At 45.4% G+C, this 72,089-nt stretch overlaps 1 protein-coding gene across 1 annotated transcript; it reads right to left on the reverse strand.

Annotated features, from left to right (window-relative positions):
- Positions 1-15,001: 15,001 nt before the first annotated feature.
- Positions 15,002-58,919, reverse strand: s100b (S100 calcium binding protein, beta (neural)). The gene is made up of 4 exons (XM_041201178.1): positions 58,840-58,919; positions 38,946-39,098; positions 24,482-24,650; positions 15,002-15,298 (listed from the first exon to the last, which is right to left on the reverse strand). The coding sequence occupies exons 2-3, from the start codon at positions 39,081-39,083 to the stop codon at positions 24,504-24,506; spliced, it is 285 nt and encodes a 94-aa protein (XP_041057112.1). The 5' UTR covers positions 39,084-39,098; positions 58,840-58,919; the 3' UTR covers positions 15,002-15,298; positions 24,482-24,503.
- Positions 58,920-72,089: the final 13,170 nt, after the last annotated feature.

Genomic DNA, 72,089 nt, shown 5'->3' on the forward strand with positions numbered 1-72,089 from the left:
TCCCATCTCAACTCATCCCACCTCATCTCCTTCCATTCCATTCCAACCCAACCCACCCTCTACCAACACGTCCCACCCCAATCTATCCCATTATTTTCCACCCTGTTCCATTCCATCCCATTCCATTCTGTTCTGTCCCTTCCTGTCCCACAACACCTCTTCCTGTTCTGCCCTATCCCATTCCATTGCAATCCCTCGATTTCAATTGTTGCCTCTTTGGTTGCCAGCTTGGTTCAATTGCTGGCTCTGCGGTGTCAGAGGCTGTGGGTTTAAGCCCCACTCCAGGACATGCATACCTTCTCGAGGGTGGAACTCCAGCAGAGTATTGAAGATGCAATGCTACATCAGAGGACAATCGTCACACTTATACTGTTACTCAATGGAGACCAAGATTTGAACCTTGGATTTATGGCTGTTCCTTAACATTTAGCTACAGGAAAGACATTGGGCAAGGTCCTGATTTCATTACCTCACTGACACCTCCCCTGTCGGTGCAGACTCGATGGGCCGAAGGGCCTCTTCTGCACTGTGATTCTGTGTGATTAATAAATGTAATTATTTTTGTAAATGAATATGGCTAAAGTGAAAATTCCAAATGGAAAAAAATTACATTTCAAGGTGGCAATTAAACCACTTGGAGTGGGACTTTAATCAATAGTAACTTTGCCAATGGTTTGATGTTGAACATTCTCTGTGAGACCTGAGCTAGAGTCATAGCCCCTCACGCCGGTGGGATCTTCCCCTCCCGCTGCAGGGAAGCCCACCGTGAGGGGGCTGGAAAATTCCAGTCATAGAGTGGGGCAGTGCAGAAGGAGGCCGCTCCGCCCATCGAGTCCGTGTTTGCCCTTACGAAGAGCAATCCAGTTAACCCCACTCCCCCAAACCTTTCCCATATCCCTGCATTTTTTTTTTCTCCTTCAAGTATTTATCTAATTCTCTTTCGAAGGCAGCTATTGAATCTGTTTCTACCATCCTGCCAAACACTGCATTCCAGACCCTAACCACTTGTTGCTTTACCTTATGTCGCCTTAAGTGCCCTCTGCCTATCGACCCTTCAGCCAACAGAAAACGTTTCTCTTAATTTACCCCATAGAAACCCTTCAATGGTTTTAAACACCTCGACCAAGTCTCCTCTTAGCTTCCTCTGTTCCTGGAGTTATTCGTTTCACTGATGACAAAATTAGTCTCTTGAGGAGCATTTAATTGGTGCCTTGACCAGCCAGGACACACAACCATGCGTAAGCAAAGGATGGAAAAGACCACCTGATTCATTAAACCCGCCACGCCATTTGAAACCCACATGTCCGGGTCTACCCTCCGGATTCAGACAGTCTCCTGGGTGAGGCAAAAAATAACTGAGGGGAAGCATTGGGCAATTCCTCTCTGACTTCTTAAAAAAATTAAGCAAAGCTCCAGGAGGGACTGCGGTGCCACACAAATTGTTTGGGTCCCAGTTTGATATCTCTGTGAATGGAAATAGCCTCCTCTTTCAACAACTTGTTCAACTGCTTTTCGATGGACTGTGGAGAATTCATACTAAGCGCATTTTTCAGTAATCTGTTCCAGAGGGCGGTGAGTCTGAAAAAGAATCCAAAAAGAATTCCAAACATGTAACCTGACTCTTTGATATCTATCAGAAGAAACTTGTCTAACTGGACTGAATCCCATCACTTCCTCATTAGTATTCCCTCTAAAACCGTGCACTTTGAATGAAACTGTTCGCAACTCTTGGCCTAATCCTGATTCCCATGAACGTGTAGCTGTGATATTATAAGTTTAGCAAAAATGCTAACCTTTCTTTTAAACGGACAGCTTATAGCCTTAAAAGTGGCTGCCAGAAGTCACCTGAACTTTTACAACTGCAATGCTTGTCAAGCTTCTAGAGGGCTCCAAGTGGATCGCAAGTAGACATACCCAGGCATGTGAAGACGTTTGAAATTCTGTGCACATTTCCACAAGGATAAATGGAAACTCATTGACAATGGCTGCCCTGGATGTGTGAATAGGTCTCTCCTATCTCACCAAACCTAGTAGAGTGGGAGCCATTCGAGTTAATGGCAGAGAGGTTTAAAAGGTTAATTAGCTCGGCTAAAGTGCAATGGACGGGCCTATGCCCCTGGACCGGGGCTAACCCAATACCTAACACGGCAGCACAATTCAACAGTTTGGACCAGCAGCCATTTTGTGATTTTGGACTGCATAGAGGAGGCTGGAAGGAGCCATTTTGTGTGGCAGTGAGAGAGACAACCCCAGCACACAGCTCTCAGCTGAAGCAGCCATGAGCCCCATGTGAGAGCTGGGGCATCACTGCTATTGGGAGTTACAGGGTGAGGCATCGAGAAAACCCTCCCTGGGCTGTGGAGAAAATAACAGGCAGTCTCCCAGTGCCAGTACCTGCAGTCTCCAGTAAAGAAAGGAGCCTATGCTTTCTCCAGCATCTGATCTACCAATCGAGTCCACCTACAAAGGAAAAGTCTGATTATTCTACTCCAAAAGCCATCGCAGCTGCTAAACCAAACTTCAGGTTTCAATCCCTTCAGTTTGGAGAGAAGGAGTGCAAGCCTGCAACAATATCTCACAGATTTGAAATCTCATCTTCAAGTATCTTTTTTTCCTTTAACTGCATTTTAATATTTGCATCTGTATTTTAGTTAATAACTTTATTACTTTTACTTGAATAACTCTTGGCAGTAGTTTAGTAATAAACTGACCTTTGTCTTTTTTAAGTCTACAGTTTGTCTGTTGGGTTATTTTTAAATCGAATGTCACACAAATTAAAAGGGAGCTACACACACACACACACGCACACACACACACACACACAAGGACACACACAGGCACACACATACACGCACACGTACAACATGTGTGCACACATATGTATCCCCACACAAATGCATAAACACATGCACATACACACACAGCCACACACACACACACCCACTCACACACAGATACACACAGACATACACACGGAGACACCCATTCACACACAGACTCACACACATGCACACACACATAGACACACACAGAGACACACACACACGCACACACACACACACTCATACACAGACATACACACACTCTCACACATAGACATAGACACACAAATACATAGACACACACATGCATACTCACATACACATACACACACACACACACACTCACAGACACAAACACACACAGACACATACATATATACACACACACACACAGACTTATATATATACACACACACACACACACAGAGACATACATATACACCCATATATACACACACATACACTGAAAAAATTACAGACACACTCACAGACACAAACACACACAGTGCCACTAAGGGAATGCCATTTATCTTGTCATGACACCGACCATTCAGAGCCCCCGGACTGGGTAACAGTTTTGTCACCTTCTTCATTACCATCTCCATGTTCTTTGCCATATAGGAGCTAAAGCTGGGTATGGTATGTCAAACCGAGCTGCGCCAGAATCTTGTGTAGCCGAAGAATAGTGTCCCTATTTCCATCAGTTTATCTCAAGTTATTTAATTTTAGCTTAAGTAAAATCAGTCGTGACATTTTCAGTTGTTTCTTAAAGTTGGTTTCAAACAATTGTTATCCTATTACCTGGACTGACCTGTTAAACCTGGAGTCCTTGCCTCTCCCTCTCTCCATTTGCGTTTCACTCAATAGAGACTCTTTGCTCCTATTTTCCGGATGGTGAGGTTGTTTACTGCCTGGCCCTCTCCTGTCACCTTTCAGGAGGCTTCCACTCAGCTGCCCACCCTTTGGAAACGGATGGTATTGGATATTTTTGCAGCGACCTGTCTGGGATATCCCGGCGTCTTGTCTGCCTTTTCCAGTGCAGGAGCGCGGGAACACGGAGCAGAGGGAATAGGAGCAGGGCTGGACCATAGAGCCCCCTCCCCCATTCACGGCTGAAACTGGGCCTCAGTTTTCCGCTTTCCCAGCTGTTCCCCATATTCCGCGATCCCCACAGCCTCGGAATGGAGAGCCTTTGTGTGGTAGCAGCTGGCTTTAGGACTGGTTTGGGCAGCAGTTAAACCGGGAGGGCTATTCCAGTTAACCTCACAGTCGTGGGTTTGGGTCTGTGGTGGAAAAGGGCAAAGATTTTAACACTGTGTATCCTTCCATCTTAGACACAGCCTAATTTAAAAGGGCAAACCCGGGCAACTCTACCGATTTAGCCCAGCACCAATCCTCATCAATTGGGGATTACCCCCTCTATTTGATTTCCTTTTCATATGTAACTTGGCATTATCATTTCAAACGGTGTGGACATGCTGAGGCGACTCAGGCAAGAGAATTCTAATCCTGGGGCACAGCTGCTCCATTGTATAATTTGTATTTGTTTTGTGTACAAAAGCCTGGAAAATATACTGCATCCTTGTTTCATTAAGATGGGATCAGGTGGCGCGATAATTAGCGTAATGCACTTTCACCTCTGGGACCCAGGATTGAACCCAACGCAAATGAATGGGATGCCCTTAACTCTTCTCCATTGCGGGTAGCCTTCACTGCTCCCAGTTTGGCACAGAGCTTACAAAATCACCTCGGAGCTGCAAATGTGGGAACTGGGTACGTGACACTATTGCCACACTGAGTTCATTTTGACGTCGGGGTCAAAACAGACAGCGGGGGTTGCCGGGGTGGGGGAGTAGAGATCTGAAGCTTCACTCTGCTTCTCACCCATCCTATAGCTGACCTGGGAATGCACACTAATGGCACTGGCTATGAATAACAGAATTTTTTTTTAAAAAAACATTCCTTTCCTTAGCTGGCACTGGACGCCCATCACTCTGGCGTGGAGTCAACCTCAGCCGAGGTTTGAATGACAAATAAATTAAAAACACGGGCACACCTCTGATTTTGTATTTAAGCCGTGCCTTTTGTTCCTGGGCTGTTTGAGTGACAAGCCACCCTGTATTCAGCAGACAGGTGAACAGTGGAGACGATCAAGGCCCATTTATTACTGCGTTTCGAAGAAGCCTCTCTTTAACCCAAAGGTGCGATCTGTGGCAGCAGCAGGGGGATTGAGTGAAGACTCTGCAAAAGGATTCCTAACTGCTTGGGGCTTGCGAATCAGGGTGGAGAAATAGAGCTTCTTAACACGCCTTTTAATGTATGCGATATCATTAATCAAAACCTATCTGATTGAAAATATCCTGGTATTACAGGTCCTGTATGGCATGAGTTGGAACCGGCCTGTACTCAGTTTCTAACGAGCCTTGTTAATGGTTTTGTTAGTTAAATTGTTAAAGTGCGCAAGTGAAGGGCATTGTTTAATTAAGCACCTAGAGCACATATAAAGCGAGACACCCCTCAAGGGGGCTTGGGCACCTCATTGATCCCGATAACCACATTTTAATTTGACTGTTGAAGGTTTCCTCTGTGATTTTGTCTTTTTTGTCGCAGTCCCCCTTTAAGAGGCTGCCCCTTTAATTTGTTCATTTGTTCATTTATCCCCTTTAAAGAGTATAAATCAAAACACCCACTGATGCACTCGAGGCCTCCTACAGCTAGTGGGTACCATGGGGGCTGAAGAGCTCCCTCAGCCCCCAAAATGGTGCCTTAATTTAATTTGGCGGGTCCCTTTTAATACTTCTTCACTACACCTCTCAGGGAGCTAGCAAATAATTTTTTTTCAATTGGTTAATTTTTCAATTTTTAAAAGAAATAGTTTTACCTCAAAAGAAAGGGTATAAAGAGAGACTGACCCCTTTAAGGGGGCTGTCGCTTTGATTTGTTTTCTTGTTTTACCTCAAGACAACACTGGCGCACTTGAGGCCTCCCACGGCCGGTGGACACCATGGTGGGGGGAGGGGTGGGGGTGGAGAACTTCCTCGGCCCCCAAAATTTTAATTCGATTTAATTAAGTTTCCTGTTTGGGAAAAAAAAATTCTCCTTCATTACGGTTCCCCTTTAAGGGACTGTAACTTTAATTTGATTTGATCTGTTGGTTTAATTTGACCTGTTGATTCGGTCCCAGGTGTGCTCAAAAGAGCATTAAGCAAGACTGCTGAGGTTGGAGCCCCTTTGTAAAGCGTCTGAAGGGGCCGCTCCTCAAGTCCTGGTTGCACTTCAGGCTCAACGCTCCTGATCTTTGGCCTCCCAGTGCAGAGAGAGGAGGAGGAGGAGGAGGGTGTGCAGGGAGGAGGACCTCTTTGTAAGCCTGCTCCTGGGCCTGGCCGAGCTGTCGAGGGGGACATCCGACCTGACTGACCCCCACCCACTTCTGGAGCTACGTTCATGGCCGGGAGTCCTTGGGAAGGGAGCGCGCAGTGGCCACTGGCACCCGTCAGCCCTTTCGCGACTAGTGGGCACCATGGGGGCCGGAGAGCCTTATCAGCCCCGAATCACATTCCCATTTAATTATGTACGGCTCCTTTAAATTCTCTTTTAGTTACAGTGCCCCTTTAAAGGGTGTCGATTGGTTTAATTGGCTTTTCTTTCTTGGTTACTTAGTTTATGTTTCCATCTCTACTCAAAAGATTATAAAGAGAGACTCCACCCGTGACCAGTGGGCACTATGTAGGACTGCAGTGCATCATCGGCCCTGGGACTGACACTTTACTCTTAATTTAATTCGCTAAATTCCCTTTAATAGTTCTGTCTTTCATTACAGTGCCCTTTAAGGGGTTATCACTTTAACTGATTGTGTTAGCTTGTCCATTTGTTTGATGTTGCGCTCAGGAGAGCATAAAGCGAGACTGTTGAGGTCGGAGCCCCTTTCTGAAGCCTCCGAAGGGGCCGTTCCTCGAGTCCTGCTTGCACTTCAGGTCCACGCTCCTGATCTTTGGCCTCGTGGTGCAGAGGGGAGGGGGGGGAGCTGGGAGGGAGGGGGAAATCTCCTTTTCCTGGGCCTGGCCAAGTTGGCCATCAACAGGTCCAGGCAGTGGGTGGCTGAGATCGCCCCTTTTCTGTTGCTATGCTCATGGCCGGGTGTCCCTGGAGAGGGGGCACAGGGTGTATGTTGGCATACTTGAGACCTTCAGCAATCAGTGGGCAGCACATGGGGCTGGAGTGCTTGATCAGCTCCCACAATATCATTATGATTTAGTTTGATAAGTTTCCTTTAAATTTTTGTCCTTTTTTTACAGTGCCCCTTTGAGGGGCTACCACTTTAATTACATTTGTTGATTAGTTTTTCCCTTGGTTAATTTGTTTGGTTCCAGCCATAACAGAGTGTAAAGAGAGCCTGGTACCAGCTGTGGCTCAGTTGGGGGCACTCTTCTCTGAGTTGTAAGGCTCTGGGATCAAGTCACAATTCAGGATGCGAGTACCACCTGGAAGTTCCCCTCCGAGTCACTCACCTTCCTGACTTGGAAATATATCGGCCGTTCCTTCACTGTCGCTGGGTCAAAATCCTGGAACTCCCTCCCTAACAGCACTGTGGGTGTACCTACACCACATGGACTGCAGCGGCTCAAGAAGGCAGCTCACCACCACCTTCTCAAGGGGCAATTAGGGATGGGCAATAAATGCTGGGCCAGCCAGCGAAGCCCACATCCCCGTGAATGAATTAAAGAAAAAACCTGCAGCCCTTATCCAGCCTGGCCTACATGTGATTCCAGACCCACATCACAATGTGCTGGACCCTAAACTGCCTTCTGAAATGGCCGAACAAGCCACTCGGTTGTACCAAAATGCCTATTAGGGAGGGGCAACAAAAATGCTGACCTTGCCATACATCGATATTTTTTTTAAATCTTCACCTTCTGATTAATATTACGGTACAAGCAACTGTTTCTAAACCTCCACGCCCCCTAAATTCAAACAAGGGAAACGAGCAAAGTGAAAAACATGAGCGTATTTGGAAGAGTTGGCGGAGCTTTGACAGCTGGGTCACCTGAAGTGGGCTCGACGACATGAGGCTGAAACCTGTCCGCCTGATCTGGGGGTAATGATACTGCGTCATTGTCTAGCATGAACCTCCCTCACCTTTTAAAGGAGCCAACCGACACCTTTCTCAGCTGATGAAGTGTCGGCTAAATTGTGGCTTCTCTTCCAAATGCCTCTGCACACGCGCAGTTTAATTACATAGAACTGCAAGCAAATCCTGAAACAATCTCGTTGGATCACCGATTCCAGTTTGACGGGCATGCGTGGAATGCTAAATGAATTAATAATGCCTATCCAACCATGATCCATGCACAGAGCATAAAATTCTAAAGAAGCATAATTTTCCCCATTTATCTGTTTCTAACATGTATGTGTTACTACATCAGATGTGCTGAGTGTCTGGTCATTAATATCAAACTGTTAATGTCAGATTGGATTGGTGTGCTGGATATCACCACAGGGTATTTCAGAGTGACAATCTCAAGGTTACTTCTAATTCGAAGGCTGCAGGTTCGGGGCATCTAATCAGGAGTTTGGGCTGAGAATCTGAGTGGACACTCCAGTGCAGTCCAGGCTGAGACAGTGCTACACATTTGGAGGTGACATCCTTCAAGTGAGATGTGTACCCCAGTTAGTGCAGCCCTCTTTGGATCACCTTGCTGGCAGGTGGCAATAGTCTCAAGCCAATTGCGTTATAGGCCCTCGATCTCTATCAGGAGATTTCAGGTCCCTTGTAATAAGGCCCAGAAGTTTCCCTGAAGCTGCTCTTGCTATTTCACTAACTTTACTAGAAGTGTAATGGGAACTTATTCCTGGGTATCCAGTGTTTCCACTGTATTCTAGGCAGAGTTATGGTGATGCAGTGGGTGGAGGTTCCCAGTAAAATGCCCATTTCTATAGTAACTCCTGCTGATTGAGGTGGGTCTGTGGAAACAACCTAATGGAGCAAGCTCATTTGCCTTGGTTGCAAATACGTGATCAGAACAAGTAAAAGCTCCATAACGAGCAACTGCATGACAGTAAATTTCCTTTCAAGAAGTGTTACTGAGGCATTAAAGATAATGAATGGTGAAGAGAGTCACAATGTTTCCAAGGTCAATCCCCACAGCATTAAAAAAGTCAATGCACAAAAGCAAATCTCAGATTTTTATTTTATTCATTTACAGGATGGGGGCTTCACTGGCTGGGCCAGCATTTATTACCCCATCCCTAACTGCCCCTTGAGAAGGTGGAGGTGAGCTGCTACCTTGAACTGCTGCAGTCCATGTGGTATGGGTCATCTTGTGATTGCTATTGACCAGTGAGGTTGCGAGGGAATAACTACTCGATTTTCCAATTCACTTAACCATCAATGACCAATAAACAGATTCAGATACTGAGTAATTTTTTTAAAGTCTGGATATAATGAGCATTTTATCAGCTGTGAAAATCATCTCATTACTCCTTAACAGTGCCATGGGTGTACCTGCACCACCTGGACTGCCGTGGTTCAAGAAGCAGCTCACTACCACCTTCTCAAGGGCAATTAGGGATGGGCAATAGATATTGACCTAGCCAGTAGCAACCCCATCCTGTAAATGAATAAAAAAACCTGCAGATCAGCAATGGAATAGCTGAAACTGTAATAATGATGTGGTACAATGAATATTATATGTGATGATTGTAATAGACATTACTGATGTTATGCCCAGTCTTCAGGTGAGGTCCTGGACAAGATACCCCAAATTGTTAACTTCCCAAATGGGATCCCAGTTTCTTTATGCTCCCAGGTGAGGAGGAATAAGTTGGCTCCCCTTCTTTATTCAACCCCTCCTGGTTGGTCACAACAAGGTTAATTTAAAAGGGATCCTTTTTCTTAGGATACCTTTTCCCAGTCCAAATGTATTTATTCAGAGGGAGCCAATTTAACCAGGCTTTCTTGAGTCAAAGAAAGAGTAAGTTTATTAGTTACTAAAATCCCAAGGAGGAAAAAAATTAAAAACACAACACACATGCACACAGATCAGAAATGAGAAACTGAGTCCAAAAATAAAAGTTAAAGATATATGAATCAGTCTTTGGCTTGTCCATGAGGTGTAGATGGTGAAATGTTGCAGCTGTTTAGTTGAATGATTCCAGTAGAGCTGACTTTGGCAGTTGAGCAATTGGTTTGGAGAAACTTAGGTTGGCTGAAGAAGCTGTGCTATTCCTTTTTGACTGTGGAATAGGTGACTTGCTTCCAGTGACAGAGAAAGAAGAAAGAGCCTTTGACTACAAGTGGCAGAGGGGTGCCTAGTCTATCATCTTCTGCTGTGACTCTCACTAGTGCACCAGAACTAGAAGACACAGGTCAGGTCTGCAGCTAGATTTTTAACCCCTTACCTTGTGTATTCCTGGAAGGGAAAAAAACAAACATCTTTCGCCCACAGTCCATTTTCTTTCAACTCGGATTATTTCCACATTCTGAGATATAACTCAACAGGAAATGATTTGGATGTTTTACTGAGATGTGGCAATCAGTGTTCTGTCTCCACAACTGCAGGAGATTAAAGTTCAGTCCTTTGCATTTCATCCCTTCCTTTCAAGTGCCTCTGTCTGAAGCAGGCCTTGACACCAATTTAAGTGAGACATCCCATGATCTCTCTGGACTAGTTAGTCAAGTATAATCCACAGAGGAGCTTTCCAGTAAATGGTTACTTTACATTCCCAGCTTGTCCGTCTTCTTAAAAAAAACACACCTTTCCTTTTAAAAGTGCAATATGCCCTTAAGTAATTTAGGTTGTAATCCACTGTCATGATGCTGAACACTGTAAATTGGGTTCCTTCAATTGTTGAAAGGTAAATGGTGGTGGGGAATTCCTGCCCCACTCCACCCTATGCTCTCAGTAGTAGCTGCAGGCTCCCTACTAATGGTGAAAGCGTTGGTCGGAATGTTCCCTGCTCGAACAGAAATCACCCAGCTGCTCTCCAGACAGGGAACAAGCCAAGGGTAAAGTCACACTCTGTTAAAACTAGGAAATTCCAGACCTGCGGATTTCCCGTCCAAAACTCCACGCTCTCCACTCCACCCACGGAAGTCGTCCCATTAGCACCCGTTTGCGGATGGTGAATGGTGAGATTTGTGCACGCTGGTGGTGTGTATTAGCGGTGATTTGATTAAGGGCTGTTGTGGACATTGCCCAGGGATCTCTGTTGCCCCTGCTCACACAAAGGGGACACGTTTTTTCATCAAGGTCCAGGACCGTTGCCTGAGGTAGTTTGTTTCGTAGCTACGTTATCTACTTGCTCAGTGGTCTAAAATTGAGCAAGTATGTTAGGTCAGGTCAATGAGATGAGAGACAGTCTTTTCACGACACTGTCCAAATCTGCAGACACTACTGCTAATCCTTCATTTATATTATGCTAGGTTATCTATTTTGATGAAAAATTGAATAAAATACCAAAGTTACTGAAGCTAAGATATGCATTACGAATAGAAATATGTCTAAATGCATTGTTTCCCAGAGATGGAAATGTTCACCTCATGACAATTCTTATTGCTAAGCTACAGCTTTCATAAATACATTTTGGAGAATGTTATATTTAATGGTTAAGTGCATCTTAAAAGAAGCAAAGGACAGGAAATTAATATATTTTTATTAAAAATATCAGGTCATGCAATTATCGAGAGGATTCAAAGAGTATTGGTATTGGAAAGACTCAGTGTTGAAAAATAAAAGAGTTAAGGATGAAAGTCACATTGTGGATTTTGACTTCTGTGACATATTAATAGCACTATATTCAAACTCTGCTGGGCCATTTTATTCAAATCATAGTCAAACCACAGATTAATCTGATTGTTGCAGAATATAGTTTATTCAATGACACTTCCTTTTAACACCATGTTGGACATTTTGTCCTGTATTTCATTGTTTTACCTCAATCCATTGTGGATTGGTAAAAGCAAAAGACCGCAGCTGCTGGAAACCTGAAATAAAAACAGAGAAACTCAGCCGGTCTGGCAGCCTCTGTGGAGAGAGAAACCCAGTTAATGTTTCCAGTCCCTATATTCAGAGCTCTGAAGAAGAGTCATACGGACTCATAACATTAAATCTGTTTCTCTCTCCACAGACGCTGCCAGACCGGCTGAGTTTTTCCAGCATTTTCTGTTTTTATTCCATTTTGGATTGGATTGGCTTTCTTAACTTGACTAGTTATAGTCAGAGGGCATTACTCGAAGGAAAACACACACACACACACACACACAGACATACGGAAAGTGGAACAGATCCACAATTTGGGTGGGATCAGCAGGGCCTAGCATCAGAAAATCATACAGAAAAGAGTGCGGCAAGAGAGTCGAAATGTTGGAAAAGGGTGCAGTACAGTTCAAAGTACTGGAAAACGCATGGAAAAGTGTAAGGCATCAAAATTTCTTTGGGAAGCATGGTCCAAGATCCCAGAATAAATATTGCACCATGAAATTCCCTTCAAATACTGTAATATCCTTTCCTGCCATTTACAGTTAATGGAATATAGAATGCAGCTTTGGTGAAGTCATGTTAATGTCATGTCTCACTGCATTAACTGTATTTGAGGGTTTCTGTAGGGTTGTTTTATTGGTTGAATGTTGTTTATCGTATTGTCGACTTTGCCAAGCTTTATTGGTTGGGCATGGAAGCCACATCATCACCTTTGACATGCCCTCTTGGCAACCTATTACCTTCATCCTGCAGCAGTGGCAAATGACAAATGAATGGGATGCTTGTGGGAGAAGGGAAGGAATATAGAATTGGATGCAGGCTTCAGCGAGCACAATGGAATAAAACGGAGTTGTAGCCTTAACATTTTGTCGAAGGAACATTACCATTATGGTGTGTTTTGCAAAGACAAGCGTATCAAGTGTCTAAAGATCCTCACAACAATGACACAATTGACAACTTGTGACCAATGTTGCTCAGTGACCAGGTTTATTAGAATAGGTTTCCTTTGCACCTGCTGGGTCAAGGATGCCTCCCAACTTTATCTTAATAGTCACCCTGAAGGGCACGGATAGAATAACTGGGAGTTGGCTGTGTCTTTGGCTGCTGATCCCTTCTCTTGTCCTGGGTACTCTATTGATGTTTTTCCATTCACTCCTGATGAGGTATTGTAACGGTGTCACGCAAACGATGCATCTTTCAGCCAGAACTTTGCAAAAAACTGGTTTCAACAATAGGGCGGCGACAGGTTGTATTTGACTACCTCACAGGTGAGGAGCTCCGGGGATCTTCAGTGCATCCGTAACCTTTTCCGTCTATTTCCATAAAGGGGTTTCATTGAGCATCAGTCCCCGTGATTAGCTGTGTGTTTTGTGCTTAGTAGCCCAATCATAACAAGACTGTTGAAATAACAGTGAGTTGGCATGAGCAGCTGAATGCTAATTTATGTTGGGGCTTTTTGGGTCTGTAAAGTAACTGGAGAAAGAGCTCCTTGTCTGATAACACATATTTTTGAACCACATGTTTGCTGAATTAAGTGCTTAATCTAAGGAAATGTTTACTGTTTGTCTTTCAGGCTTTTTTTTTGGCAGTTAGTCCCATGACTGAAACATGGAAACCCTTAATAGATTATGGATATTGATAATGATTCTTGACTATGTGTATATGTTACAAAAGCTATAGGCTTGGGCACATTATCGATTATCTCACTTCAGATGCCCATTGCAACTTAATCCTCTTCCTCTTTAACCTTCTTGTTGCCTTTCAAATTAGCTGCAATTGTTGGGATCCTCCTCCAGTTCTTCCCCACTCATTCTCTTTTTTTTAATTCATTCACAGGATGTGGGGCTTCGCTGGCTGGGCCCAGCATTTATTGCCCATCCCTAATTGCCCCTTGAGAAGGTGGGGGTGAGCTGCCTTTTTGAGCCGCTGCAGTCCGTGTGGTGTAGGCACACCCACAGTGCTGTTAGGGAGGGAGTTCCAGGATTTTGACCCAGCGACAGTGAAGGAACGGTGATATATTTCCAAGTTAGGATGGCAAGTGGATTTCAGTCGCTCAGACTGGCCTGACTTGGTTCCACTGTTAGCTTTCAAATTATAGTCAGAGCATCTCGAGCAATGGTTTCTCCCTTCCCATCCCACCTGGTCTGTCATCTGACATTCCATCTATCTATCCATCCTTGGCTCGCTCCTCTTTCTTACTTAGTGATGCTCCTAGGCTTCATCATCCACAGAGAGGGACCTGATTCCACAGCTTGGGGGGTGGGGGGGCGGGTGGGGGTGTGGGGGGGGGGGGGGTGGTGGCGGGTGCGGAATTGTACTTTTTTTTAAAAAAAAAGGTTGGGTTTGGGTTGGGTGGGATTTAAAGTCAGAAAAGTCTGTTTCCCGACACATCACCACCTCCAACTTGACCATTTCCCGGCTCTAACCGAAGCTGAAAGACGATCGGCTGATCAGCCTGATCCAAGGAGGTGGTTTGGGAATTTAAATATGATAATGATGCTGTGGGCCAGGCAACCGTTCGGGTTTTAAACTGTAACGGTTGTTGACTAGTTTTCCCGGGTGTCAGAGAAGCGGACAGCTTCATTGGGAAGGGGACTTGGTGGATTCAGGAGGGGAAGGAGGCCTTTATTCCGACCTCCTGGATCTAGGTGCTTGCCCACAGGCCCCTGTGATGACCAGGCCTCTGACCCCAGCATAAGGCCCCCGAGCACCCTCCCAATCCTAGGCCTCAGCCTCTCTCTCAGCATAACCAAGCACTGGCTTTCCCACTGGAATCAACAGCCCATGCGATCAATGCTGAGGAACATTTCCAGGTTCTAACAGCTGTCTGCAATGGCCATGTGCTCTCAGCTGAGGCAAGGGACCTTTTACTATGTTCGAGGTATTGTATAAGTGTAATTTGTTTGTTGGGAGAGGCAGCTTAATCCAGGGTCCAGGAAACGGGAGACTGCCAGGGATCCCACTCCCAACTATTCAGTGGCCACAGCTGGGAAGCGTGTGTGGGTAAGAATTACCAGACTGGGCACTGAAAAATTAGCCACCTGACACTTCATACTGGAGGTCAGCCAATGCTTAGAGAACCCAAACTCAGCGGGAATGAGCATCTTAGAAGAGAGCTGGAGTTAAAACAGCCAGGCAAAACTGTGTGCAGTTGTCCAATGTGACTAATTTTATTTATGGATCCATTACAAGCACGTTTAACCATTCACTGATCCAGCCTTTCATCTACGCTAAGAGACATTGTTAATCCTTTACTTGGTTAAACAAATCTAGGCATTCCACAACCTTTGTCACCCTGGATCGAGTTACATCGCTTTTGGAATTAGTGCTGCTCCATCAGTGTGTGTGGTTGAAACCCTGTGCGTTAGGCAAGATAATGGGCTTCTTCACAATTAAACGGAGGCGAAGGTTAGTTTGCAAGCGGCATGCCTGCCTGGAGCTGCTTATTACTTCTGCAGTGTCGGCAGTGCCCTGCTATGCTTTTAAGCTTCCAGTTCCCTGTGAAAGAAAAGTAGGTAAATAAACTCAAATAGTTTTAGACACCAAAATGAAACAAGATCTCCTTTGGGACTTTTTTTCTGGGAACCTAAGGATTTTGCTGCTCTGTAGTTCAAATGAGTGAGTTTACCGTAGATATACAGATAGACACTTTGGCCCGCTGGGTCCTCTTCAGCCTTTCTTTATTTAAAGAAATGAAGTTCAAGACCCCAAGGCTGACCATCTCCGCCCCTTTACTTGCTTCAACAATTGCAGGATTCTCGAGGGACACCACACTATTGGCTGCTGCTGGGGACCGAGGCACCAACCAACTTGGCCAAGTGGAGTTCTCAAGCTCGAGAGGTTTAAATCGACAGATCTTTTAACTTGGAGATAAAGGTGCTACCAACTGGGGCAACCCGTTCCCCTCGGTCTCTACATTCAGCACAATACCCCCCATTCCTGCCCTCGGTGAAATATCTATCAGACCTTCCACCATACATTACAGGCCTTTGACCTGTTAACTTTCTTAGCATGACATTTATCCTCAGGTGCCCAGAGTAATTGTATTCCACCACCTCCTTCCCCTTTTAACTCTGAATCCAGCTGTTCACAGTTTTTTTTCATCCAAAGGTTTTAAATGACTCAGTGTTAATCTGGGACTTCACTGTTCTGTTGGGAGAGGAAGTATCCTTTCTGAATCTTGCAAGAATCTTGTCCATTTAATACTCAGGTCTTACGGCTTGTTACTCACGGTCCCTGCTTAATAAACTGCTGGTGCCTACAGTATCGATTCTGCTCGATGTTTTAAAAACTCTCCCCATGTAGCTTTCTTCCCATGAAACCAGGGCTAATTTACTTCACAATTCACTATATTCTTATCCATGTGGAAATTAGTTTCGGGCACATTGCTCGTTTGTTAATGCTTTGGGTTGTGAAATGTAACCATTCCGACATCACATCTGGCTCACCGTAGTCACGTGGCTCTGACATGAGGCAAAGTCACCCTCGGCAGACGTTTCAATAGATCCCCTCAGAGTCAGACACTGGTGAAGAATGCTGTCCCGCATACATGAAACGGCTAAAACAATAATCGTAAGAAAGCTACCTCATCGCAAAGATCTAACTTTAATTAAATATGCATCAAAGACGATTCCAATAATCAGTCAGTGAGTCCCGCCTGAGTGCATATCTTCATCCATAAATCCAACTCCCGTTAAAAGTTCTTTGAGGGAAGGGCACAAGCGAGATCAGGAAGCGATTTGTCGTTCATCTGAGAGGTTGTAGTCAAATCTTTTCTTTCCAAGTGTGAGGTTCATCTCCGCAGCTTCCCCAACATGTGCAGCACCCTTTTGAGCAGAAAGGTGTCCACACCAAAGATCTGTGCAACTTTAGAATAACTTTTGCCAAAAGTCTTTGAGGCACATCTTACTGTTGCCCTCTTATACCCAGGACTTATTCTCTGTTTCTCTCTCTCTCTCTGATCCTTTTATTATTTTTCCTCAGTGTTTTGTCTGTTAGTTGTTCTTCCCAAGACTGCCCCATGTCCTACCTTCTCATCCCAGGCTGGTCCTCTTTGGGTCTTCCCTCCAGTTCTGTACTGGCACTTGACGGCTGGTCCACTCTACTTGCATTTCAGGGCCTCCATTTCCATATTTAAAGGGGACGCTCATCTGAAACAGGCTGACACTATGGGCAGCTGGCACACAGCCTCGCTTACAATGAAACCCTGCCACATCACCGCTGTGAGCTGACTGGTCAGGCCACACACTCATATTCTGAGGCTGTCATTGTCAAAGACATGTAGAATCAACCCCAAGGAATTTACGTCAAGAATCCAATAGCAAAATTCAACCTGGACCATAATTGTAAGGGAGTGATTAAGTTAGGTTACATTATTGTAACACAATGTGAATGTTATTTTCCTTTCGCCTATAGTGCACTGTAGCTCTGGCCAGTAAAATATTTTTGCTGTAACTGTTTAGCTCTGGGTTTTGCTCTTTAAGCACAGTAAGTAAGCTTTAAGAGTGCTTTGCTGCACAAATCACAGCAAGAACACTACAGCAAAATGGACGTCAATAGACATAGCTAGACAGGCCAGGGATTGGTGCCCTCACCTTGAGTACACATCAAACCCTAGGTACTTGACAATGGGGTCGATCTGATGTGATCTTGTGATCTGGGAGGGAGTTTGCATCTTTTTGGTTGGTCTCAGCTCTGAGGCATTTTCTTTTTGTGCTGAAGAGTTTGAGCAACCGTATTGAAAGCAAATTGACTAAAATTACTGTGGACTGCTCACTAGACAAGCTCACTTTCTCTGCCAGCTGTCTGGCTCATTCAGTTAATGAATAAATTGTTTACAGTGCTATCTGACGCAGTATCGGCGAGTACATGGCTGGCTATACTACACACCTGTGTTAATGAACTTTCCTGGCTTCTCAGGCCTGATTGATTTTGTTGAGAGGGTGTTGGTTACTGAACAGTATGTCTTACAGAAGTCTCCATCATCTTCTGTAGGTTAACTGTAAGTCTTGGTTAACTACCAGAACTATTTATGCACGTACAATAAAGGGTACAGGTTAGGAGCTGTCTCCATGCTTGGGTCTAGACAGATGGCTGCTCAACACCATACTGACCCTGGGTCTGGGTCATGTGCCGCCTTATATCACAGTGTGGATCATACTATACTTAGTCCCACCCATTAACCCTATATGTGCCAGACCCTTATGCTATAGGTTTCAAGCCTGGGTTACAATGAATAAGTAGTACAGAGGGTTAACAGATGGAATATGCTAGTCTATTCCAGATGATGATGTATCACTGACACCAGTATGTCATGCGTTAGATTCATGAGCGGTCAGAATCATGTCTAAGAGCAGCATGCCTTCTCTGTAACCTGTTTAGACGTAGTACTAATAAACAAATGTTAAGCAGGTACCAGAGTATGTCTACAGTCTGTCTAGGAACCAAGTACCACACCTAGAGCTCAAAACAGACAGACTAATCTCAGAACATGGTGGCAGCAGCAGAGACATCGATGTATAAAAAACACATCAGTGTTATAGCAGGAACTGCAGAGTGAAGAAACCTTTGAAAGCAGTTTGAAGAAATTTTGGCACAAGAACGAGGCACACTGGAGAGAGGTAACACTGTCTGTACCTACTGAGCAGCTCCTACCCTGGCTAATACAGAACTGGAGGGAAAACCCAAAGAGGACCAGCCTGGGATGAGAAGATAAGACATGGAGTACCCTTGGGAAGTAACAACCAACAGACAAAACGCTAACGAAAGTACTAAATGGAGAAACCTGCAACAATAAAGGATCAAACCAAGTGAGAGGGACAAATTATGACATAAGTAGAAGATGAAGTTCTCCAAGGCGTCAGTCCACCATGGATTTTGGCTCCATTCTTAAAGCCTTTGATACCTTTTTTAATCCACCATGTGACCCCATTATATAGCAGGTGGTTCAGTATGCAAAGAGACCTGAACTGCGAATGCCAAACTGGGCTATAATTTGTGGTGACTCAGAGGCTTCACATGACTCCGCAGATTGGGTAGCCCCTCAGGCAATAGCTCCACCCATACAAAAACCCTCCAAACAAACTGAAAGGGCGGAAAACTCGACGCCGCCGGCCGTTTTGAGATGCTTGCGATGTGGTGTCAAAACTCATGTTTGAAAGACCAAGACTGCCCAGCAGGAGGCTCTGAACATCCCCAGTGCGGCAAGACTGGGCATTTCAAACACTTCTGCAAATCCAGCCTTTTTGACCATCACGGACCAGTGAGTGTTTATAGTGGGCATTCCCACTAAGAAATGGAAGGTCCAGAGGATGATGACTCTACAGAATTCCAAGGGGGAGTAGATAGCCTTAATCCATGACGACTGGTCAGTTACAGTCCAAGTTCAAGGCTTCAATACTTCTTTTAACATTGACACTGGAGTGGCTGTTAACATATTAGCGATGACTAGCTTCAGCCGATGATCCTTTATCTATCAGTTTTCAAGTTAAAATCCAGGCAGCATGGACCTTCCAGTCAAAGACCGGGTTGTTGCTCCTCTTAGCCTCAAGGGGTGACATCGTTCATTCTCTCTACATTCTCCACAATCAACGTACGTCCTTATTGAGTGGCCATGTTGACATACTTCTAGGAATCTTAAAACCAGATGATGTTCATCATTTGAATGACACAATATTTCATGCAACAGGCTTCAACCTGTTTATTAGGAGCAGTGGGAAATGCAGACTTCAGAAGCTGACGACGTTTATACACTCAGCAATAAGTTCCTTATGTCACAGAGACACCATCCTCTAGACCAGGGGGCATAGATTTAAGGTGAGGGGCAGGAGGTTTAGAGGGGATGTGAGGAAGAACTTTTTCACCCAGAGGGTGGTGGGAATCTGGAACTCGCTGCCTGAAAGGGTGGGAGAGGCAGAAACCCTCATAACATTCAAGAAGTATTTGGATGTGCACTTGCGATGCCATGGTATACAAGGCTGTGGGCCTAGTGCTGGAAAATAGGATAAGGATAGCTAGGTACTTGTTTGACTGGCGCAGACTCGATGGGCTGAAGGGCCTTTTTCTGTGCTGTAAACCTCTATGACTCCAGACCCCAGGTGGAGTTTGGTGTATGAATCTCTCAGTTCTTTGTGAAGCAAGGCCAGAGAAAACAGATACAGTGGGCACTGCAGCAGGCGGTGACCATATCCATGAAGACCTGCTCGACCTGAATCTGGTCTTCCTAGAAAGCGGTGAGGAAGAATCCCTTGCAGCACTGAGTGAACTCCTGGAGATTGAGGCCCCAGAGGATGATTTATCCTTTCCCGTTGATGCATGTACCTTATGATGTTTCCGTGGTGTTTTTTAGAAGAATCAGTTGTGTTTTGTGGCTGAGCAGCATTCAGGCCTTAGTTCCACGGAATTTACTGATGCGTTGCTCACTATACCTTCTGTTGTTCATGAAGAGTCATCCACAGAGAGAACGTTTTTGCCAGAATCCATAGAGGATCACACTGCTAAAGAGTTGGGACCTCCCCAGGATGAACAGTGGGCACCCATTCTTCAGTCCCAGCTGAAAGTTTACTTCCCTCCAGAGCTGACAGTCAGCACAGAGGCTGTGGCAGAAGCCTCAGCACTTCTGAAGCTGCTGAACCCTGTACAGCAATCTTGCCTCTGACTAGACTGTCTACAGGAAATCCCTCTCATTACGGACGATGAGGCTGTTTTGTCCCCATCTCCTCCTCAACAATTGTTCCCATTGCCCAGAGTGCAGCAGCCTCTTACAGAGAGAAATGTGACTCTCTTCCCACTGCCCTCCCAGAAAATCATTGGGAAGTCGTCTCTTCTCCTTTTCCTGAACAGCCTTACAGGAATTTGGTTGTTTTTTTTTGTTCCCCCAAGTTCACTGAAATCTCAGATCTTCAACGGCTTTTCAGTCTCCGATACAGCAGTTGAGGATACAGCTGTGACCAGCCCTTCCTGGAGTTGAAGATGGTTCCTCTTCCGAAGCTTCTCCCCAGAGTCTTCCAAGAGAGCAGCACATCCCCCTGAGTGTCCTGCGTGCTTCCCTTCCAGTCCCTGAGGGTCCAAAGTTTCATTCTCTTCAGCGTTCTCTTTTAGGTCAGTCCTTCATTGCAAAGTCTTTGTTGTTTTTGCTGTTCAGTCATCCTGAAAGCCACACTCTGCTGTCAGTTTTGCTGGGAAGCAAAGATGATAAAGTGTTATCTTGTTCCGCTAATGATGACGATGCCTTACCAGATGTGGAAGAAATCCCTCATGTCCGCAAGACGTCTTCACTAAGGGCTGAGAATGCTGAAGGAGATTGAATCCGCTGGAACTGTGGGGAGGGGAAGAGCTGGAGTTGACTAGAATCTGCAGTTGTAAAAAGGGACTTGCAGAAATTTAATGTAGTTTCATGTTGTTGTTAAAAAGTAGGATAGCATCATCAGGGGGAGGTGTAGTATAAAGGGTTAACAGGTGGGATATACTCATGTATGACAGAGATGATCCTGTACCACCGACACTAGTTGGTCATGTGTTAGGCTCTTGACAGAGATTGGAATCGCGCCAAGGAACCACATGCTTACTCAGTAACCTGTTTGGGTGTAGCACGAATAAACAAGTGTTAAGCAGATACCAGAGTATGTCTACTGTCTGCCTAAGAACCAAGTCCCACACCTAGGGGAGAATGTTTAGCTCGGTGGGTGACCGTCCTGACATCATCGCGCACTCGCGCAATATTTCTGTCAGCGGGCGCGTGCCGGAGTTGGCAGCGCGCCCACCGACAATTAAAAGCCTATTAAGGCCATTAAAAATTTAACTGAGAGAACCTTACGGTTGGCAGGTGGGCAAAAAGGCCAAGCGGCCTTTGCACTTTAGGAAACCTCATCCACGGGTGGGATGAGGGTTCCAACAGCAAATAAAGATAAAATCAAAATTCTGAAATGTACTTAATACCATGTCCCTGCTCATGTGGCAGAGTCACATGAGGGGACATGTTTTATAACCTATTTTTATAATGTTTATTTTTTTTTTATTTTGAGAAATGTCCACCTCCCTGAGGCAGCTCTGTGGCTCAGGCAGGTTTTCCTGTGCAAATCTGCACCCATGCGTGAAGTTTGCACTCACCCTCCTCCTCCCCTATCCAGGCAGCGCTCAGCACTGCAGCTCGCGTTTCAGTCTGCGCTGGCCTTAATCGACCCATCAGCCTGAAATCACGGTCCAGCCCCCATCGCGGCCCGCTTCCCAAAATCCCGTCGAGCCCGTCCGACAAGGAAATATCCTCCCCCCTAGAGACTAAGACAAGAAGGACTCAAACACATAACCATAAGAACAAGTCCCTGTGAGAGAAAGCTTGGATAAACCAATCACTGAGCAGGTTCATGCTCGGCTGTTGGCTGCCACCCTTATCCTTCCTTTCCCAGAGGTGAAAGCTTACTGCAGAAACAGGAAACCTGAAATAAAAACAGAAAACGCTGGAAATATTCAGCAGGTCGGGCAGCATCTGTGGAGGGAGAAACAGGGTTAACGTTTCAGGTCGGTGACCTTTTCGTCAGAACTGTTTCACCTCTGGGATCTAGGTATGGATATTCTGCAGGAGGTTGGGATTAAACAGTCTCCTGTCTCTGCCAGCTGTGTGAGGCCTAAGTACAGAGTTCAAGATTGTCTACATGGCTCCAGACCCACAATCCGGCCTAAATTGGCACCAGCTTGGCAGCATGTTAAGCTGACCAGGTCAGTGACGCAGCAGAGAGCTGACTGAACAATCTCATCCAGAGCTCAGTGCCTTTGTCTGCCATTTTAAATCATTCCCCAATTATTTCCAACTCCCTGAACTATAAAAAAAAACAACCAGAAATACATTAGAGGAGAGAATGGCAAATGTTAAAAACCAAATCTTGAACAATAGGATCTGTGCTTATAACATAAGCAGAATGTTATGTACTTGGTATCATAAATTCCAAGCACCCCACAACCATTCAGAAGGGGTTTCGATTACTGAGGAGTCGCTGATTTTCATTGAACATTGAAGCCATTCCGCTTAAGTCTTTATTTTAATTTTCAACCCTTGCAAACAAGTAGAGACAATAAGCAGACAGATGTAGACTAATGGTTATATTATATAAATATCCATCTTTTGGTTAATATTGTGTATGGGGTAGAAGATACAAATGTTGAGAATTGAAAACTTTGCTCATCATATTATAAGCGTTCAGGTGAGGTCATTCTTGCCTCTGCATTCAAATCGCAGCCAAAGGCTTCAGTGTCTAATCTAGGCTGATATATTCCTGTGCAGTATTGAAGAACTGTTTCAATGCTGAATGCAGCATCATAATTCAGTGGTGATGCTCAGGTGCACGGTAAGAACGTGTGATACTATTTGAAGAGGAGCAGAGAGTTGTATTGGCCAGCATTATATTTCCAGTCAACGCTAACAGGAGCAGATTAATTAAATTGGTCATTCAGATTATTAATGTTTTTTATAACTTTGGCAAGCACAAGGTAGCAGATGGGCTTACAGACGATAATAATTGCAATTTATGCGAAGTATTTTGAGATGGCTTTGAGATTTGAGAAGGCACTCTATAACTTCAAGTTTGCTTTCATCCAATGTCCTGAAATACTTATGGATCTGATACAGCACAAGGTTAGATACCAAATCAAGCTCCATATACTCAACAAGCAGCCCAGCCTCACTTAGACCAGGGACTAGATGTAGAATAAAGCTTCCTTTGGACTACTCCAGCTACAGCTATCAATCAGAAAAGCAAATGGCATGTTGGCCTTTTATTGCAAAGGAATTGGAGTACAGAAATGAAGAGGCCTTGATACAATCGTACAGGGCTTCGGTTAGACCACATCTGGAATACTGTGTGCGGTTTTAGTCTCCACATTTAAGGAAGGATACAATTGCATTGGAGGCGATTCAACGAAGATTCACTAAATTGGTCCCTGGGATGAGAATTGTCCTATGATGAGAGGCCGAGCAACTTCCCTGGAGTTTGGACGAATGAGAAGTGATCTCGCTGAAACATACAAGATTATGAAGGGGCTTGACAGGGTAGATAGTGAGATGTTGCTCCCCCTGGCTGAGGGATCTAAAACATGGGGGCACAGCCTCAGGACAAGGGGCCGATCATTTCAAACTGAGCTGAGCAAAGATTTCTTCATACAGAGGATGGTGAATCTTTGGAATCCTCTGCCTGAGAGGATGTGTCATCATTGAGTACATTTAAAGCTGGGATAGGCAGGTATGGGGAGCAGGTGGAAAATTTGAATTGAAGCCAAGATTAGCCCTGACCATATTGAATAGTGGATCAGGTCGATGGGGTCATATGGTCTACTCCTCCTCCAGTTCCCTGTGGTTCTTGTGTCACATACAGCATGTGTTAGAAGCAACAGGAAGACCCCTCAATGCTGTCCCAACTCTGTTCCTTAAATCCACCTCCAAAAGCCATCTCCAACTAGAGCAGTATGTACCTCAATAAAAGTGCTGCTTTTCAAACTGAAAACAAACGTCATTGGCTGGCTCACGGATACCTGAATTTGTCTGGACCTGTGATCAGACTGAGGCTTGATGTATTTGGTAGATGATGCTCATGAATGATTCTTCTTGAGAACTCTATGTATAAATTAATCTGACTAACTTTGGCTTCTCACAAGCCACTAAAAGTGGAAGAGACGAAGGGACTGATAGCTTACATTGAGCCGCTGTGTGACCTGCTTACTCGTCTTCCTGGACAAAGAACTCGTGACAAGCCACAGTTGCCATGGCAATGAAAGCGACAAACTCCTGAAAATCACACTCTGCGTCACCGTCGGTGTCCAGGCTTTCCATCAGCTTGTCTAGGGTTTCTTGGTCTTTGATGTCCTGAAGGGTTTTTTTTGTGTGTGAAAAACAAAGCACAAACTTCAAAATGCAAGGCAGACGGATATAACACAGATCATCCTGCACACGCTTACCTTACAGGCTAAAGTCAAGCAGCTCAGCATTTGGGGGGAGGTGGGCGTGCAGTGGTAATGACACCGGACGTGTAATCCAGAGGTCCAGGCTAATGCCCTGGGGGTAAAAGCAATAAAACTGCTGGAAATCCAAAACAAAAACAAATCTCAGCAGCTCTGACAGCATCTGCGGAGAGGGATACAGTTGACATTTCGAGTCCGTATGACTCTTCAACAGAAGAGTTCTGTTGAAGGGTCAGACGGACTCGAAATGTTAACTGTGTTCCTCTCTCTGCAGACGCTGTCAGACCTGCTGAGATTCTTCAGATATTTTTATTTTTGTTTTGGTAACGCTCTGGGGACATGGGTTCAAATCCCACCATGGCAGCTGGTGGAATTTAAATTCAATTAATAAAATCTGGAATATGAAGCCACTCTCAGTGACGACAGCCATTGTTATTTTAAAAAACCCCATCTGGTTCACTAATGTCTTTTTAGGGAAGGAAATCTGTCTTTACCTGGTCAGGCCTAGTTGTGACTCCAGACCCACAGCAACGTAGAGCTCTCTGAAATGGCCTCGCCAGTCATTCAGTTCAAGGGCATTAGGGATGGACAATCAATGCTGGCCTTGCCACTGACCCCCTCCCCCACCCCCCAACATCCCAAGGATGGATAAATAAAACTTGAGCAACAGACCTGTAATATTTAACAACTCCAACGTGACATTTATTTCTCCAATTCTATTCATGACACATAAGCAGCTTTTTTTAAAAAAAAAATTCTCTTGCAAAAATATTCCTTGACTTTTCATGTAAACGTTTCAAAATCTGCCATTTTGCTTGAGCCAGTTGTTTGAAATAAGAGTCAAGCTAATCAATTCAAATGCAAACATCCTGTAGACTTGGCAAGAAGGCACTCTGGCCCCGCTCTGGGGAAGTTGTCTGAAGATGCAGAGAGAGTTGCTCAGCCCAAAAGAATTGCACAGACAATGAGAAAGAAAGAACATAAAGTACAATTCAGTGTGAGCATTTGTTATTTCCTGCTTGCGTGAGATAATCTTAAAATCTGCAGTAAAAATCTGCCACATGTCCCCACTGCTGGCTAATTATTCTTCCATTGTTTAATAAGTTTGGTTGACAATTAAAGCTGAGGCCATGGTTCAGTGAACTGTTTATTCTGCTATCTGCCAAACTCAGGGACAATTATGTCAAGGCATGTGAGTAAAATCAGCAAGCAGAGTTCAATGTCGGATGTAATTTATTTAATCCCTGGGCAGCTACAAATTTATTTAGCCATTTGAAAGCACTTTCCTTGGTATCAGAACAGAGGTTCATCTGCTGGAATGGTCAGCATCATTAACCAATTAAAATACCTGAAGTGAATGACACAAAGATTGGCCGGGTAGTTAACAGTGAGGTTGAGTGTCTTGGGCTCCAGGAAGATATAGACGGGATGGTCAAATGGGCAGATGACTGGCGGATGGAATTTAACCCTGAAAAGTGTGAGGTGATACACTTTGGAAGGAGTAATTTGACAAGGAAGTATTCAATGAATGGCATGACACTAGGAAGTTCTGAGGAACGAAGGGACCTTGGCGTGTGTGTCCATAGATCTCTGAAGGCGGAGGGACATTTAGTGGGGTGGTGAAAAAGGCATATGGGACACTTGCCTTTATCAGTCGAGGCATAGATTACAAAATAGGGAGGTGATGTTGGAGTTGTATAGAACCTTGGTGAGGCCACAGCTGGAGTACTGTGTGCAGTTCTGGTCGCCACATTATAGGAAGGATGTGATTGCACTGGAGGGGGTGCAGAGGAGATTCACCAGGATGTTGCCTGGGATGAAACATTGAAGTTATGAAGAGAGGTTGGGTAGACTTGGGTAGACTTGTTTTCATTGGAGCACAGAAGGCTGAGGGGTGACCTGATCGAGGTGTACAAGATTATGAGGGGCATGTACAGGATGGATAGGGAGCAGCTGTTCCCCTTAGTTGAAGGGTCAGTCACAAGGGGACATAACCTCAAGGTGAGGGGCAGGAGGTTTAGAAGGGGGTGTGTGGAAAAACATTTTTACCCAGAGGGTGGTGATGGTCTGGAATGCGCTGCCTGGGAGGGTGGTGGAGGCGGGTTGCCTCACATCCTTTAAAAAGTACCTGGATGAGTATTTGGCACTTCATAACGTTCAAGGCTATGGGCCAAGTGCTGGTAAATGGGATTAGGTAGGTAGGTCAGGTGTTTCTCACGTGTCGGTGCAGACCCGATGAGCCGAAGGGCCTCTTCTGCACTGTGTGATTCTGGTGCTTCCTCCTGAACTATTTTTTCTTGGCAGTGGTGATTTACTAATGCCTTCCACTCTCAGGGGAAGGTTTAGAAGGCAGGTCCCAAGTCTATCTCAGGCAGAACAGGAATCAAAACCCATACTGTTGAAATAGTCCCCAAAAACACAATCATTGCACTTAAAGGCTGGGCTGAGTACATTAGAGGCTTGTAACACAACTGAGTGGGTTTAAATGGCATTGTAGGTTTCAGGGGAAGTTTGTGATCACTACCTGAACCCTTGGGCCATTATGGCCCTTAACTCACTCCAATGCATATTGCACAGTACTTCCAGGTACTGAGCCAGAAGAGGTCAGATTCCACCTCTGACCCCTGTTGTTTTGTCACCAGTGGGACATCAATTTAAGGACTATCATTGGCATCACAGAGTCATAACTACAATGAAGGAGGCCATTTGGCCCATTGAGTCCATACCAGCTTCCCATGGAGTATTCCAGTCAGTTCCATTCCTTGCTCTATCTCCTTACCCCTGCAAGTTTATTTCCCTCAGCCTCCCATTCAATTCCTTTTGGAATCATTGGTCATCTCTGTTTCCACCACCCTCATGGGCAGTGAGATCCAGGGCAGTATAACATGCTGCATAAAAAAAGTTCTTCCCCAATTCCCCCTCAACCCCCTGCAACTCTTTCCCAAAACCTTAAATCTGTGTCCCCACCCCCATCTTTGTACCATCAGCCAAAGGGAACTGTTTCTCTTTGTATACCCTATCCAAACCTGTCACAATCTTGTACACCTCTATCAGATCTTCCCTCAAGATCCTTTCACTCCAAGGAGAACAACCCCAGCTTCTCCAGCCTCACCTTGTAGCTAAAACCCCCTCATCCCTGGAACCATTCTGGTAAATCTCCCCTGCACCCTCAGAAGGACCTTCACATCCTTTCTAAAATGTGGTGACCAGAACTGGGCACAATATTCTAGCTGTGGCCGAACCAGAAGCAGTCCATGTCCAAATGCTGCAAGACCTGGACAATATCCAGGCTTGGGCTGACAAGTGGCAAGTAACATTCGCACCAACATAAGTGTCAGGGAACAACCAACTCGAATGAGAGAGAGTCTAACCATTGCCCCTTGATGTTCAATGACGTTACCATCACTGAATCCCCCACTATCAATGCCCTGGTAGGTTACCATTGACCAGAAATTGAATTGGACTAGCCATATAAATACAGTGGCTTCAAGAGCAGGTCAGAGGCCGGGAATCCTGTGGTGAGTTACTCACCTCCTTACTCTCCAAATCCTGTCCACTGTCTACAAAGTCAGGAGTGTGATGGATTACTCTCCACTTGCCTGGATGAGTGCAGCTCCCACAACACTTAAGATGCTTGACACCATCCAGGACAAAGCAGCCCACTTGATTGGCACCCCATCCACAAACATTCACTCCCTCCACCACCGACACACAGTAGCAGCAGTGGGTACCATCTACAAGATGCATTGCAGGAATTCACCAAGGCTCCTTCGACAGCACTTTCCAAACCCACGACCACTACAATCTAGAAGGATAAGAGCAGCAGACACATGGGAACACCACCACCTGGAAGTTCCTCTCCAAGTCACTCATCATGCTGACTTGGAAATATATCTCTGTTCCTTCACTGTCGCTGGGTCAAAATCCTCCCTCCCTAACAGCACTGTGGGTGTACCTACACCACATGGACTGCAGCGGTTCAAGAAGGCAGCTCACCACCACCTTCTCAAGGGCAATTAGGGACGAGCAATAAATGCTGGCCCAGCCAGCGAAGCCCACATCCCATGAATGAATAAATAAAAAGAGCTTTATAACCTTCAACATAACCTTCCTGATTTTTTTTTTTACTCAACACCTCTATTTATGAAGCCCGAGTTTCCATGCGCTTTGATAACTATTCATCATTTCTGGGATGTGAAAGGGGGGAAACAAATCAACCAGGGTGCTCACCCCCGATCCCTATCCAATGACTGTTGCTGTGTTGGTGTTACATGCTGATAGAATGGGGTTTGGAACCCTGAAGGTATAATGGCCACATGTCACCCATGGAACGTAGGCATGGCTTGAGAGGATTGGCTATTGAGCTATAGCTCTATGAGTAGAACCTCAGAGAAGAGGGGATTAAAAACATATACGGAGACAGAATAATGAACACTTGATGGACAGAACTGCCCTCATTTTATTCCTGGTCATCTGTTTTTTTCTGGTATAATTAGTGGGTAGCTGAAGGCATTGACTATGCCAAGCCAGAGCATAAATGAAGTGTGATGGGGTAAAAATTGCTCGAAGTAACTATGACACTTGCAGGAAGTGTCAATACTGTTAACAAATTATAGATACATTTTCAATTTAGAAGTGGGTTTACTTTCAGTTGCTGGTGACCCTATTGAAGGCTGCTTAGTTTAGTTGGCTAGATGGCTAGTGTGAGGTTCAGTTCAGAGTGTGGTTCCTGTTCTGGCTGAGGCAGGCTTGGGCCCTGTCCCTGAGAGTGGAAGGTAATTGGCAAAGTACCTCTAACCAAAAACTACCAAAGGAGATGGCTCAGGATGAAGCATCAGTGGGTGGTGAGCTAAGGGCCAGCCTTTGGGTAGAGCACACACGGGATGGACTGACAAGCCTTAGCTGGCAGTGTTAATGTCCATGATCCCAATGATAATAATTACAATCCCAGCCTTAATCAAAAAGAGAGGTCCCAGTCCTGGGATGCACTGCTGCCTGTGCATTTTGTACGCCGAGTCAGTCACTCACAGGGCAGGATTTCTGGGTTATTGGGCGGGCACGATGGGCAAGCCCAGGAGCGGCCGGGAATCGGCCCACTGCCCGCGATCGACCCCTGACCCCCATTTCCAGCTGGCTGGCCAATTAACCGGCAGCCGGCGTGAAAGGCGCGCTGAAGGGCTCAGCGTGCCCGGGGTGGGGGTGGGGGGTGGGGTCGGGGGTGGGGGGAGGGTGAGCACTGAAGTCAGCGCAGGCGCTGGGGTGGGGGGTGGGGCACGCAATGAAAGCTCCCTGAAGACAGAGAGCTGCCTCAGCGAGCAGAAGGTCTTAAAACCATCAAATAAAGATTTTAAAATGCAGAAAACAATGTCCACCCACCAGACTCGCTCACCTAAACATATAGGTTATAAAAATCAAAAACAGAATTACCTGGAAAAACTCAGCAGGTCTGGCAGCATCGGCGGAGAAGAAAAGAGTTGACGTTTCCAGTCCTCATGACCCTTCGACAGAAGTTCTGTCGAAGGGTCATGAGGACTCGAAACGTCAACTCTTTTCTTCTCCGCCGATGCTGCCAGACCTGCTGAGTTTTTCCAGGTAATTCTGTTTTTGTTTTGGATTTCCAGCATCCGCAGTTTTTTTGTTTTTATCTCTAGGTTATAAAAATTCTGCCCAAATATATTTTTTTTGGTTCATATCAGAAACCTCATCCCACCCTTGGATGAGAGGGGGTGGGGGTGGGGGGGGGGTATCAGTGGGTACAGGCTGGGGTCGGGCTTGTCAACCCGGGAAAGAGGTGGGAGGTAGCTACAAGGGCTGCTTCGCGCTGAGGAGGGGCTGCTGTTTGAAAGGCCTACCTCAGTGCAGGGCGACCTGGTCCTAGTTAAAATAAAAACACAAAGGCCCCTCACATCCCCTCACCCTCCAAACAATCCCCATACCCCATCCATGCCACCGCGTGACCCCTATGCCAAGCTCTGCCCTCCTACCAATGCCCTATAGCCCCTCATGTGCCTTATGCCAAGCCCTGACCTTCCACCCACTCCCCAGGGCCCCTCATGCCCCTCATGACAAATTATGGCACTTCAATGCTCATTGACCCATTGTACATTGTATGGAACCAATGAAACCTATAGTGTAAACAAAATTAAGTAATTTATTCATAACTTTCTACTGTGTTGAAAATAATCATTTCACTACAAGTCAGTAAAAGTAGTCAATCATCCATATACCTTGAAGTATTACTAACAAAAACCAGAAACCCTTCAAACCACTTATCCTTGTGAATAAACATTGTGAAATTGACAGCAGAGATCAGACAGCTTGATCTATCAATCAAATAATGTTTCCCTGTAGGGCAGGTGTTTCAACAAGCTTAATGGTTGTCTGAGCCCTCAACTAAGCCTCATTATGTATGCTATTTTAACATGGCAGAAAGTTTTATGAATTACTTTTTTAAAGAGTTTTTTTTTTAAACACATTCTACTGTCACTATATGATTCATCAGTTCTACACAGTATGTAGTGGGTCAATGGGCATGTAAGTACCAAGTCTTGGCAGGGGGGCATGAGAGGCCATGGGGGTTGGGTGGAAGTGCAGAGTTTGGCAAAGGGGCATGAGGAAGACTTCCTGAATTTGTCTCTTAAAAGATCCTCTCATGCAGACCAGGGTCTACGACTCCTCTGAAGGGCTGTGACCCCATGAAAATTGCAGAGGGGTAGGACATGTCGATATTCACAATGGAGCCAGCCAGGTCTGGAGTGATGGATGTGGTTTTTTGACAGGAACAAGCCCATACCCCTTAAAGGCTCTCCTGAAAATCACTGAGTCCAGGGCTCAGTGAAAATCCCAGTCATTGACTTTGATCACTACCAGAAACTCCATTCTCTAGCCGCTCCTTCCTCTTCCTGGCCATTGTCGGAGGCTGAACCACTCTGCTCACAGCCATGGTTTTGCAATTGATCGAGATGAGATGCCAGTCATATATGTACTCCATCTCCAAGACCACCTATTTCCATCTCGCTAACATTGACCACCTCTGCTATGGCCTCAGCTCATCTGCTGCTGAAACCCTCATCTATGCCTTTCTTACCTCTAGACTTGACTATAGAAATGCTCTCCAGGCTGATCTCCCACCATTCACCCTCCTTAAACTTGAGACCATCGAAACTCTGCTGCCTGTACCCCAACTTGCACCAAGTCCCATTCACCTATCAACCCAACTCCTGCTGAACTACGTTGTCTCCTAGTTATGCAATGCCTCAATTTTAAAATTTCATTCTTGTTTTCCAAGCCCTGTATCCCTGTGCATCTGTATCCCTGTCATCTCCTCCAACCCCCCAACCCTTTAAGATATCAGAGCTCCTCTGATCTTTCAAACATCCCTGATTTTAATCGCTCCACCATTGATGTCCATGCCTCCAACTACTTTGACCCTAAGCTCTGGAATTCCCTCCCTACACCTCTTACCCCCTCTTCCCTTCACTTTCCTCCTCTAAGACACTCCTTAAAACCTAACTCTTTGACCAAGCTTTTTGTCAGCTGATCTAACATCTCCTCATACGGGCTCGGTGTCATATTTTGATAATATGCCTGTGAAGTATCTTGGAATGTATCATTATTTTAAAGAAGCTATGTAAATACAAGTTGGTGTTGTTGTTCATATACTTATAAACAGATTTTTAGAAATCACATGCTGTGTCAATGGCTCCCTGAACATATTTAATGAGTAGCTAAGAGATGATGACTAGGAAGGTTCAATGTTCAAATCCTAACTTGTGCTTATTTAGCTGATAGATACGGAGACTGCTAACAGAGTTCATTCCTGTCGAGTTATGGTGGTGAAATTCAACTAGCCGCGCTATTCTTCATTGTTATTTCAGTGATAACTGCTCCATCTACATAAATGTGCACTCTGGACCCTATTAATACCCCTATATTGCATTGTGGTTGACTGAGCTGCTCACACTCATTGCCCTTTGTCAGGGGGCTAAGACCCTGCTCTATATTGTTATGATATATATCAGCATGGCTAAGTTATAAAATCTTAAAAATACTGGGCATGACTCAAACAAAAGGAATGTTCTGAGAAGCTGATACCTCATTATCTCCAAAGAGGGGCTGATGGCCCCTGTGACTGTAAAGATCAAACCTAAGGGAATTGTACAAATGCCATCTACATGTCTAAGGCCCAAACAATGGAGGCTATCAGCCTGTGACCCTGAAACCTCTGTTGAAATTATTAGTGGTTGAAACATTACCAATCTCAAGAATCCAGACTAAAGAATATGCATCCTTTGTCCAAGCCACAGTGGAACAGTGGGAGTCACCTGATCCCCCTCCCTCAAGCTGCTGGAACCTGTAATATTGCCTTTGGGGAGCTGCAGAGCTCAGATTGCCATTTTCCATCAACCAAGCAGCAACTTAGAACAAGGGCTTGGTCCAGATGAATGCCTGGCCCCCATCTACACTGCTTCTACTGGGACCCCTGAGTCCTGTACCAGCACCTACAAGATTAATTCATCTCTATATGCCTATCTCATCGTGGGAGTCATCGCCACTGGAAAAGTTAATTATCCAGCATCAATCTTCAACCTGCCGACTCTGAATGAATACACCATTGGACTTTGAATCTGGGCTCTGGACTCACGTGGAACGATTATTCTTACCTTCTCTGTGGTCTTTACCTTGTAGCCCATCCTTTCCCTTATCCCTCTTCTATTGTATAAATGTGCCAGGGGCTACATAACAACAAACCCCCCCACCCCCACCCCCTGCATTTCAAGCGTGTGTAAAATAAACAAATCCTCTGATTTTACCCTATCTCGAGTTTGCTGTGGGGCTATTAATAGAGAACTGGATCACTCCCAAACTGAGGGATTGGGGAAAATATGACACCACTTATGAAAGGGAAAATTGAAATCAAAAAACACCTTTCTGCTTATGGACGGGTGGCGAGAGGAGAAATCAGGGCTGCTTAAACTTAATCCCCCTCCTGTCTGTAACACCTTATACACAACTGGCCAGCTCAGATAGGGTCCTACACAAGGAGCAGTGTCTGTTACATTGGAAAGCAGCTGGAACTGAACTGCATCAGCAAGAAGGAAGTGAGGGGTAAATATGGCAACACAAAGCAGTATTATCCATTCTGAGGAAGGCGCATCGACCTGAAATGTTGGGCAGAATTTTATGACCCTGTTTTGGCGGGGACAGGGCAGTAAAATGCGGCGGGCCATATAATCCCATTGACAACAGCGGGAACGTAAAATCCCACTGTCATAAAATTCTGCCCGTTAACTCTGTTCTTCTTTCCACACATGCTGCCTGACCTGCTGAGTTTGCCCAGCATTTTCTGTTTTTATTCCAGTGTTTCAGCTTTCCTTCATTTACTCACAGGGTGTGGGCTCCGCTGGCTGGGTCCAGCATTTATTGCCCATCCCTAATTGCCCTTGAGAAGGTGGTGAGTTGCCTTCTTGAACCACTGCATTCCATGTGGTGTAGGTACACCCACAGTGCTGTTAGGGAGGGAGTTCCAGGATTTTGACCCAGCGACAGTGAAGGAACGGCCGATATATTTCCAAGTCAGGAACAGTCATCTGTGATGTGACTATGAGACTTGCAGGTTCTACATCAACGTTGACATCTGGCTTGAAGGTGCAACTGAATACAGCCGATGAGCTACAAACTACCCCCAGAACCATAGTCACAGCAATACCTTAAGCACATTGCTGCAAGCGTTTTCCCTTGCTGTATCCCGAACAAGATTCTAAATGGTTTCTATTGGAACATGTTTCCGATTTTTGGTGGAAACAGTGAATAGAGAACATTTCACAGTCAGTCACATGCACAATGGCAACCAGAGAGATTCTCAGTCTCCCTTTGTTACTCGATCCTGGGATGGGCACCAAGTTTTCATTAATTAACCAAAGGTCATTGAGACAAACAAGGAGAGTTGGAGGGGGGTGGGGGGTGCGATCCAAGTCACTGAGGAAATATTTTTTATTCGGCTGACATACAGTGGTGAGCGTTCTCTGGCTGCTTTTCTCAGACAATGACTTCTTGTGTTAATCTTTTATTCTCCCTCCCACTCTGCAGCCATCATAACCTGTTGCAGAGCATTGTTACTGGTCACTGTTAAAGGCTGTACATTCTCCTGATAACCCCATGTAAGCTTCGGTGGAGGACAAACGGGGCAAATTAAACCATTCCTCTGGGATTTTTGCTGAACTTCTCCTAGTTATGGCAGATGATGGGGTAAGTGCCTGTGTAAACTGCTCCCTCTTAGTTTTGCCCTCCCACTCACTGCATTCCAACTCTCCAAAGGCTGCAGATACATATGTACCTGTACTGATAATTCCTCCACTAGTACATTCGCTGGATCTGTGCTTACAGCCAAGGAGTAAATGTTATAACCTACTTGTCCTGCTGCTTGGCTTGGTGCAATGGGAAAGTACAGCAGTGAGAGCTCAGTGCACTCTTGATGCTTTTCATTCTGTTATTAAAGGGAGTATGATCCCCATACCTGAGCGCTAACCTGTAAAATCCAGCTCAACATCTGGCGTAGCTGCAGCTGCAAAAGCCTCCACTCTGCCGTTCTAAGCTCGAGGAATCAAGGAGTGTCAGCACTTAGGTACTATCCCTCATTTTTATTGGGTATGGTAGCATGCTGGACTGGTAATCCGAAGACCTGACCTTGAATCCCACCATAGCAACTGGGAAATGTAATTCATCAATTAGCATAGAAACATAGAAAATAGGAGCAGGAGTAGGTCATTCAGCCCCTTGAGCCTGCTCCTCTCATTTTTCTAAACTCCAGTGAATACAGGCCTAGTCGGCCCAGTCTGTCCTTATATGACAATCCTGCCATCCCAGGAGTCAGTCTGGTAAACCTTCGCTGCACTCCCTCTTTGGCTAGTATATCCTTTCCGGGGGACCTAGACTGCACACAATACTCCAGGTGTGGTCTCTGCAAGGCCCTGTACAGCTGCAGTAAAACATCCTTGCTCCTGTACTCAAGTCCTCTCACAATGAAGGCCAACATACCATTTGCCTTCCTAACTGCTTGCTGCACCTGCATGCTTGCTTTCAGTGGCTGGTGTACAAGGACACCCAGGTCCCTTTGTACATCCACATTCCCCAATCTATCACCATTTAAATAATACTCTGCCATTCTGTTTTTCTGACTGAAGTGGATAACTTCACACTTCTCCACGTTATACTGCATCTGCCAAATATGTGCCCACTCACTCAATCTGTCTAAATCACCTTGAAGGCTCTTAACACCCTCCTTGCCACTCACTCCCACCAAGTTTTGTGTCATCAGCAAACTTGGAAATATTACATTTGGTTTCCTCATCCAAATCATTGATTGTGAATAGCTGGGGCCCAAGCACTGATCCTTACTGTACCCCACTAGCCACCGCCCACCATTCTGAAAAAGACCCATTTATTCCTACTCTTTGTTTCATGCCTGCCAACAAATTCTCAGTCCATGCTAATATTTTACCCCCAATCCCATGTGCTTTAATTTTACACACTAACCTTTTATGTGGGACTTTATCAAAAGCACTATTGTTTTAGTAATACTAATTTTCTTCAATTCCTTCTTCTCACTAGACCCTTGGTTCCCTAGTATTTCTGGGAAGTTATTTGTGTCTTCCTCTATCAAGACAGAACTAAAGTCGTTGTTTAATTGCCCTGCCATTTCTTTATTTTCCATTATAAATTCTCCCATTTCAGACTGTAAAGGGGACCTACATTTGTCTTCACTAAGCTTTTCCTTTTTACTTACTTTGGTTTGCCCAGTCTGTATGTAGATTAAAGTCAGCCATGATTACTGTAATACCCATGTTACATGCATCTCTAATTGCTTGGTTAATGCCATCCCCTATCTTATTACTACTGTTTGGAAACCTATAGACAACTCCCACTAATATCTCCCTCTCTTTGTTGCTTCTTAGCTCCACCCAGACTGATTCTACATCCAGATTTTCTGAACCAATGTCCTCCCTCACTATTGCACGGATTTCATCTTCAACTAACAACGCTATCCCACCTCCTTTCCCTTTTTGCCTCTCCACCCTAAATATCAAATACCCTTGGATATTCAGTTCCCAGCCTTGGTCACCCTGCAGCTATACTCACAATCATCTCATACCCGTTTACATCTATCTGCACTGTTAATTCATCTACCTTATTGTGAATGCTCCGAACAATCAGATACAGTGTCTTTAGATGTGTCTTTTTAACATTTTTAAACATCGTTTTTTGTACTATGGCCCTATTTGCTGCTAGCCCTTGTTTCCTCTGCCTTCCACTTTTGCTTTCTACTTTTCAGTCCTTCATTCCTATTCTATCTTTGTTTCCCTCTCTTGTGTCTCCCCTCTCAGGTTCCCATCCCCCTCCCAGTCTAGTTTAAACCCTCCACCACAGTACTAGTGAATATCCCTGCCAGGATATTGGTCCCGATCCAGCTTGTACAGGTCCCATCTTCCCCAGAATCTGTCCCAATGCCTCAGGAATCTAAATCCCTCTCTCCTACACCATCTGTCCAGACACGCATTCAATTGGTCTATTCTCCTATCCCTGATCTCACTAGCACGTGGCACTGGGAGTAATCCTGAGGTTACTACCTTTGAGGTCCTGCTTTTTGATTTATTTCCTAGCTCCTTATATTCTGCTTTCAGAACCTCATCCCTCTTTTTACCTATGTTGCTGGTACCGATATAGACCATGACCACTGGCTGTTCACGCTCCCCCTTCAGAATGTCCTGCAGCCACTCAGTGACATCCTTGACCCTGGCACCAGGGAGGTAACATACCACCTGGTATCACATCTGCAACCACAGAACTGTCTATCTGTTCCCCTCTGATAGAATCCCCTATCACTATTGCTCTCCCTCTCTTTTTTCTCCTCCCTCTGTGCCGCTGAGACACTCATGGTGCCATGGACTTGGATCTTGCTGCATTTCCCTGAGAAACCATCTCCCCAGCAGTATCCACAGCAGAAAATCTGTTAGAGAGGGAGATGGACCCAGGGGACTCCTGCACTACCTGACTAGTGCTTTTACTCTGTCTGGTGGTCAGCCATTCACTTTCTGCCTGTGCATTCTTTACCTGCAGTGTGACCACCTCACTGTACTTGCTACCTCATTCTTGCAGATGCCCCACAGTGACTCCAGCCGCAGCTCCAGTTCTGAAACATGGATTGCGAGTAGCTGCAGCTGGAGACACATCCTGCACACGTGGTCGCCCTGGAAACTGGAAGTGTCCCTGACTTCCCACGAAACACAGGAGGAGCATTCCACTTGGCCAAGCTGCCCTGCCAAGACCTATACTTAAATTACTCCCTTTACTTCTAATTCCTCTAGTTTAGAGAATTGAATCTGGAATAAAAAGCTAGTATCAGTAATGATGGCCATACAGCTATTGGATTGTTGTTTAAAAAAAGGCTCTGGTTCACTGATCCCCTTTAGGGAAGGAAATCTTCCATCCTTACCTGGTCTGGTCTACATGTGACTCCAGACCCACAGCGATGTGGTTGACTCCTAGCTACCCTCTGAAATGGCCGCGCAAGGCATTCAGTTGTATTCAAGAAGGCGGCTCACCACCAGCTTCTCAAGGGCAATTAGGGATGGGCAATAAATGCTGGCCTAGCCAGTGACACCCACATGCTATGAAAGAATAAATACATTTTGCTTTTGGGAAAGTTAGGAATTTAGACTAGACATTAATACACAGTCGGGGGGAAGAGAGAGGAAATGAATCAGTGGGGGGGGGGGTCATTTCCTGGGCCATCCCTATGATCTACCTGGCAGCACTGGAAGATGCTGCCCTCTTGGTTCTGGGTACCATTGGGCTCTGGACAATAACCAATAACAAAGAAACTCCTTGTTCAATGCGTTTCATGGCACCTAATTGTGCTAAGCACCAAATCAGCGCATCCCTCTTTGTGTGGTGGGGATGGGAGGGGGTGATGGGGGTGGGGGTGGGGCTGGGTGCCGTGGTATGGTCAATCTAGCTCATAGTGTGAAGTCGATAAATAATGTGTCCACATGAAGGCTGCTTGTTGTGTGAAAAAAAGATTCCCGAGTCCTGACACCCTCTATTTGAGGTGCCCCTGCTAAGATCGGGAGCACTGCCCATGGAGCCGGCAGAAAGGGCCATTTTCTCTCTGTCTCTGAGAGTAGAACCTGGCTATACTCACACCAATGAAGTTGGAGAGCTCGTTGTTAATGAGCTCCTTCAGTTCCACCTTCTTCAATTTCAGCTTATCTCCCTCTCGTCCACTATATTTGTGAAAAGTTTCAATAATTGTGACCATCGCGTTCTCCAGGTCAGACATTCTGTCGGTAAGACCCTGCAAGGGAGCGAAAAGAGGGGGAAGGGTTAGATCTCAGTCTGGAAATGCCTTGATTTTAAAACTCTCATCCTTGTTTTCAAACCTCCTCCATGTGCTTGCCCCACCCCCGCCCTCCCTATCTCTGTGATCTCCTCCAGCCCCATAGCCCTCCCAGATACCTGAGCTCTTCCAGTCCTGGCCTCTTGACCATCCCCGATTTTAATAGTTCCACCAGTGACGCTCGTGTCTTCAGCTCCCTGAACCCTAAGCTTTGGAATTCCCTTCCTAAATCTCTCTGCATCTCAACACCTCCCTCCTCCTTTAAGATGCTCCTTAAAGCCAACCTCTTTGACCAAGCTTTTAGTCAGTTACATACCTCTTCATGTGGCTCAGTGTCAAATTTTGCTCAATAATAGTCATGTGAAACACTGCATTAAAGGCTCTATATAAATGTAAGTTGTTTTTGTAGTGCAACATGACAATTTCCGCTTAAAGACAATCCGATATGTTGGAAAATCATTAGGAAAAATGCCTCTGTGATTTGCCCGCTGAGTGCTGAATTCTCTTTTTCCCGAAATCATACCTCACTTGTGATTAAATCCAATTGCTTCAAATGCCTTAATGTGTAAAATTGGTACATCGGAGAGCCATTTTGCACAAAGGGCCCAGGGATGAGTGTCAACCTGTGCTGGCCTCCCCCGACAACAGGAGGGTTGGCAACAACTGGTCTCACCATCTCTCTGCTTGGGGTGGGGTGGGGGGGAAGGAAAAATGAGCCTGGGTTCCTGCCCCGATCTCTCTCTCTCTCTATCCAGTTATCTGCTGAGAAGCTCCTGTCTGCAGCATCAGTTGAGGTCAGCTGTGGCAGGGCCTGTTTAAGATCGTCGGCAGTATTAACCGAAAACGCAAACACTTTAGGGGCCATTTTGTGACCCTGCACGAGGGAAAGCAGCCACGCCCCCAAGGAATCCGGTGATCAGGACACTATCTGAAAAGTCAGCAGCTGGAAGGGCTGCCAGATGTTTTGGCAGAGGTTCTCTTATCTGTAATAATTTCATAAGGCCTGGGTAACAAGGGCAGGTAGCCCCAAAGAGATGGAGAAAGAAAGACTTGCATTTACATCTCAAAGTATTTTACAGTCAATGAAGTACTTTACGTGTAGTCACTGTTATAATGTAGGAACTGTGGCAACCAATTTGCGCGCAGCAGACTCCCACAACCAGGAATGTATTAATGACCAGATTATCTGTTTCTGTTAAGTCCTTTGAGGGGTAAATATTGATCAGGACACCGGTGAGAATTCCCTGCTCCTCTTCAAAATAGCGCCATGGGATCTTTTACAACCGCTTGAGAAGGCTGACAGAGCCTCAGTTTCACATCCCATCTAAAAGATGGCTCCTCCAACAGTGCAGCACTCCCTCAGCACTGGCACTGACGTGTCGGCGTAGGGTTTTGTGCTCAAGCCCTGGGGCTGGGCTTGAATATTGAATCTTGTGGTTCAGAGAGTAGGCGCTATCAACTGAGCCAAAGCTGACACTGCAGATTGTGGACTTCGAGGAGGGAGATAGCAGAGGATCTGGGTGGGATCTCCTTCTTGCATATCGAGTCTCGATAGCAGGACCTGAAGTGCGCGGCGCTTGCGATCAGAAGCAGTGCAGAGATTACGTGGCGGCCAGCCAATCAGATATGCAAGAGGTGAGGGCCCTGGCCAATCATGAGGCAGGAAGTTGCCAGCCCCGCCATTACCTCATGGGTCGAAGGTCTGGGTGCCATATTTAAATGGCATCCGGATAAGTGTTGCCTTCCAGCAGCATCAGTCTGGCTGCTTGTGAGGAGTTTGTAATCTCTGGATCCGCTGACTCTTAACACAACAGTTCATGAGGAGTTCAAGAGATCTTGCAGGGGCCTCATTTTGGCTGGAATCTGGATGCAATGAGGGTGTCACAGGTCTGCATGAGGCATCAGTCCATCGCCTTACCCTGCCTTCCTTGGCACTCGACCCACACCACCACCCCCCAGTCATCCTTGGCCAACCATTATTCACCCTAAAACCCCCCACCCCCACCCCGTCACCATCGGTCAGCTCCCTGACACACTGGAACTGCACCCCCCTCCCCCCCATTACACTTGACCTGCCATGCGTCATCCTCCACCCTCCCTCTATCATCCTTGACCTGCCACCTCTTACCGTCGACTCTCAGATCCTCACGTTGACCTTCCCTTTTTAACCCTTGACCTCCCCACTATCATGCTTGACCTACCACCCGTCGACATTGACCTTCCCTGTGTAGCCCAGCTTTCTCCCTCCAATCTCCCAAGCTTCCATAGGGCTGCAACCTCCCTTCCTCCCTCCATCAGTCAGCCATGCCCCTTGTCCCTCTCACCCAATCTCAACCATCAACGCTGCGTCTCTCCTGGTTCACCAAAGCTTTCTGTACAAGAGAAGCCGATCCAGCTCAGCCCTAATTCTCCAGGAGGACTATCTCGCCTGCTGAATGCCACTCTGGCCAGTCATGAACCTGAAGGTCCCGTGTTTCTCTTTTGCTTGCCTACGTAGTCCCAGAGGTACAATTTAATCCGGCAGAGTTGCTTGAATAAGCATACGTGACATGTCAGTGCCTGAAAAATAGGTTCCCATTGGGAAGGACGATCTGCCCTCACCCAGCTGCCAACTTATTGACCAACGTTCATCCCGTTGTCGAGAAACTGACAATTTGCCCCCTGCTTGGTTAAGTGCCCCCGCCCACCTCATTTCCCCCTTCACAAGATTCCACCCGACTGGCATTCCGTGCAAGGGGAGGTCCCACGACCTCACCAAGCTGGCCAAGGGAACGCAAGCCTTGTTTACTATGTGTGCCCTGTAGAAATGTCACTGCTGGCCCGTGTGGGGTCATTATCTGATTTATTGCCAGGAAATCTCTGGAAACATTCACAGCAGAGAAACGTGACCGTTCACCCCACCTGGTCCACACTGGATGAAGAGTCAGACGGACTCAAAACCTTAACTGTCTTCCTCTCCGCAGATGCTGTCAGCCCTGCTCCAAGTTTTTCCAGCAATTTTTGTTTTTGTTTCAGATTTCCAGCATCCGCAGTATTTTGCTTTTATCTTAGTGGTCCATACTGGTGTTTACACTCCACATCAGACCCTCCCACCTTTCTTTATCAACCCATCAACAATAAGATACCCTGTTAGCTCCAAACCAATGGGGGGCATTTGTATACAGTGGGTTTTATTAGTTTTTGCAGGGAGGTGTTTAAAGTTTGCTGGCACCCACAAGTCTGATAGGATTAGCAGAGTGCAGGTTTAAGGATGATTATAAAGTATCCTTGCCAGTCATATTTCTTTGTCTCAGTGGGAATATAATTATTTTATGGGTGTAAATCAGATGGTTCCAGATAGTCTGCAAGTTATGCAGCCTGCCTGACTATCTCCCTCCCTTTATATAAAGGAAATTCAGGCTGGACATATAGGCAGCTGGTCTTCTCTCATCCACCTTGACACTCCCACCCCCCCAATTCCCCCCCACCCCCAACACCTCGGAGTTGTTGAATTCCAGCCCCCGTGTTTTCTTAATGGGAGGGTAGAGTATAACCAGCGGCAAAGAAGTATGGGATAGAAACATCAATGTGGAAAACTGAGTCCTTGAGCGAGCAGGGCGCTCTGTAGCTCATACGCACGGGAGGATCATCAGGCGATGCAGGAGGTGAAGGGACAAGGTGGGATTGACAAAGGAGGGCAGAAAATAGCATGGCTGGTTCAGCTTTATGTGGCATTGCAATGGCCAGGCAATTAGCTGCTGTTATTTAAGGAGTCACTTGAGGGTTTAACATGGTGAAACAAGTTTCTGTACATCTGAGGGAATGCCTTGTTAGAAGAGGCCAGGCCAAGCCAGGCTGCAATGAGCATCCACAGTAGGAGAGAGGGAGCATACAGTTCCTCCATGAAGGCTGAAGCAATGATTGTCCTTGGCCCAGGAGCCAGGGGAGTCACAGCAGGAAGTCTTCTAAGGAAGAAATCATTTGGTAGCACAGAGCTAAAATGGAGGCAGTGAAGATGGTTTCCATGCATGTGGCTGAGATTATGGAGTGGGGGAAGGAATCCAATACACTCATCTGCAGCACATGTGGCATATAATGTGTCCGACACATTGGACACCGCGACGGTGCAGCTAATCTCCATGTCCGCAAAGGTGCAGGAAGATGTTTAAGGACACTAGTGGCTTCCAGAGTGGCAGCTAGCACTGATGCAACAGTTAGCCGGCATGTTATATGCTCATGGGCCTTCTAAGACTCGACTGGGACTATGCAGTCTGCAATGACACCAGCCAGTAACCCCTCTGAGTCTGGTGTCCTGCAGACTTTCTACCTCTCAAGGTGCCATAAATGACAGGGGAGATCATCACTGAAGCTTTTGAGCAGGAAATAGCAAAAATCAAAGTCTGAGCAAAGTTTCACCAAGCTTTGAGGATATAAGAAACAGGGAGGATAAAGGGGAACCAGTAGATGTAGTGTAGTTGTATTTCCAAAAGGCATTCATTAAAGCATCACATAAAATAATACTGCACAAGATAAGTGCTCATGGTTTTGGCAGTAATATATTGGCATGGATAGAGGATTGGCTACCAGGTAACAGATTAATGGGTGATTGTCAGGCTGGCAAACTGTAACTAGTGGAGTGCCACCGAGATCAGTGCTGGGGCCTCAATGTTTTACAATCTATGTTAATGGCTTGGATGAAGTGACAAAAGGTACTGCAGACAAACTTGCTGATGACGCAAAGATAGAAAGAAAAGCAAGCTGTGAGGAGGATACAAAGAGTCTGCCCAGGGCTGTTGACGGGTTAAGTGAGTGGGCAAAAATTTGGCAGGTGGAGTATAATGTGGGAAAATTTGAGGTTGTCCATTTTGGCAGGAAGAATAGGAAAACAGAATATTATTTGAATAAGAGGGATTGCAGAATGCTGTGGTACAGAGGGATCTGGGTGCCCTCATACATGAATCACAAAAAGTTAGCATGTAGGTACAGAGGAAGGAAAAGCCAACTCATTGGCCACGCTCACACTCTAATAATAGTGAGGTATCAGATGTCCTCTTGCCAATGGATCCAGAGCTCACGTGAAGTCAAAACCTTCAGGAAAGCAAAGGAGAAAATTGACAGAAACCTAGGTAAGCAAACACCATTCTGTCCCTATTAACACTTAAGAATATTTCAAAAGTGTAATAACTTCTTGGAAACCCCAATGGTGGACCTGTTAGATAAAATTCCTTACGGGAAGAATTGAATGAACAACCCCAGACAATGAGCAGAACTATCTAGGAAGCACTGATTCATAATTTATTACTTAAGTTGGAGATTTTATATATGATGCGACCCACCCCCAGGTCTTTCTTATACAAAACAACTCAACTGATGAAACCCACTGTCAGTGATTGACGTGAAGATCGATGGGGCACAGTAAATGTTTACTTATTATCGGTTAACACCTTAGCACGTAATCAATGTTCAATGAAATAGAACCATAGAACTATAGAACCATAGAAAAGTTACAGCACAGAAGGAGGCCATTCAGCCCATCTTGTCCATGCCAGCCCGAGGACACCCAGGTGCCCTTTCTAATCCCACCTTCCTGCACCCGGCCCATAGCTCTGCAGCTTACAGCACTTAAGGTGCAGATCCAGGTGCTTTTTAAAAGAGTTTAGAGTTTCTACCTCCACCCCCAACTTGGGCAGTGAGTTCCAGACACCCACTACCCTCTGCGTAAAACAGTTCTTCCTCATGTCCCAGCTACACCTTCTGCCACTTATCTTGAATCTATGTCCCCTGTTTTGTTGCTCCACATTTGTAATGGTGTGGTTCATACCATTCTAAATTTTAAATACCCGTGATTACAGATGAAGCTGCCCTGCACCGACTGAGAGGAACAAACACATTCAAGTTGAAGAATTAGCTTGAGTAACCCCAAAAGCTGAAGTGAAATTCAGAATCCAAGATTTCAGTGTGCGCTTGGCAGAGTTGAGGGTTCAAAGAATTGTTTTGTGTGTTCTCAGGTTAATTAGCTAACGCTGATTTCCAAGTCCGACCTGTTCTGTGTAGTAGATGATTAGCTGATTTGTAGTTTGTCATGGACGCTTTTGGTTGACATCCTGAGTAACAGTTTCCTTTAACACCCTATTAAAAATCTCCTCATTCATAAACTTCTAAAATCTTTTTCCCTCAGAACCTTCCGGAATAAAAAAAAACACCTTTTAAAAGGCTGTCTACATTTGGGGGAATAATGCCTTAAATGATTACTGAACATCACTTTAGGCATTGCTCAAACATATTAAACAAATCCAATGCCCTTGATCATTTACAAAGAGACCATTCAACCAGAAACCACATGAGAAGCTCTGCCAGGAATAGTTTTCACCCTTGCATTCTGGCATGTGAACATTTCCGTGGAATGGTGCAACTTTGCTGAGTATTGTGTCAAGGGTTTTACCGTATTATCGACCATAAAAACCGGAATGAGTTTTGCCTTTTACTGACCGAGAAGGTGTCAGCTGTAGCTCAGAAGAAGCAGTGGGTTCCATTCCCACTCCAGCCTATGTTAATGGTATATTAATCACACTTGTTAAGATACACAAGTGAGGGGCATTGTTTTAATCGCGAGCTTAGAGCACTTGTAAAGAGAGACCGACCTCCTTGTCGGTCTGCTCCTGGGCCTGGACAAGGTGGACATCAACAGGCGGCGGGCAGTTGAGGAGGTCATCTGACCTGACTGTCTGCCCCTCTTCCGCGGCTATGTTCACACCCAGGTGTCCGGTGCCTGGAGAAGGAGCATCATGTGGTGCCAGCTGGTTCGCTTGGAGCCTTCCATGACTGGTGGACACCTCAGGGGTCGGAGGTACCTCCTCAGCTCCCCCGATGACATTTTGATTTAGTTTGAGCAGTTTCCATGAACGTTTAGCCCTTTTGTTACTGTGACCCTTTAAGGTGCTATCACTTTACTGAGTCTATTAGTTTAATTTATTGACTGTTTAATTCAAAAAGAGTATGAGGAGATACTGCTGGGTCACGGGGCTGGTGGGTAAGAAGCAGACATCTATAATGCTGCATTCTGTGAATAAATCCCTTAACAAGAAAAGTGTTAGTGTCTGGTTTCATATTTCACAAACTGGCTTGGGCTTTCTAATACTAATTTATAATGCAGACTGACACTCCAACTTGGTACTGAGGGAGTGCTGGACTGTCAGAGATGTTGCCTTTTCAATGAGGTGTTAAATTGGGCCCCAGCTTCCCTCTGCGGTGATCCCAGCTTTCAATGAAGGAGAAGAATTTTCAGGAAGTCCTCGGACAATTTTCCCTCAACCAGGTTAACATAGGTGACCTGGTCAGCTGTGGCTCAACTAGTAGCCCTGTCAGCTCTGGGTCAGAGGGTTGTGGTTTCAAATCCAACTCGAGACAGATGTTCCAATGCTGGTGGGTTGTATCAGACACCACATCCTTTCAGCTGCTGGCGACAGGCAAAGCACTGACCATATCAACCAGCCCGTGCTTGCAAAACTCAAAACCGTGTTCCACATTAGATACGATTCCGTGATCGGACAGCACTTGCTAAACAACCCGAATTGTGCTGAGAACTGACAACCAATTTAAGATTACCAGTCAGGCTCGGATTGTGGCTCACTTACTCGTTCTAAAAGTTACATATATTCACGCACAGGGCCCTGTCTTTTGGAAACAGAAAGACCATGTCCTAGCATCGTGCCTTTTTCAACTAATCAAAAGCTTTGGGGGCAGCCATTCCCTGGTTAATTCCTTATGACAATGCCCTGACCAATCAGAGTTGATCTGCCTGGTTTGGATGTAAACAAAAGCTTGGCAGTTAACTGTTCCCTGATGCATTCTCCATGACAATACCTCTACCAATCAGAATCCACCTGTCAGCCAATCAGCACTCTCTTCTCATGCAGTATAAATTGTTCCCTTTAGAATTGGTATTCTTGCGAATTTGTCCTGATGAGTGCAAGATGAAAAGCTTCAACAACTTGCCCCTTTTTTTCAGCAATACTCAAGATTTGTATTACCAAAAGATTTTTTTCTAAGTGCATGTCTTTCTTTCCTTAAATGCTGTTTGTGGGATCTTGCTACACGCAAGTTGGCCCTTGCGCTTGTCCACAAAGGAAGGGTTTTAACTGACCTGACTCATCAGGAGTTTGGGGGAATGGGGGTTAGAGCTTGGCGAGCAGGAAGTCAGGTTTCCTATCCACTGGAAGCCAGCTGATCGATAGAGTTACTTTATGTGAGGTAACTCAGGAGTTAATTGGGATCGCATATATAATCTGAATGGTAACTTGTGATTCAGTGCTTCCTACATACTTTCCCCATTGTCTGGGATTCTTCATCCGATTCTTTCAATTCTGCAGGGGATGTTTGTAGGCGATCACGGGACAAAGTAGAAAAATCAAACAATTAGGTATTTAATTCAACGCATAGTTTAAACTTATTACAGTGTGGTGTGCTGCAGACACGATACAATCTGGAAGGACCCAGTCCATTGTTACGTTGGAATTAGTTACTGTGAAAACTCACAGGCCATTCGCTGTTCAAGGTCCTTCAAAGAGACCCACATCTCACTGACCTTCACCTCTTCTCCCCGCCCCTCACTGCCCCATCTCTTACCGCCCCACCCCTCATTGCTCACCCCTCACCTACCCAACCCTTAAATACCCACCACTCAGCCGTCGTCCCTTACTCCCTGCCTCTCACTCCCCCCGCCCCTCACTCCCCCGCCCCTCACTCCCCCACCCCTCACTCTCAAATCAGTCATTCTTTCATCCCTCACTCCCACACCCCTCATTCTTCCATTCCTCACTTCCACACGGTTCACTCCCCCGCCCCTCACTCGTCTGTCCCTCACTCCCCTGCTCCTCACTCCCCATCCCTCACCCCGACCCCTGTAACAAACATATCTTTTTATTTCTATTGGATTAGAATTACAATGGCTGCAGTTCAAAGGACATGTCCACTGGAACAGGATGAAATATATATACAATGTTGCAGTCCTGGAACAGAGTGTGCATGAATGGTGCCGGAAAGGAGTCCTGGACTAAGGGAGCTGCCTGACAACGGCATTTTAATTGGCTCCTGGCCAGGTGACCAGGGTTTTGTGTGGTAGCAGTGTGGAAAAAAGCTCCTGGCCTGCAAAGAGGAAATATCTAAAATCGCTTTTCCTCATATCTCTATAACCTGCTCTCTCTCTGAGGAAAACCCTGTAAAAAGGAAAAGGGGAAAACCACTGTTAGAGACATTGAAAAGCAAGTTCTCAACCAGTGAACTAAATACTGGAAGTGCTGGGAGACCACCTCATGTCATCAACAAGAACTGAAAGGAATTTGGAAGACATTAATCAAAATCAACCCATCGAATCCTGTACTCCAGATTGGTGCTATTGAACTGTTTTATCCCACCCTTAAAATCCTGTGTGTGTGTGTTTTTGTGTGTGCATGAGTGTGTGTGTGTGTAGGGATTTTAAGAAGGGTGTTAAGTTTAGGTTATAGAGTTAAAAATTAGCAGTTCATATTTCTTTCATTTACCACTGGTTAACAACAGTTTGTTCAATAAACAGTTTTTTACTTATTAAGTTTACAAACCTGGTGCTTGTACTCTGTTAACCTAAATTAAACAGTTGGGTAGAATTGGGGCAATCTGGTGGTTTGGTCAAACTTCTCCCATTTGTCACAGCTCAGGGAGCAGTGGGGCTGATATTACAGCGCACTATCCCCAGTGAGTCGTGATAAAGTTTGGGGGCTCAGGTCCAGGATATTTTGGAACAAAAGACAAAGGCGATTTGGGTATAGATTTAGTAAGTAATAAAAGCTAAAAGGAAACACCAGGTTTGTACTGTCAAAAACAAGATGGCACTGGAAACTGCTAAAGCTCTCCTGCAAGTGGAAGAGATGTCCCTGACGATTTTACAAAGGATCCCAAAAGCCAGGTTAATAGCATTGGCAAGTAAATTAAGAGTAGGATTGCCTGCCAAAGCTAGGAAGGCAGAGATAATCGAAGAGATGGCAGAGCATTTAAAACTGGAAGGAATACCCGAGAGACCAGTTCTCCAAGGGGTGGTTCATTGGAATGGGCTCAAATTCAGTGGCAAATAAAAAAAATTGGAACTAGAGGCAGCAGAAAAGGAAAGAGAACTGGAAATGCAAAAACTTGTTTTCATTCTCTCTCTTGCCTTTCTGCCTCTTCCTTTTGGAGATCAAGAAAGGGGATTAGAAAAGGAGGAAAGAGGAAAAGAGAGAGAATTCCAGCTTAAAATGCGGACAGTTAATAAAAGAGACACCAGTAGATGGGACAGGACTCTTTCCAGATCAGAACCCAGTGGGGAGATGTTTAAATTTGTACAAGCTCTTCCAGAGTTTGAGGAAAGGTATGTTGAAGTTTTCTTTATTTCACTTGAGAAGATAGTTAAACAGGTGAACTGGCCAAAGGAAAGCTGGACATTGCCCATGTAGAGCAAATTGACAGCTAGAGCACAGGAAATTTATGCTTCACTGTCAGAGGAGGTTTCAAGGGATTATGATCTGGTGAAAAAAACTATTTTGAGTGCGTATGAGTTGGTCCCTGAAGCAAACTGACAAAAGTTTCAAAATTTAAGGAAACAGCCTGGGCAAACTTACACTGAATTTGAAAGGATTAAGCAAAGTCGTTTTGAAAGGTGGATGCGAACATTAGGAGTTGAAACTATCTATGAAGTTCCAGTGAGACCATTCTTTTGGAAGAATTTAATAACTCCCCACCTTCTGTAACAACAGCCCATGTTGAAGACCAAAGGGTTGCAACTGCTGGACAGGCAGCAGTAATGGCTGACGATTATGAGCTGATCCATAAAACTAAACCTTTTTTTCATCACCCCCATAAATTTGAAAAGGATAGAAAGTGGGAGAGTGAAAGGAAGGCAAGTAACCAGGGTAAAGAATGGAAAGCTGGGAATACCTTGAGTTCTTCTCCCCAGATCAGGAAGGTAGGTACTGGGGGTGGAGGTGAAACTCAAAGGTCTAAGTGTTTCCATTGTAATAAAGTGGGACACGTTCATTCAGAATGCTGGAAGTGGCGAGGGAAGCCCATGGGACTCATTGGAGTTTGTAAGAGTGAGTCCAAAAAAGGATCTCAAAAAGAAAATGTCACGGATCAAATTGTAGCTTTAACTATAGATAAAGATCTGGAGATAAACACTGCTGTGAATGCAGGTGAAGTGAGTAAGGTAGGTGAGAGATATAAAGAGTTTTTTTCAAAGAGAAGATAACCTCTTTTTCATCAAATGATGCAGCTAAATCCATAACTATATTAAGGGACACAGAAGCTACTCAAACTCTTTTGTTGGAGAAGGACCTAGTTTTCCCTCCAGAGAGTTCAATGAAAGTTAAAGTATTGGGAAATGGGATAAGTGGAGAGTAAATCCCGGTTCCACTGTACGAAGTGCAATTGGAGTGTGATTTGTTATCTGTTTCAGTGGTTGTAGGAGTGGTTAAGAAATTACCTGTGGATGGAGTTGATTTACTCCTGGGGAATGATTTGGCAGGAGTGAAGGTTATAGCTTCACCCATAATTACAGAAAATCCAACAGAGGCTAAAGAGATGAAACAGTTATAAGAAAAAATTTGTGGTATTTTTCCATCCTGCGTGGTGACCAGAGCAATGGCTAAACAAAGTCCATCGCCAGAGGTCAAAGTAACACCACGAGCAGATGTCAGAGTAGCTGAAACTTTCTTTAAGGATGAGGATAATTCAAAGGAAGTGTTTAGCATGTCTTCATTAATTGAGGCTCAGAAAACAGACCCAGAGTTAAACAAGTTAGCACAGTCAGATCACACTGAAGCTGAGGCTGAAGGAGTTCCGGGGTGCTATTACCTTAAAAATGGAGTTCTGATGGGAAGTGGAGACACCCTCACAGACCTGCGGATGAGGAATGGATGGTTGTTGATCAAATAGTGGTACCCCTCAAATATCATAAGGAGTTATTGCAATGAAATCCCTATGGCAGGAGATAAAATCCCTATGGCATGACATGTAGGAATACAAAAACCCAAGCATCGATAAACAGGCATTTTACCTGGTCAAGATTTCATAAGGACTAAGTGCAATTTTGTAAACATGTCATTCATGTCAGGTAGTAGGTGAACCTCAACGTACAAACAAACCAGCACCTTTAATACCCATACCAGTTTTTGAAGAACCAATCAGTTGTGTATTAGTAGATTGTGTAGGACCATTATCCAAAACGAAAGCAGGACATCAATATATCCTTACAGTCATGGATATGAGAACCCGATTTCCAGAAGCTATTCTCTTTAAGGACAATTACAGCTAAGGTAGTAGTGGAAAAGTTAACTCAGCTTTTCACTCGTTATAGCCTACCAATTGAAATACAATCTGACCAAGGAGCTAACTTCATGTCTAAAATTTTCTAGGGCATAATCAGCAATTTGGGTATCAAACAACTAAAGTCTACCGCCTATCACCCACAGACACAGGGAACTTTACAGAGATACAACCAGACTCTCAAAACTATAATTAAGGCCATGAATATCCAAAGGACTGGGACAAAGGATTTGATTTCTTACTATTTGCTACCAGAGATTCTCTGAATGGATCTATTGGATTTAGTCCAATCGAATTGATCTATGGTCATGAAATAAGAGGCCCATTAAAGGTGACTAAGGAAAATTTCCTAAAGCAGAAAGATGAAACCTCCATGTTGGATTATGTGTCCATGTTTCTAGAAAGACTCACAGGAGCATGTAAAGTAGGACGAGAGCACTTAAAAATTTCCCAAGCCAAAATGAAAGAATGGGCAGACAAACGTGCTACAACTGGAATGTTCCAAGCAGGAGATGAAATTTTGGTATTTTTACCTTTGCAGGGTGAACCCCTGAAAGGGAAATTCAGTGGCCCCTACAAGATAGATAGGAGAGTTAGTAAAGTGACTTACCTGATAGATACTCCTGAGCATAGGAAGAAGAAATGGTTATGTCACATAAACATGTTGAAGCAATATCATCACAGAAAGGATAATGGGAAAGAACAAGTGTGCCAGGTGGGAGGAGTATTGGAGGATGACAGAGACAGTGAGGGCAAGGTAGAGGGATAAGTGCCCAAAGTGAACCTGCTATAATTCAGCTCGCCAATATGACAATACTGGGACAGTTCGACATTGTTTTCAAATTTAGAGGAAGGACTGAGGAAAGTTCTAAGGTTATTTAGGAAGTTTAAGAGAATTTTTAGGGATACACCTGGATGTACTACTTTAACTAAACATGATGTGAATGTAGGAGACTCAGTGCTGATAAAACAACATCCATATTGGTTGAGCCCAGAAAAACAAGCTCAGTTAGAAATAGAGATCCAGTATAGGCTTGACAATCAATTGATTGAGTCTAGCCAAAGTGGCTGGACTTCTCCAATAGTATTGGTTCCTAAGCTAAATGGATCCATTAGATTTTGTATAGACTACCGGAAAGTGAATGTAGTAACGAGGACAGAGGCATACCCAATTCCTCGGTTAGAAGATTGCATCGATAGTGTTGGCAGTGCCTCATTTCTTTCAAAAATTGGTCTAATGAAGGGGTACTGGCAAGTGCCAGTAACATCAAGGGTTAAAGAAAGATACACCAAGTGGGTTGTATCAATGTCTAGTCATGCTGTTTGGGTTTAAAAACGCCCCAGCTACATTTCAGACACTTAAGAATAAAGGCATAACTGAAGTACCTAACTGTATGGTTTACTTAGATGATGTCATAATATACAGCAACACATGGGAAGAACATGTAAAGCAATTAGAGGACCTGTTTAAGCAATTTCAGTTGGCTGGCTTAGTGATAAATCTGACCAAAAATAGATTTGCAATGACAAGAGTTGCCAAGAACAGCAAAAGTGAGTGCGCTAATAGAATTTCCCATTCCTAAATCTAAACGAGAAATCCTGAGAGTTTTGGGAATGTGTGGGTTTTATAGAAAGTTTGTGCCTAACTTCAACACAATAGCTGTACCTCTCACCAATTTGTTAAGAAAACAGGCACAAGTGGTACGGTCAGCAGAACGCCAATCGGCCTTTGAAAAGCTGAAGGCAATCTTAATAAATGAATCAGTGTTGGCTGCCCCTGACTTTACCAAACCTTTTAAAATGGTAATTGATGCTAGTGACTGGGGTGGGGGAGGGTGGGGTAGGTACAGTCCTATTACAAGATGATCAATTAGGGATAGAGAAACCGGTGGGACACTTTTCCAAGAAACTAAATCAATATCAGATTAAGTACTCTACAGTCAAAAAAGAAACTCTAGCATTGTTGTTGTCTCTTCAATACTTTGAAGTTTATGTCCGACATGATAATAAAAATACATTAATCTACACTGACCATGATCCACAGGCATTCATTGAATAATTTAAAACTTGAAATGCGAGACTGTTTAGATAGAGTCTATTGTTTCAACCATTCAATGTAAAGATGGTTCACATTGCCAGCAAAGATAACGTGATCATGGATGCATTGTCTCGTGTGTAAAATACTGAAATAAGTTAAAGGGGTAAAAAATTGCTGAAGTTGTATTAAGGGGGAGGAAGGATGAATGGAAGTAAGCCTCATGTTTTGTTGTCCATTTGTCACATACCTTGTGAGGAAATGCATTTCTGAAATGATGTTTCATCTTCTTTAAGGGTGGAGGCATGTAAGGAACATATCTTTTTATTTTCTGTTGGACTGTGGATTAAAATTACAATGGCTGTGGTTTAAAGGATATGTCTACTGGAAAAGGATGAGAGATATATACAATGTTGCAGTCCTGGAACAGATTGTGCATGAATGGTGCTGGAAAGGAGTCCTGGACCAAGGGAGCTGCCTGACAACAACATTTTAATTGGCTCCTGGCCAGGTGACCAGGGTTTTGTGTGGTAACAGTGTGGAAAAAGCTCCTGGCCTGCAAAGAGAAAACATCTAAAATCTCTTTTCCTCATATCTCTATAACCTGCTCTATCTCTGAGGAAAACCCTGTAAAAAGGAAAAGGGGAAAACCACTGTTAGAGACATTGAAATGCAAGTTCTCAACCAGTGAACTAAATACTGAAAGTGCTGGGAAACCACCTCGTGTCATCAATAAAGAACTGAAAGGGATTTGGAAGACATCGATCAAAATCAACCCATTGAATCCTGTACTCAGGAATTGGTGCTATTGAACTGTTTTATCCCACTCTTAAAATCCATGTTTTGTGTGTCGTGTATGTGTAGGGATTTAGAAGGGTGTGGAGTTTAGGTTATAGTGTTAGAAGTTAGCTGTTCATTTCTCATTCCTTTGCCACTGGTTAATGACAGTTTGTTCAATAAACTGTTATTTACTTATTAAGTTTACAACCCTGGTGCTTGTATTCTGTTAACCTAAATTAAACAGTTGGGTAGGGTAATCTGGTGGTTTGGTCAAACTTTTCCCATTTGTCACAGCTCAGGGAGCAGTGGGGCTGATATTACAGCGCACTATCCCCAGTGAGTCATGACAGCCCTCACTCCCCCACCCCTCACTCCCCCATACCCCTCACTCACCTCCATACCTCACTGACACTCATCTCATTTAATGGGATTGATTTTGAAGCCCTCACCCTCGTTTCAGATTTCTCCCTTCTCCCACCCTTTTATATCTCAGAGATTTCCTAGAGCCATGTGCAGTCCGGGAATCTTTGATGTTGTCACACCGTTCCCATCCCGCTCCCTTTGTGTTGGGGGGGCGGGGCGGTCGGTGGGGTGGGAAGGTGATGTGCAGGGGCACTGGCTACTGCATGGGTAAATAGACAATTGCTGCTATTGACCATCATCCAATATCTCTGTTCAGTTGTGTCAGGGACCAATTTTAACCAACCCTCCCCACAAATTAATACCGTAAGAAAGGATGTGAGGAGCAAGATTGGGGAGGGGGTGGGGAACAGAAATAAATCACCTGGCAGAGACACACTGGAAACCTATTGGTGATGATATTGACCCAATGGGTGGGCGCAGCAACATAGGCCTCAATGTGGTGAGATTCTGTCTGTCTGTCTGTTACCAAAACACTTCCCCAATTTAAACCTCATTACATTTTAGATAAGGAAGTAATAACCTCAGGAAGTCAGCTTATAGCTCACAGGGGTAAATGTAAGGCCAACAGTGAAATACAAGTCAGGGGAAGCTGTGATCAAACAGGTCTGAGCTGGAAATTCTGCACTAAGTAACTTGCTCTCCTGACCCCCTCAAATCCTGTCCACCATCTACAAGGCACAAGTCGAGTGTGATGGAATACTCCCTACTTGCCTGGATGAGTGCAGCTCCCACAACATTCAAGAAGCTCAACACCATCCAAGACAAAGCTGCCCACTTGATTGGCACCACATCCACCACCTGAAACATTCACTCCCTCCACCACTGACACACAATAGCAGCAGTGTGTGTACCATCTACAAGATGCGCTGCAGGAACTCACCAAGGCTCCTTCAGCAGCACCTTCCAAACCCGCAACCACTACCACCTACAAGGACAAGGGCAGCAGATAGATGGGAACACCATCACCACCTGGAAGTTCCCCTCCAAGTCACTCACCATCCTGACTTGGAAATATATCGGCCGTTCCTTTACTGTCACTGAGTCAAAATCCTGGAACTCCCTCCCTAACAGCACTGTGGGTGTACCTACACCACATGGACTGCAGCGGCTCAAGAAGGCAGCTCACCACCACCTTCTCAAGGGCAATTAGGGATGGGCAATAAATGCTGGCCAAGTCAGTGACGCTCACATGAATAAAGAAAAGCTGCTCAGAGCTCCAGCCAGACCATAGTTAAATCCTGTCTCCAGTTTCTGCTCATCGAGGCACAAGGGAGACATTCATGGACTGGAGGCAGTCCAGTGAAGAGTCACAAGGCTGATCCTAAATTGCAAAGGTCTGCATTATGGAGAAAGAAAGTTAGCAGAAAATGTTTCTTCACACAGAGGGAGTTCAGTGTGGGGGATAACCTTGAGTATTAGAGACAAAAACCTGAGAGCCATTTAAAAATTAACAACTGAATGCAGCAGTGTGGTAAGAGGAATGTTTCACTGGGTGGATGAAACAGGATGGGTTAAATGGCATTCCTCGTCTGTTATTACCTTGTGAAGTGCTGACAGTCCTGGTAATATTCAGTCTCAGAAAAAAGTGCAAATTGAAAATGTTTAAACCTTCAGTCACTCTGAAAAGCAGGAATAAAAAGTTAGGTGGATTTAAATGTCGGCTAACCTTTTGGGCACACTGAAATCAGAATGGTTCACTGCAAAAAATAAACCTGATTCTTTCACCGTTGCTATGGCTGCAACACTAGAGATTTCTTGATTGTGGAATTTGAGTTGGGTGGTGGGGAAGGTTTGTTAAAATGAGCGAGCAGTTTTGACAGTGAGCTCTGTTCTGTTGGCATTGTTCTCCTGTTGATCTCTGCTTTAGTATTCATTACGGTTCACAGTCCAATGAGAAGGGGAACCGAGCAGGTTTATTAAATTTTAAAACGAGGCTTAAAATGCAATCCACACAGGCCACTTCACAAAGACCATCTAGACCCCACTGCCTGCAGCCCTGATAGTTAATTCATCGTTGAGAGATTGGCAGCTAAGTGACTGCCAACAGATGCTCCTTCTCAGACTGATACGGAACACTGACACTTACTGAATTAAGAGAACGTCTACAAATCCCTGGGGGCCATGTTGTTCCATTGGGGATGTTCATGAAAGTCTTCAAAGGACCACAGTCTGGGTTGGTAACTTGCCCAGGGGCAATAAAGCAAATCTACACAAGTTAATTGTGTTCAACCGCTGTGGGGGAATGAATCCGAGGTTCACAAGAACACTCATTTTCACTGAAAGACTTGCATTTCTGTAGCACCTTTCACAACCTCAGGGCATCTCAAGGTGCTTTACAGTTAATGAAGTGTCTTGAAATGTTGTCACCGCTGTAAGGTAGGAAACAAAGCAGCCAATTTGCACGCAGCAAGCCCCCCACAAACAGCAATAAATAAAGAAATGAATAATCCTTTTCTTTCAATGATGTTGATTCAGGGCCAAATATTGGTCAGAAACATCAGGTGCAGTCTCCTGCTCTTGCTCGAAACAGTGGCATGACTTCGTTCATGGCACCTCAGTTAATGTCTCATCTGAACAACAGCACACCCGGCAGTGTGGCACTGCCTCAGTAAGGGCTGGAGGCACTGCCTGGGTTCTGTCGCTCATGCTGGTGATAACTTTTATGCCGACTGGGAGCAGCACATGTCTGTAAGGCTGGTGTCTCCACGCAAGCTCCGTGGTGCTAGGCCGAAAGGTGGTGGGGAGCAGGGGGGGAGGGTGTAGGGATGGATGGAGGGAGGGCGGTGGGGGTTGAAAGGGAGCACAATGTTGATAGGCTAGCATGTGCGCAATCCTCAACAAAGCTACACCCCTGGGAGTAGCAAGTATATTGAGGGGAAAGTACGTCACCAGCGCCTCTGGACTAACACTTACACAACTTTGCCTTAACTATTTATGGGAAGGAAGTTTTTTCTCTATAAACTGAAGCTTGTGGGTGCTCATTTACATACAGGAAGCACCATGGACTGGCAGTAATAAAAAAAAACCTTTCACTGGAGCTTAGCACTTAAGCAGAAATGAATTGGTGGGGGGGGGGAGAAACGTCTCACCCACCACATTTACCATTTCAATGTCTCATTACATTCTGTAATTTTATACATTGCCTTCAAACAGAATCACAAACCACAGGGAGCTAGATCATTCAGTCCATACGCTGGCTCTTTTGGGAGATCTACCCAAGTTAGTTCCACACCTTCGTTCTTTCCCCTTAGCCCTGCACAATTTTTTTTTGTGTGTGTTCCCCTTTTTCAAGTGTATCTCCATTTCCCTTTTCAAAAGTTATTATTGAATCTGCTTCCACCAGCCTTCCAGGCAGCGCCTCCTAGGTCACAACCACTCGCAGAGTTGGTACTTGGAGGCGATGCTGTTCTGTCACAGACCCAGTCACAATGAAGCACTTGGAGAAGCACTTGGTTTCTACGCGAGCCTCTCCTCCTTTTCTTCGTTCTCAGACTGAATGAGTCATAAACTGTACTGCGAGGTGTGAGTTCCCAGACCTGAAAGCAGGCGGCAGCAATGTACAGTGTACAGCAACAAGCAAAATTCCTTAAGACACGAAGGACACGGGTTTGATGATGTGCTAAAACCACCTCTGCCTTCCAGACCCGGACTGACCTGCCTTGCAGTCCCAGCCCGTGTCTTTTTTATTGTTCATGTAGAATTTCAGCATTTGCGGTTTTGATTTTTGTTTTGGTTAAATAGGAAAGTCAACGTTCAGACATTAACTTCCCCACTCCCTGTCATACCCTGTAAAGACAGTGGGCTGAAAGATGAGTCCCACTCCCCTGCTGCCCACCCTGAGCCCTGCAAGTCCTTCCTTTTTTCCAAGTCTTGATCCAATTCCCTTTTGAAAGTTACAACGGGACCTGCTGCCTTCACCCCTCTCAGGCAGAGAGTTTGATTTTTCTCAGCTCAGTTTGAATTCAATCCTAACTATGCCTGGGCAGTGGCTTTATTCCAGTTCTTCCGGAATAGGATATTATCCTAAAAAAAATAGACATACTTTGCAGTCAGTAGTTATCTTAGCGGCATTAAAGTACGATTGCCCCTCACTGACACAGGGCATATTAATGCACCTCAGTTCTACTCCACAGACAGTTCTACTCTCCTTACCTTGCTGTGGTTCCAGATAACTTCCAGAGAGGAGCGGTCTGCAACTTTTGCTGCCTAACAGTGATGTTTTTATCCCCTCTGAGTTGTGAGTTAGAAGCTGTTATTGAAATCACTGCAGTCCCTATGCGGGTAGATTCAGCCAATCGGTGGCTGAGGTCGACCGGCTACATCAGTTGCAACTTAATGAAGCTTAAATGATGCAGCAAAAAAAAATCTTTTAAAGGTCCCGAAGTCTTACTGGAACTGGAGTAGAGCAGGCACGCGATGTCCCTGAAAAAAATTCTGAGGATCTGGATTGTCCCCTGAGGAATATAACACACAGCGGGCTTTGTCTTGGCATCTGAGATCAATGATACTGTCCATGATTTATCAAGATCTGTGCACAATGATAATCTCATTCTTAGACCCGTCAGATGCTTACATATCCCCTTCTTTTCCGACATGAACTAAGACTAAGGGGACAAATGAGGTTGAACCGACTCAAATAACTTGGGTCTCTCCCCCCTGCCCACTTTCCAATTTATATTGTGTCCAATTTTGAGTGCTCCACCTTAGGAAGGGGTCAAGGGCAAACAGAGGATGCAGAAGAGATTCATTGTTGGGTGTGGGGTGTTGGGGGGGGGGGGGGGGTAGGTGGATGGTGGTGGTGTGAACAGCTTTAGCTGTGAAGACATTTAAGTTATGAAGAGAGGTTGGATAGACTTGGGTGGTTTTCGTTGGAGCAGAGAAGACTGAGGGGTGACCTGATCGAGGTGTACAAGATTATGAGAGGCATGGACAGGGTGGAGAGGGAGCAGCTGTTCCCCTTAGTTGAAGGGTCAGTCACGAGGGGGCATAAGTTCAAGGTGAGGGGCAGGAGGTTTAGGGGGGATGTGAGGAAAAACTTTTTTACCCAGAGGGTGATGACGGTCTGTAATGCACTGCCTGGGAGGGCGGTGGAGGTGGGTTGCCTCACATCCTTTAAAAAGTACCTGGATGAGCACTTGGCACATCATAACATTCAAGGCTATGGGCCAAGTGCTGGTAAATGGGGTTAGGTAGGTAGGTCAGGTGTTTCTCACGTGTCAGTGCAGACTCGATGGCCGAAGGGCCTCTTCTGCACTGTGTGATTCTGAGAGCGTAGAAAAACTGGGGCTTGTTTCTCTACAACACCATTGGCGGTGCTCAAAATTATGAAGAAATTAGGTAACAGGTGGGCAATGATAGTGTCATCAATATGGTATTGAACAAGCAAATTGGTGTTCAAATTGGATGGGCACCTGAAGTATACTTTTCCAACCAAGGGACAAGGGGCAGGGAAGTGGGACTAACTAAATTCCTCTTGCAGGAAACTGGCATGAACATGATAGGCTGAATGGCCTCCTTCTGTGCTGCAACCACCTACAAACCCCACCTAGGGAATTTTTGAAACCAGATTCGATAAATTTGTTATTTTTTATTCATTCACAGAATGTGGGCTTCGCTGGCTAAGCCAACATTTGTTGCCCATCCCTAATTGCCCTTGAGAAGGTGGTGGTGAGCTGCCTTCTTGAGCGCTGCTTTCCCTGTGGTGTAGGTACACCCACAGTGCTGTTAGGGAGGGAGTTCCAGGATTTTGACCCAGCAACAGTGAAGGAACGGCGACATATTTCCAAGTCAGGATGGTGAGTGACTTGGAGGGGAACTTCCAGGTGGTGGTGTTCCCATCTATCTGCTGCCCTTGTCCTTCTAGATGGTAGCGGTTGTGGGTTTGGAAGGTGCTGCCTAAGGAGCCTTGGTGAGTTCCTGCAGTGCATCTTGTAGATGGTACATACTGCTGCTACTATGTGTCGCTGGTGGAGGGAGTGAATGTTTGTGGATAGGGTGCCAATCAAGTGAGCTGCTTTGTCCTGGATGGTGTCAAGCTCCTTGAGTGTTGTTGGAGCTGCACTCATTCAGGCAATTGGGCAGTATTCCATCACACTCCTGACTTGTGCTTTGTAGATGGTGGACAGGCTTTGAGGAGTCAGGAGGTGAGTTACTCGTTGCAGGATTCCTAGCCTCTGACCTATTCTTGTAGCCACAGTAATTCTATGGTGAGTCCAGTTCAGATTCTGGTCAATGGTAACCCCCAGAATGTTGATAGTGGGGGATTCAGTGATGGTAATGCCATTGAATGTTGAGAGGAGATGGTTAGATTCTCTCTTGTTGGAGATGGTCATTGCCTGGCACTTGTGTGGTGCAAATGTTGCTTGCCACTTGTCAACCCAAGCCTGGATATTGTCCAGGTCTTGCTGCATTTGGACATGGACTGCTTCAGTATCTGAGGAGTCATGAATGGTGCTGAACATTGTGCAATCATCAGCGAACATCCCCACTTCTGACCTTATAATGGAAGGAAGGTCATTGATGAAGCATCTGAAGATGGTTGTGCCGAGGACACTACCCTGAGGAACTCCTGCAGTGATGTCCTGGAGCTGAAATGACTGACCTCTAGCAACCACAACCATCTTCCTTTGTGCTAGGTATGACTCCAACCAGCGGAGAGCTTTCCCCCTGATTCCCATTGACTCCAGTTTTGCTGGGGCTCCTTGATGCCCCACTCGGTCAAATGCAGCCTTGATGTCGAGGCCAGTCACTCTCACCTCACCTCAGGAGTTGAGTTGCTTTGTCTATGTTTGATCCAGCAGTGGGGAGGGGGCGATGAGTCCGGCAGGATGGCCTTATAATGATATGCAGATGTATTACAATGAGGTTCCCGATGTCCAAGTGCAGGAAACCTTGCTCGCCATCGATGGGCTGAGCGGGTGAACACAGACTGGTTTCACCCTGTCGGGAAATTGGTTTTTGGCTTTCTTGCCATTCTGTCCCCTCACACCACCAAACATGTCCGACGCCAACGGGCACCGAAAACTCCACCCTCGATTTTTAATCTCAAGTCCTTGAACTCTCGGAATGCAGAGGCAAGGCAGCTACCAAACGAACCAAAGCTGACACTACAAGGAGAGGTTACATAAACTAGGGTTGTATTCCCTGGAACACAGCAAGCTATAGGGCGATTTGATCGAAGTATTTAAGATATTAAGGGGAACAGATAAGGTAAGCAGTGAGAAACTATTTCTGCTGGTTGAGGAATCTAGGCCTAGGGACATAGTCTAAAAATTAGAGAGGGTATTGTCGATCAGTAGCTGACAGGGACCACTACGATTTTGCATATAAAAAAACAGGCTGAGTTCAGCTGGCTGAAGGATTAGATATTTAGCGACAGGGCACATTACAATTTAACCAAAAACTCTGCTTATTTCACTTTCTTCCTCTTGTGGCACTACTGCGCCGTTTCACAAGCATGTCCTCCTGCATCTCACCCAAGGAGTAATTCACATGTGAGCCTGAACAGAGGGTGTCGGCAGCCTGTTGAACTGGGGAGCCCAATCCTACACACATCATTCGTTCCCACACACCTTCCGGCGAGGCTCCCTCCATAGCAATCGGTGTGGGACTGGCGACTGCTCACTCCCCCGGTCCAGCTGCGGTAAAAATAATGGCAGCGCCTCACCTATTGGCCTTCCAGGTGTCAGAGAACTCGGCTCAGAGCAGGAGCTCAAGCTGGGGCTGTCTAACCCTAGGTAGCTCAGGGATACCCTACAAAGTGCCTGAGCTACTGAGTTACTGGGAGAACACTGGTCACTAATATTAATGGAATACTGAGCTGTCTTTCCAGATCAGCAAGGACGAAAGCCATAGCCCCAGAACGGGTCAGGGCGTTCAATGTTAGTCTGCTCATTAAACATGGGTCACCCCATTCCGGAGAGCAAGGGATACAAAAGAAATATTTAAAATGAAAAGCATTAATTTGGACAGGGAATATATTGAAGATTAGTATAGGCACACTCCTTCATCAGTGTGCACCCACATTACATCTTGTTCAACCGACAAATCATAACAATCTTTCCTTCGAATTTGTAACAACCCTGCAATGATATAACGCCCTATCACGCCAAGCATTTTAAATGCTGCATGTTGTGAATTATTTTTTTGTAACGCAGCTTTTTATGCAGTTGCTGCATGGGAAATTTAGCAATGAAAAGGATGTGGGTATATGCAACCTTTGTTAAATCATTGATCTGTACATTTAGAGGGAGACAGTGGCACAGGGGTAATGTCACTGACCTACCAATCTAAGGCCCTGGTTAATCCACTAGGGACACAGTTTCAGATTCCAGCACGGCAGCTGGTGGAATTTGAATTCAATGAACAAAACCTGGAATTGAAAAGCTAGTCTCAGTAATGGTGACCATGAAAACATTGCTGATTGTGGTAATAAGCCATCTGGTTCACTAATGCCCTTTAGGGAGGGAAATCTAGCATCTTTACTTGGTCTGGCCAACATGTGACTCCAGACCCACAGCAATGTGGTTGCCTCTTCACTGCCCTCTGAAAGGGCTGAGCAGGGCAATTAGGGATGGGCAACAAATGTTTGTCCACATTCCAAGAAAAAAACCAATAGATATGCATGAAACAAAAGATGGTGATCTGCAAATCAGAACTCGAGGGATGAGAAAAGGAAGCTTTTGTACGATGTGCAGTCTGAAGATGAAATTTTTCTGTGAAGAACACCACTAAATAACCTGAATTAAACCTGTCGGGAAACAATAATTATTACAAGACAGCCCATTATCGCTCTGTGACATTAACTCTACCTTATTTTTGTTGGAAAAAGGTATTGGTAACACTCAGCAGGTCTGGCAGCATCTGTGGAGAAAGCAACAGAGTTAACATTTCTGGTCTGTGACCTTACATCAGAACTGGGAAAGGTTAGAGATGTAATAAGTTAAAATTAAGATGGAATTAAGCAAAAATTGGAAGAGGGTGGGGAGAAGAACAAAAGGGGGAGGTCACGATAGGGTGGAGGGCAGGAGAGATTAAATGACAAAAGGAATATTGGTGCAAGGCCAAAGGGAGTGGTCATGGGACAAGTAAAGAAAGGAAAACTTGAGAGTAGAGGAGGTGTGAATGGCAAGATAGCAGCAATCCAAATGCAAAGTAAAGGAATTAAAGAAGGGACAAGAGAGAGAAAAAAACAAAACTTAGAAACATGAAACAAAATGGGGGGCAGAGGTTTTAATCTAAAATTGTCGAGGTCAAGGTTGAGTCCAGAAAGCTGTAACATGCCCTTACTTTTATTGGGTAAAGCTATCAGAGATATGGAACACAATGAGGACATAAGGAGGTTGCAGACGGATAGAGTTAGGCTGAGTGAGGGGGCAAATATCTAGCAAATGGAGTATAATGTGGGAAAATGTGAAGTTGTTCACTTTGGCAGGAAGGATAAAAAAGCAGAGCATTACTTAAACAGAGAATGGCTGCAGAATTCTGAGGTGGAGAGGGATCTGGGTGTTCAAGTGCATGAGTCACAAAAAGTTAGTACGCAGGTACAGCAAGTAATCAAGAAGACTAATGGAATGTGATCCTTTATTACAAGAGGAATTGAACATAAAAGTTAGGATGTTATACTTCAGTTATACAGGGCATTGGCATCTCAAAAACTGTGTGCAGTTTTGGTCTGCTTATTTAAGGAAGGATGTAGATGTGTTAGCGGTGGTTCAGAGGAGGTTTGCTAGATTGATACCTGGAATGAGTGGGTTGTCTTATGAGGAAAGGTTGGACAGACTGGGCTTGTTTCCACTGGAGTTTAGAAGAGTGAGGGGTGATTTGATTGAAGTATATAAGGCCCTGAACGGCCTTGTGGACGTGGAAAGGATGTTCCCTCTTCTGTGCGAGTTCGGAACTAGGTCTGGCCCCGATTGAAGGCATCAGTCAACTATCCGACCGGCCCTGCCTGCCCCCAATGAGCCCGCCCGACAAGGGCAAAATTCTGCCACCAGTTATACTTTCGTTAAGGCAACAGGAAGATACATTATAGATTTTAAAAGACCCAGGCAGAATACACCCAATACTCTGAATAGTCGAATTCAAAGTGAGTTTTTCTCAGCTTCAGTTCTCTGTAGGCAGCAGCTTGAGGCTTAGATGCTGGAGGCTTTTCACACGTGCATTAGGTTTTAGAATGCCTGCCCTTACACACAGCCTTCGCTCCTTTATACATATTTTCCCCTTTGAATGCAAATTCCCATTGTTTCACTATGTCTTTGGATTTTACCTTTCTAACGATTAAAAAAAATCTATCATAGTCCCAATTTTACCAGTAATCTATGGGAAAAGTAAACACACTGTTTCTTAACTTCTCCTGGTTAGGTGAAACATTTTGTCCCCCCCCCCCCCCTTTTTTAAATTCAAGCTAGCCTGGTTTATTTAAAAATGCAAATGTTCCCTCTACACCTTACATTCTAAAACTCCCCCCATATTTACCAAATTAACTTTTCAAACCTAGCTTATCATCTGATATATCAAAGCCTTCAGACCAGCTGCCTTTAATTCAATTAAGTCACACACAGACACACACACTTACATAGACACAGACCCCACTATTAATCTATTTTGCAATAAATTCCAATAACATTATGAAAATTATAATTGCCTGACAGGGAATGATTTACATTGATCACACTGAGTCAAAGTTGTTGTATGGCTATGGTCTTGAGTTTTACTCTTGCCACTGAGGGAGGAAGGTCATGGGTTCAAATCCCACTCTAGGTGCTGAATCACACAATCTACACTGCTACTCCAGTGAACGGCTGAGGTAGTACCACATTGCCAGTGGTGCTGTCTTAGGCTGGGATGTGAAGCCAAATCCCTCTCTGACATCTCAGATGGATGTAAAAGATCCTGTGGTGCTGTTTTGAACAGGAGCTGGAGAGTTATCCCTGTTGTCCTGGCCAATGCTTAACCCTCAATCCACACCGCCAGAACAGATTACCGCTCACCATTACATCGCCCTCTGTGGGAGCTTATCACTGCACTGGAGCATAGACATAGGGGAGAATTCTTAGCTCGGTGGGTGGGGCCCAACCCGACCGAGCGCAAAATGATGCACGATGATGTCAGGCGAGCGTCCTGACATCATCGTGCGTTATTTCGGTCGGCGGGCACGTGCCAGAGTCGGCAATCGCCCACCGACAATCAAAAGGTCCATTAAGGCCATTAGAGTCATAACTGAAAGAAAGTTTTCACTGCCCGTCTAACCTTACAGTAAGCGGGGAAATGAGGAAAAGACCAAGTGGCCTTTGCATTTTTTTTTAGGAAACCTCATCCACAGGGAGGATGAGGTTTCCAATAGCAAATAAAAATAAAATAAAAATGTTTACATTTCATCTGTAACATGTCCCTGCTCATGTGACAGAGTCATATGAGTGGGGACATGTTTTATAACACTTTTAAAATCTTTATTTTTGATGTTTTAAGCTGTTCTTCTCCCTGAGGCAGCTCTGTGCCTCAGAGGGATTGACCAGCGCTCAGCCAAGCGCATGCGCCATGTTCCCCATTCACTCTCCTCCTCCCCCTACCACCGACCCCTCCCAACACAGGCGGCTCTGTGCCTCAGGCGCCTTTCCCAGTGCACACCCACGTGCATGCGCAAAGTCCCCCACTCGCCCTCCTCCCCCTCCCCCCAACACAGGCAGGGCTGAGCATGGCAGCACGCGTTTCACGCTGGGTGGGCCTCAGTTGGCCAGACAGCGTCAAATCGTAGTCCGGCCCCGATCACAGGCTGCCTGCCCCCTCCGAGCTCACCCGAAGATGGAATAATCCTCCCCGTAGGTTTTGTGGGGGTGTGAACTCAGGATCACCTGATTCATTAGCAAGCAACGCTACGATGAAGCCACATAATTCCTTGCCTGACAGCGACGGCTACATGTCAAATGTGCTTCATCTGCTGTGATGCACTTTGGAATGCTGTGGTGTTGTGGAAGACCCATGTAAACGCAAGTCTTGTTTTCCGCCTCCAGTTAAGAACTAGCAGCTGGAGATGGGATGACACTGAAAGCTGAGGCTTGGCATGTTGGTCCCATAATGTTCCACAACAGTGCCCACGTCCATGATCTCTTGCGCTCCCAACTAGACATTTCCCACAGGGAGGAAGGTAAGGATCAATGGATGCGGGGATGCTCAGTGAACAACACCCCAATTCCACAGCAACACTGGTGGAGATCACAGAGAAAGTCATCTGTCTGTCCTCTTTACCCACAGCAGGAATAAGATGGAAGAGCTCACATTTATATAGCACCTTTCACAACTCTCAAAATGCTTCACAGAAAAGTAAGCCTTTGCTAACTACTGCCTATGATCCCTCACCGTCACAGGAAATGAGGCAGTCAATTTGCACACAGCAAGGTCCCAAAACCATCAACAAGAGAATGGTCAGATAATCCGTTTCAGCCCTATCGGGTGGGTGGCGAATGCTGGGAAGTGCTCCCCTGCTCTTCTTCAAGTAGCGCTGTGGTTTATTTCACATGTATCTGAGAAAGATTTAAGTATCTTGATTAAAATCTCATCTAAATATGATATCTCAGACAGTACAGCACTCCCTCGTTCCTGCATTAGGAGTATCAGCCCAGTTTAGGTGCTCGAGTCTCTGGAATAGGACTCGAGTGTGCAGCCTCCTGAACTCACAGGGGAGAATGAGCCACAGTTCACATCAGCTGAATTTTCATAGGCCCCTGGATCCTCTGCAAATTGATTGAAATGTATTTAACAACTGAAAGTATGCACCAGGCCAATATGGCTGAGGGAATATCTTTAAACCACACAACCATTAAAGTGATGTCACTCTCCTGGAACCGTGTTGGGAGGCTTCTAGTTTGTGTTGATTTACATTGTACAACCATTAAGATATGACGTGTGTGCACTCTTGTGTGACATTATGGTGATTAATATGTCGCTCAGCTTCTTCCAGGGGTTTTCTTGATCTAAGATTTTTTTTATTCATTCACAGGATGTGGGCTTCACTGGCTGGGCCAGCATTTATTGCCCATCCCTAAGTGCCCTTGAGAAGGTGGTGGTGAGCTGCCTTCTTGAACCGCTGCAGTCCCTGTGGTGTAGGTACACCCACAGTGCTGTTAGGGAGGGAGTTCCAGGATTGTGATCCAGCGACAGTGAAGGAATGGCAATATATTTCCAATTCAGGATGGTGAGTGACTTGGAGGGGAACTTCCAGGTGGTGGTGTTCCCATGTATCTGCTGCCCTTGTCCTTCTAGGTGGTAGTGGTCTTGGGTTTGGAAGGTGCTGTTGAAGGAGCCTTGGTAAATTCCTGCAGTGCATCTTGTAGATGGTACACACTGCTGCCACTGTGTGTTGGTGGTGGAGGGAGTGAATGTTTGTGGATGGGGTGCCAATCAAAGCAGGGCTGCTTTGTCCTGGATGGTGTTGAGCATCTTGAGTGTTGTGGGAGCTGCACTCATCCAGGCAAGTGGGGAGTATTCCATCACACTCCTGACTTTGGAGGGAGAAGGTTTTGCCAAGAACTTTATTTGTGAAGACAGTTTCCCGATAACAGCCCTATGTCAGGCACTGAACTGGTCTGATTGGTACAGCTGGTACATTGCCCTGCACAAGGCAGTGTGCCTAACCCAAGGCTAAGAAGACAGGCCTCCCCCTCCCCATTACACCAACCAGGCTTAAATTAGGTCCAATTTCCAATCCTACCTCAGCCAGATCAATGAGTTGCTGACCAATCCCAGACCAGCTTTGCGTTGCAGTCTCAGGCCCTATCACCTGGGGGGAGACAGACTAAAGTCATCGCCTAAAGGAAACCTCAAATCCCAGTAATGCTGGCACCAGTAACACTGGAATTCCATTTCAAGACCAGTTTGGACAAAGTTTGGCCGTTTGTTTTTTTAGGTAAATGGTGAGCTAAAAGTTTGTATTTTTCTCTTAATTGTGATAAATATTGGCCAACCACCGCCCCCCCACCCCCCACCACCCCCCACCACCCTTGTCAAAGTAGCACTGTGAGGCCGTTGAAAGGGCAGAAAGAGCCTGAGTTTAACATCTCACCTGAAGGACAGCACCTCCAGCAGAGCAGCCCTCCATCAAAATCTCAGCCAAGATTACAGGCTTAAGGTAGAGTGCAGTTGGACTTGAGAGAGAGAGACCCACTGAGTTGTGCTTGACACCGGATAAATTTAATAAAGGTACTTGGCTTTCCTAATGGATCTGTGCAGCCTGTTGTTTTACTGATCCACTAACAGAAGAGCCCAGGATCAAGATTCAGCCGAGGCCATGTAGTGACATCTCAGCTGTGGGGCTGTGGAAGGAACAGGGCCCTGGGCCCTGAGATACAGGTAGGGATAAACCACAGCTGGCCCTCTCAGTTCCGATGGCGTTCAGTGATCCCTATAGGAAAGCGGACATGAGGGGAGGATAGGACCACCAGGTTTGACTGTATTAACCCAGTACTCTGGGTGTACAACCTCTCGCTGCTCCCCTTCAACATTCACAGCTACAAAAACAATCACTGAGGGAAGGTGTTGGACAGAGGTTGTCTCCACAGAGCTGGACACAAGCATAAGCCACTCCATGAAATGAGAGGGAAGAAATGGAAACTTATTGTGTCCAAACTTTTTATTTCCACTCTGAACGCTAAAGCTTTTGCCTTCAGCTGTTTCCTTTCAGTTTTTTGTTCTGATCTCCTGAAGATATTGGCCTAAAGCAAGTCAGGGATCCCTGGCTCTTGTAGCCCTCAGTGTCCTTTGCCCTTTCATTCTGGACAGATCAATGGGATAGTGTGGGAATAGTGACAATGCAGCATGATCAGGTCAATCTCCACCTTCTGCATCAGCTGGGATGGTCTCCAGCTGGGATGGTCTCCAGCTGGGATGGTCACCAGCTGGGATGGTCTCCAGCTGGGATGGTCACCAGCTGGGATGGTCACCAGCTGGGATGGTCTCCAGCTGGGATGGTCTCCAGCTGGGATGGTCTCCAGCTGGGATGGTCTCCAGCTGGGATGGTCACCAGCTGGGATGGTCTCCAGCTGGGATGGTCACCAGCTGGGATGGTCACCAGCTGGGATGGTCTCCAGCTGGGATGGTCTCCAGCTGGGATGGTCACCAGCTGGGATGGTCACCAGCTGGGATGGTCTCCAGCTGGGATGGTCACCAGCTGGGATGGTCACCAGCTGGGATGGTCTCCAGCTGGGATGGTCACCAGCTGGGATGGTCACCAGCTGGGATGGTCTCCAGCTGGGATGGTCTCCAGCTGGGATGGTCACCAGCTGGGATGGTCTCCAGCTGGGATGGTCACCAGCTGGGATGGTCTCCAGCTGGGATGGTCTCCAGCTGGGATGGTCACCAGCTGGGATGGTCTCCAGCTGGGATGGTCTCCAGCTGGGATGGTCTCCAGCTGGAATGGCCAGCAAGTGCTCTTGCCTACCCCTGCAGCTTCCTAGTGTCTTGTTGTGACAGAGATCCCAGCCTCCCGTAGTTAATTATCCATGAGGCAGAAACTTGGGACTAGGATCACGGCATTGGGACAGGATTAGCAAAAGTTAGCCTGAGTGTCAGTGGAGCGATTCATCCATGGAGGCTGTTACAAACAAATCGATGATCATTACACATCCTCACTCACTCACACTCACACACTCACACTCACACACACATTTACATACACACACACACACACACACTCACACTCACACACACATAAACACACATACTCACACACACACACTCACGCACACTCACACACACATAAACACACACACTCACACACACACACTCACGCACACACACACAGATAAACACACACACACACACACACACGCACACATAAACACACACACACACACACACACTCACGTACACATAAACACACACACACACACACACACTCACACACACACTCACACACACACTCACACACACACTCACACACACACACTCACGCACACATAAACACACACACACTCACACACACATAAACACACACACTCACACACACACACGCACACATAAACACACACACTCACACACACACTCACACATACATAAACACACACACACACACACACTCACACACACATAACCACACACACTCACACACACACACACACATAAACACACACACACTCACACACACACACTCACATAAACACACACACTCACGCACAGATAAACACACACACTCACAGACACACACTCACACACATAAACACACACACTCACACAAACATAAACACACACACTCACACACACATAAACACACACACACACAAACACACACACACACACACAGTCACACACACGTAAACACACACACTCATACACACACTCACACACACATAAACACACACTCACACACACACTCAAACACACATAAACATACACACACACACACACTCAAACACACAAACACACTCACTCACACACACACTCACACACACATAAACACACACACACACACACACACACACTCACACACACATTCATAAACACACACACTCACACACACACACACACATTCATAAACACACACACACACACACACACACATAAACACACACACTCATACACACACACACACACACACACACATAAACACACATACTCATACACACACACACACACACACACACATAAACACACACACTCATACACACACTCACACATACACTCACACATACAAACACACATACAAACACACTCTCTTCTCTCACACACACACACTCACACACATACTCACATATACAAACACACTCTCTCACACAAACACACACAAACACACACTCTCTCTCTCACACACACACTCTCTCTCACACACACACACACACACACACACAGTCACATGCACACACTTATGTGCACACACAGTCACAGACACACACACACACATAGTTACACATTCACATACACATGCACACACACACGCTCTCACACAGACACACAGACACACAAAAACTCACGCACATACATTCACAGACACGCACTCAGTTACACATTCACACACACTGACATGCATACTCACACACACACTCAAGCAATCACACACTCTCACACACACAGTCACACGTTCACACACAAATATTTACATACACACACACACACAGTTACACGTTCACACACACATAGAGTAACAGACAGACAGACACACACACACACACACACACACAGTTACACACACATACACACACACACACACACACGCAGACACACCATCACAAAGAGACACACATGTGCACACGACAGTTGGGCTCAGTGAATAGTGACCAGGATCAGAAACCTTGCTATCGATTTTTCTGCTTCTGTACAATGAGGAAATTGAGGCCACCAGGAGCATCCAATCAATACCCTGGCTGGGATCAGCTGGAATATCACAAGATGTTAACATTTCCTACTCTGTAAGG

This window comes from Carcharodon carcharias, chromosome 12, assembly GCF_017639515.1.
Source record: "Carcharodon carcharias isolate sCarCar2 chromosome 12, sCarCar2.pri, whole genome shotgun sequence".
NCBI lineage: Eukaryota > Metazoa > Chordata > Chondrichthyes > Lamniformes > Lamnidae > Carcharodon > Carcharodon carcharias.

Coding starts and splice junctions, on each gene's coding strand:
- s100b (XM_041201178.1), bottom strand. CDS start 39,083: ATGTCTGACCTGGAGAACGCGATGGTCACAATTATTGAAACTTTTCAC. Junction 24,651..38,945: donor AGCTCTCCAACTTCATTGGT/GTGAGTATAGCC, acceptor AAAACCCTTCAG/GACATCAAAGACCAAGAAAC.